Source organism: Octodon degus, unplaced genomic scaffold (genome assembly GCF_000260255.1).
Source record: "Octodon degus isolate 3935 unplaced genomic scaffold, OctDeg1.0 scaffold00058, whole genome shotgun sequence".
Lineage (NCBI taxonomy): Eukaryota > Metazoa > Chordata > Mammalia > Rodentia > Octodontidae > Octodon > Octodon degus.
The window spans coordinates 4,935,873-4,992,715 of record NW_004524634.1 but is presented as its reverse complement, the minus strand read 5'-3'; the positions used below and the strand labels follow the sequence as shown (position 1 = coordinate 4,992,715).

The following is a 56,843-nucleotide window of genomic DNA, read 5'->3' as shown; positions in this document are numbered from 1 at the left end:
GGCTTTGGGGACACATCTGAACAGAAGTCGTAATAGTACATAGAAGAAAATAAAAATAAAAATAAAAATAAAGGAGATACCTGACTTTTTATATCAACCTTTAAGAAAATGTATTCTCTGTCCTTTTCTCAGAGTGTTCTCCTTAGCTAACATGACACTGTTTCTTTGGGGTTTTTGGTACTTTTTAGGGGAGGGACTACAAGGTGTTCAAGGTCTTACTACTAGATTGGATTCATAGTGATCTACCTGTTTACAGCCTCCCAAAAGCTGGGATTGCAGGAATGCACCACCAAGCTGTCTCAATTGCTGACTCAGCACGCCCTGGGGGCAGGGCCAGCATAGCAGGCCTGGGGATCAAACCCCTGGCCCCTTCGCCTGCTTGCAGGTGCTTTAACGCAGTGAGCTATTTGGCCAGCCCTAGCATGCCATTGTAAATTCTTCCCCTTCATCCTTTGCCATGTTCACAAATGGGCTCTACACCCAGAAATGTCTAAGGACTTGGCAGCCTCTTGGAAATGAAACCATGCCTCCTTTCTCTGGGAAGGGAGGTGCCTAACCTGGGCTCTGAGGGGCAGCTTTGGCCCCTTACAGATGGGACACCTTTCCTCCCTTTGCCTGAAGGCCCTTGGTAAGCACAGAAGGACAGGTGCTTTGAGTGACTTTAGGTGCTGCAGGTGACTCCTCTACTCCAGGACTGCTCATTGCTCGTCAGGAGAGTGTGGCATGGCTGTGTGCCCTGGCTGTGTTCAAGGGCGATGTTCCTTCCTGTGGTTGTGACTTCAAATACACTGTGATGAACATCACTCTTGGGTTTATGCTTCTTCAGTGACAAAAGTAGTTTCTTTCTCATAACATCTGCAGAGAAGCTTTTGCGATTGGGGTGGGAGTAGGATTTGTCTCTGATTCTATTTCCAGAAGACTTCTTTGGGGCTTTTGAAACAGAAAACATGTTAGAATAGTCTGTCATTCTGCTGCTTTCTGGCATCTAGAGCAACACTAGCAGATCTTAGAGACTTCCTGGGACCCCATACCATATGGAAGGAGCAATTTTGAGCAGTTGCATTTCTGATTTTCATGTGACCATGTCAGTTCCTTTCTTGAGTGCCACATGCACCCACCTCCACTGCACCTGACTTCTGGAAGCCTGGCCAGGATTGCCTGGCTGCTTCTCAGGATATGACCCTGTGCTGTTGGTGCCCTAGAAAGTAGACCTGGGAACTGGGCCTCAGAAGGTGATATGATTTGGAAATGATGTGTGGGATGTACTAAGGGCCTGGGTTTCTTCAAGGAAGGCAAGATTTGCTTAACATGAATGTATATACGTAGGATAAAATGGGGTTAATTGTCCAGAACACTATTACCTCCAATCTGTGACAGTGGTCTTCCTAGTCGTCTGTATGCTCTCCCATGGAATCTCGTTTTATACACATGCACATTTTTTACAGAATGAACATGCACATGCATATACACACATGTACACACACAGGCTCTTCAATCATGGAGGACAATCTACAGCATGATTCACAGCAAGAGCCAAAGACACTGTTTCAGTACTGCCGTGGCCTCAGTGCACACTGCTCAGGATGTCTCTGATTTCATGGTATAATTTCTTCCCTTTCAGTAGAGGGTCACTTTATAAAGTGCCCCTTGACCTTTGGACCACTTCTGAGATCCACATCATGCACTTCTTCAAATCTCAGACAGTTGTGAGCTCCTTCTCTGACTTTCAGGAAGACTTGGAAGCTTCATCATCAGACTGTGCCTCAGGTCCAAGAGGAGGAGGGGAAGAACCACTCAGAGTGGCAGGGCCCTCCCTCCCCAGCTGTGGTTGATGAACAGACCTGGGAGCCTGGACCAAGTCAGGACACCCCTTCCAACCTCCTTCTAGTAACATCCCTCGGAATTGCCTGCAATAGGAATCTGTCCAGGATGAACACTTTGTTACCAATATTATTCTTGGGGCCACAATAAGTCTAGTTTTCAATCTTTTTTTTAGTTTTCAATCTTGCTTGTATGAAGCTTTCTGGCAATGTGATAGGAAGTGTACAGACACACTGAGCAGGTCAAAGGCCCAAATCACGGGGGCCTACCCCTTAGCTCAGTTCTTTAAGTGGATGCTTCAACAAAGCAGTCAGGCTCAGGTTGCTGTGGTTCGATCCCCACAACTCAAGCCAGCCAAACCTGCACTGAAGACATCCGGAGCAAAAAAGGCCCAAATCCCAATGATGATCAGACTGAAAGCACAATCAAGTACATAACCTTCTTCCATGATATCTTTCCAAATGGTTCTCCCTTCCAGGCGAAACTTGCAGTTGCTGAACACACCAAAAATGTGGGAAGGGGTAGACTGGCTAAATATTCTAGGCCAAGAGAACAGCATGCTATGAGCCTGCAGAATGAGGGCTGTAGAGCAGCTGAGGTGGGAGTCCGGAAGCTGAAAAAGGCTGTCAAGCAGAAGCTAGGATCCCAGGAATAGAGGATGCATCCATGGACAGAGCATCCAACAGTTAGGAACTGGAGCCTTGGCTAGCCTTCCCAGTTCCCAGGCTATTCTATCACTATATCACTGTAACAGCATTTCCATTCTCATCCTTTATGGATGCCCAGAGCATCTGGTCTCTGACCCCAGAAGCCCCAGAAGGATCTCATCACCTCAGTGTGGATTGAGCAAAACAATTTCTTTTGAACGAATTTGATTGAATGAATGCTGCAAAGCACATGAACCATCCCGTCCTTCTCTCTCATATCCCAAACCAAACACATGCTCATGTAGAACTGTTCCTGGAGACAAGAGCTTTACTAAAAGAGGAGGTCTGGGAGACTCCACAGATTCTTCCCATCACAGAGGGGCTCTCAAGCCCTAATAAGAACAAACTGGTAAAGGTGATCAGAGGCAACTGACACATCACATGAACAATGGTGGGAGGGAATCTGTGTTTGGGGGACCCAGTGACAAATGCCAAGTCTTCATGGGCATGCTGGTGTTGGAAAGAAGTATTTAGAAATGAACAGTCCTGCAAATATCAGAACAGACTCAGGCCCCAACTCAGCCTTGTATTGAGGGTTTCAAGGATGATATAGTTAAGCCTGAGGCACTTACTCACTTGGGGATTCATGAACATTAGGTGACAGAGGAATCAGTGTATCCCAGAGCTGGTAGGTATGTTATGCTCACTGATTCTATATTGGCTTACTGAACAGCCAGGAACACTCCTTGCCATATCTCCCCTGAGACATGCTGGCCCTCTACAGGCCTGTACTGTAACTTACACAATTTGAATCACAGAGCCACATTCTGTCTTTTTGCTCTGAAACGGTTCAGCTTCTTCATATAGCTGGCTTCATTCTCCCCATGGGGCTGGGAGAATGATGTAACAACTGCAGGCACCTGGAAAAGCCTTTACTCCCTTCTAATTGTACTTGGCTCTATTACAGTGCCCGGGACCCTGACTGAGCTGCCCTGCACAAGCAGAGGAAGCCCACTGCTCATGCTAGTCCAGCAAACCCAGGACATTTGCACAGCTCCTGAGATGCAGAGAAGCTCATCTCAGCTCAGTCCAGCAGACACTCTCCACTACACAGGATCATCAATAAACTATCTTTTCACAGATTTTTTTTTCACAGATGTTTTTAATGCAACATTAGTGTGCTGTTACATAAAGAAAAGATAAACCAGAGACACAATGGAACATAGCTATCCACTGGACTTTGACAAAGATGAGAATCAGATGTGCCAAGCAATGAGGTTATATTGTTTATCTGCTTAAATGTAGGATTGACTTGTTGGTACAGTTAAACACTTCAGATCCTGACTGACCTTCCAGGCTGCGCTTGAACTCCCAGCAATTCCACCCCGACTGATTCAGAGATCACAAATGTGTACCACCATGCCCAGCTGTTGGGAGCTGGTATGTTAAATGGAATATAGGATTAGCCACAAGCCTCATGCTAATGTTAAAGTAGGACTGGCGGGTCTCCTGGAAGCCCATGCGTAGGTAGAGGGCCAGGGCACTTTGCTGCACCATGCTGGTGCCAAGCACAACTTCACCATAGCCCTGGTCGCGGGCAAACTGGAGGACAGTCCTGACCAGGGCTTTCGCTATCCCCTCTCCTCGGTGCTCCATGGCCACTGAAAGGTGAAACAGCTGCAACTGCTTCTTCCCTGGTGGTGGATTCTCCACAGGCAAAGCACACACAGTGCCCACCACCTGCCCCCCAGACTCAGCAACCCAGAAACAGGAGTCAGATGCACTCAGGTAGGTTTTGGTGATGTCGGCCATGTCAGTGCGCAAACATGTGAGCACATACTGCTTCCAGGGGTATCCAACAAGGAGCCTTAGGAAAACCAGGAGGGTGAAGCTGGACAGGAAAGCCAGCAGCCAGGACCCAGAGACCAGGAGAATGCAGAGTGGCACCCCAGCTAAGAACACGAGGGTTCGGGGCAGCATCAAGGTGTGGCGGAATGTGGTAGGGATGTGCTCCACCATGCCCTTGTAGAACAAGTCCACGACTGGTATTCGGTCACTCTCCTGGTATTTGCGGATGTGATAAGGAGCCATAGGGACACTTATGGGTCTAAAATATCAATGTCCACAAGTGACAGCTAGACCTGATAGCACACCTTCTGAACAGCCCTGGAATAGAGAGGAAAAAGCCATGTGAGTCGCCCTGCCATGGACTATGTCTCCCCAGAACAAGGGCGACCATGTCCAAGGCTGTTTTGCTCTCCTTAGTGGTGAGGAAGCAAAAATCCCCTGCTCTGAGGTGAGCATCAAAACACCTGAGTAGATAACCATTTTCTTTGCTTTTGAGCTGTATGACCTTCAGCACATAGCTTAACATCTCTGAGCCTGTGTATCTTTATCTGAAATACAAAACAGTATATTACTATCTTAAGAATTTAACCCAATAAGATATATGAAACACTGGCATCTGTAGTATCTTCTCTCTCCACCCTCATTACTCTATCACCATTTCTCTGAGTTTGTTGTGTGTACTTGGATGGCACCTGTAGCAACCAGACCTCATATCTTCAGACCTTTGTTTCCACCCCAGGTTCCATTGACTGTAGAAATCTTGTATCCCCCAAACAAAATAACAGATCTTGCTCCTGACTGTAAAGGAGTGGGCTGCTAAAAAGGCAAAAAGACCAAATTCCAATATGGCCTGGCCTTAGATCCTCCAAAATGTTGTCACTTCCGGCCCATACTGAGAGCCCTGACCTTGCAGCCCTGTCCACTTACCTGCTCTACAACCAAGCTGACAGTGTAGACAGTGGCCCAAGCCCTCCACCTCCAACTAGCATTCAGAAGACACTGTTTAAGACCTGCTCTTGGAAGGATACCTGGGTGCACCTCATTGGTGGGGCTCTGGTATACGTAAGATAATCATGAACCAAAGGTCAATGAGTTGGGTTGTGCCTAAGAAGGGTGTCCAAGTCCACATACCTTTGTGATCTTTGCAGAAGTAACTTGGAGAGGAAAGTAGGGTCACAGGTCCTCACTCTCCTGGGGCCACAGGTCCTCACTCTCCTGGGAGGATGTGACCTTCCTCCTGTTTTCTTTAGGACACAGTCCCTCTCCTCAGCACACTGGGCCCCATCTGAGGTCCACTCTGGTCCCCTACCCACTTCTGATAGGAGCCTTGTGACTGTGCCTATCACGTTGGGCTTGTTCAGCAAAAGGCAGAGTCCGGGTTCCTTCCTCAAATACAATGTCTGTCAAGTCTGTGCCTCTCCCTGCCACAGCTTTACCTGTTCCAAAGACAATGGATAATGCTGGAGGGTGCATCACTCACCTATCCCTTCCTTCCATTCACTTCCTCAGCAGCTGTGTGGATCACCAATGGTCTTGTAGGTGTCCTTTGCAGGCACCAGCATATTGGGCAGGTGTTTGGGGCCATGTTTGTGGCTCAGAACCAGGGTCATGTTTTTACACAGTTCAGCTGAGCATGTGCCTAAAACTGACAAAGGTAAACACAAGGGTAAATCACTCTCTGTGGAATCCTCCATGGAAGGGATGTCTGCCTTCCACAAATGATTTTACATCTGCCCACATAAGCTGATCACTAGGGTTCACCTGAGGAACAAATTTAGTATTAGTGTGTATCCTCTGTGTGTGTGTGTGTGTGTGTGTGTGTGTGCGCAAGTGATACTTAAAGGACTTACATGATAGGCTCACAATGGCTGCCTGCAAAAGAGCCACCTGTGTGCTGAAGAGTGGAGGAGACAGTTAAAGGGTGTAGGCCTGGAGTTCTCTGCAGATTCCCCTTTGAGTCTGCATCAGGATGCTGACAGTCTGCATTGCAAGGCTGAAGTCTGTCTGGAAGCAGGGTGACGGACGTCCAAAGGTAATGAAGACTGGGGCTCTTCCAAAGAAGCTAAAGGTGACACTTGCTTCTATTTTCCCTTTTCATACCCTCCAGGATACAAGCCTATTAGTTAGTGCCATGGGCAATCCCACACATAGGGCGTTACCCTTTGGTTGTGTCATCACTTGGTCTGTATGTGGAGAATGTATCAGAGAGGCAGGAATGTCTGCAGATTCCGCCGAGGTGAGTACAGCATCTGAGCTGGACAGGGACCTGCAGATGGCATCATGCTGCTTGTGTATAAGAGCAGCTGGACAAGAAAGTCTAATATGAACTAAATTGAGCCTACAAAAATTTTCAAATCTCAGCCCACCCTTGGGGGGGGACACTTATTTCTAATTTTCTCCTTGGCATTGTTTCTCTAGTTACCTGCACTGACGGTGTGCAAGGCATGAAGGAGGAATGTAGGTCGGTGTTCCCAACAGAGCAACTGGTCAGCAGAGGCTAAGAGTCAAGGCAATGCACTGAATGAAAGGAAGGTAATTGAGGGTGAGACCCGAATCTCAAGGTGTACTTGGAGGCAGAAAAGGCAGGAGGCAGAATGACTGAGGGTGGAGGAGCAGGACAATGGGATCCAAGACCATGACAAGAGCTTCTTGGAGGACACGGGGAGGAGGCCAGAAATGGAAAGGTGAGGGCTACCTGTATACTGCATCCAGCAATCTTAGCCAGAAGCAGATGCTGGAATCTGGCAGCTGGCACTCAGAGCCTGTGGTGGAGGCTGCTGAGCTTTTAGGCTCTTTGGCATGTGATCACAGCTCAAGGGTGATGTTCGTATCCACTCTGGGCGGTGAGTATACCGGTAACATTGCTCTTGGGTCATATTATTACTGTCTATAGAGCCTTGAATATTCATCTAGAAGTTGAACTGGAAATATAAAGGAGAGAGGAGAAAGCTGAGTGTGGTGGTGCATGCTGGTAATTCCATCACTTAAGCTGACAGGAATATCACTGCAAGTTCAAGTACAGCCTGGCCTACAAAGTGAGCTCAGGAACTGTCTGACTGCATAGCAAGACAAGACCTATCTCAAAAAGAAAAAAGCCGAGAGCTCCATGGTACAGAATTCTGCTAATGATTCTGTGCGATATCACCAGTTGGAATCCCAAGTCATGCTGAAGGGCAAGAGTTTTATGTATTGCCTTTGTGCTCTGTCTCTGTTTACCCATTTGGTCCAGTGGCCCCTATAACTCTAGCTCCAGTCAGAATTCTTTCTCCTTGCACTTCACCACTGCATCTCTACCTCTAAGGGCCTTTCTACAAGAGCATGAGATTTTGAGTCAGAATATCTTTACTCAGCATATAGGGCTGAGTCTCTGTCAGGCTCTTGTTTCATACAAAAGACATCAGATATCAGAGCCATTGTCATAGCCCTCAGAGAACTACCCTGGTAGTCCCAGAATACTGACAGCCCAAAGAGGAGATCTCCTCTTTGATCCCAAATAAATGGGTATCTGAATACTGAAAGAGCACCACTGGGAGACTTAGGATGTTGCTACTTTGGTGGAGGCAACAACAGTACATCTTGGAGCTAAGGGGTAACTCCTGGGACTATAGCCCAGAACACGGTTGTTCTGGTGAGTTGTTGGGACACTGATGCTGGTAAGCAACAAGAGGTGTCAATCCAATTGTTTTTGTGGCCAGCTCAGCCCACCCCTGGGGTGGGGCTGGTGCAGCATTTGGTGCCAGGGGACTGAAGTGCAGTCCCTGCACTTGCCTAAGCAGGTGTTTAGACTGCTGAGCTATCTTGATGGCCCAACCCAACTCCATATTAACTGATTTGCAAAGATAATAATACCTGGAGTGCTAATATTCTGATCCCCCAACTCTATGCCTCTCTGCTTGAGCTTATTATTGGACAGACAATAGGCAGAGACAGATTTTAGAAGAGGCAACTGGATTCTGACTGAAAAAGTAATAGATCAAAGGCCTACTTCCTAAGCAGAAGAGAAGTGGTGTGTAAAGTGAATAGCCACTAGATTTGAGATCCTAGAAGTGAAGAAATGGCCCATCTTCCAGAAGACCATGTCTACATAAAGGGCCACATCACTTTTTGGCACCATGCTGGTGTCAAGCACTTCACTGTAGCCCTGATCCCTGGCAAACTGGAGGACAACTCTGACCAGTGAGGTTTTGCTAGCCTCACTCACCCTTGATTCATGGCCAACCAGAGGTAAAACTTCAACAATTGCTTCTTCTGCAGGGGAAGATTCTTCACTGGCCCAGCATACACAGTGCTCACCACCTCTCATCTAATTTCAGCCATCACTAAGTTACAGCCACATGCACAGAAGTGATCTGGCAATATCAGCCAGGTCAATGTACAAATGTGTGACCACATACTGCTTCCAGGGTTATATGATAATAAGCCACAGAACAACAAAGAAGGTGACACTGAACACAAGAACCTGAAGTCAGGATCAAGACAAGGGGACCTCAAGTACAAGGAGGATGTTATAGGAAGCATCACTGTGTAGTGGAAAGGGGCAAAGATACACTCTACCATGCCCCAGGAGAACAAGTCCAGGATGGTCTGGAGGCCACCCTTTTGGTATTTATTGAAATGATAAGGAGCTATGGGGACATTTAAACATCTGATGTCTCAATGCCTTGGAGACAAGAGTCCATCTAAGCACCCACATAGCTCCCAGCCTTCCAAGAGCCTGACCCTGTTTGACACGTGAATTTTTCTGTGTCATCCAAAACAAAGCAGGCAAGCATTACTGGGATTGTCAGGGACAAAAGCACCTTACTGAAACTCTTCTTTCTGTGGAAATCATTGTAGAGACTCCTGAAACTCTGGTTTCTCTCCTTTTGGGGTGGGTTAACTTGGGCAAGTGTTTTAACCTCTCTGAACCTGTGCCTTCATCTGGAGAGCAAGGAAAATAACACTCATCTTCTATGGTTGTGTGAGGATGAAGAGAATAAGATATAGGAAACTCTGGTGTACAGTACCTGCCCTTTAACACTCACTGCCCAATTACATGCTTTCAGAATGTTTTGGTATGTTGAAAAGGAACCTGTGACAGCCAGATCCCAGCTCCTTGGTTGTTCCCAACGTTTTTGTATTGTAGAAACTGTGTTCCCACATCCCAACTGCAAATATTTAGACTGCTGAGGAGACAAAAGAGCCAAATCCAAAAAGGTCCCAAAAGGTTGGGAACTCCAGCCTCCCCTTAAACTCTGGAACCTGTACTAATGCCTTTCACCTGGCACCACAGAGCCGTAGGGTTCAGGGCAATTTCAGCTCTCAGCCTCCAAGTCTCATCCAACATAAACTGACTAGGCCCTGCCACAGCTTGAATGCAAAGATCTGGGTGTCCCCTCATTGACTGGTGCCTGGAAGATTAATAAAAGTAAAGGTTCATGGAGCTACACTGTGAGACTAGGGAATCCTGGGGAATTAACCTGCAGGATCTCCAAAGTGTGTAGGCTTCCTACCTTCTGAAGAAGCCTGCCACTGCTTGTCCTGTTCTCTTAGTCCACAGCATCTCTCCTCAGACATTCAGCTTTCACTGGAGTCTTCCCAAGTCCCCTGCATCCATGTCCTAGGAGCTTGGAGACTCCACCATTCACCCTGGGATCTCTTACCACAGGCCAAACTTCACGTCCTATGACTCAGAAGCTTGGTTCTTCCTAGCAATGATTATCCCTGCTGAAAACTTGGCAAAGACCTGGGCCAAGACACATGGATCCTGGATGGCTCCCCACATTCAAGCCAAACCCTACCCCCAACTCCTATTCCTTTTCCTCTCCTTCATTCATTCCTTTAGCTACAGTGTGGACAGTGACCTGCCAGCACTTGCAAGTCACTTAACCTCTCTGAACCTGTGCTCTGATAGGGGCTGAGCTCCTTTCACAGGGTAATTCAGATGTTGCCATTCTGGTGACCTATCCTTGAGCCCTAACTTTACATCACTTGTCCCACATTTTGTGATCTGGGCCATCCTTACCTTTTCTGATACTGCTGCAATGGCCCTTTCTCGGGATCAAATCACCAAGCTCTTGAACAAGTCATTCCTCATCTTCCTTCAACTCTTATCCCAACTCCTTTCTTCCTCTCTCCCTCACTTCCTTCCTTCCCTCCGTCCTACTTTTCTTCCTCCATCTCTCTCTCCCTCCCTCAGGGTCTATGTGTTGTAGCACCAGGAGCCTGGGGCCCAAGTCTCTATTATACGAGCTCCTTCTGAGTACTGAGCACAGCTTCTATCTTTCACCCATCCCTGATGGTTTTAAAAGGCAGGTCTCGCTGTTCTTCCCACGCTGGCCTCGAACCCCTGGGCCCAAGAGATTCACCTGCTCAGCCCCCCGCAGTGGGGAACTCAGAGGAGAGCCACGGCCCTGGCTGGGCAGCTTATGCGCTCTCGGCCTCCTCACTGAGCTTTCCTTCCAGCGGGGAGAGGCTCACCTTATCACAGTTTCATGCTGGGCTCCCAGGGGCTGGCCTGGGTAGCTAAGAGAGGACTGTGCGGAGGAACCACGTGACATGAAACTACCCAAGCTGCCCGGGGTTGGAATTCCCCTCCCAGCGCGCTGGAACCTCCGGGACAGAACCCACCCTTTGGTCCCGGTCCTTTGCAGAAACACGGAAACAAATCCCTCAGTTTTGGCGTGTGGCGCCCAATCTCCGCCCTCTCCTAACCAGTTTCCTTGCTCTGCACAAGACCTTCCGGGGTCTTGGAAGTCTTGGCCCAATTGGTCCGTCCTGCAGACTCTTCCCCCTGCGGCCAAGTCCTGTCAGCAGGGGTCCTAAGGGTCTCAGATAAGACCCCGGGCGGAAGCAGACCTGCCAGATTGTGAGTTCCGCCTTTGCACTTAAACCGCCTTAGGCCTCCTGGGAACTGCCTCCTTTCTTCCTGTACTTAGTGACAACATGAGGTCTCAGTAGCTGTCCCCACTGCTTGAGATTCAGTTCATCCCAGGGCAGTGGAACTCAGTTTGCTTAATGCTCTGAGAGTAATTCTGGAGAGAAATCATTTAGAAAGCCGCTTAGTGATTTAAGAAATTTAAGACCCATGGTAACAGTACATGGATGAGGTGAGCCTTTTTATCTTGAATAGGACCCAAAGTTTGATGTGTAATCTTTGTACAACCTCCAAAGGGGGGTACAAAGGCTATAGATTAATTTCCATTTTAATTATGGGAGATTCATCTTGATCGGTACAGGACTTTTCTTTGCAGAGAAAGACAAATTAGGTTTTTGAGGAGGATATGTGCTATGGAGGAAAATAGAGAAAAGAGAAGGAATGCCAGGCTGCAAGTAGAACTACCCATTGGAATACCCATACATAGGATGGGTCAGAAACATATTTATGAAAAGGGCCATTTGAAACAATGACTGTGAAAGGTTGGAAAGCAAACTGGTTATATGGGGGAGAGGGGGAGGGCACAGACCTCCAGGAAAAAAAGAGTTCTGAGACAGATAACTGTGTGATTTTAATAGAGATATACTGTGTGTATTTCCACCACGCCTGCCTCTTTTCCATGCTTGTCTTCTTTTTGAGTATACCAGATAGAATCTTGGACCTTATGCATGCTAGGTAAGTGCTATGTCACTGATCTATTTCTCCAGCCTACATTTCCCTTTTAAATTTATTCTGAGAAGAGACTAGTTTCCAAATTACAGGAAAATTATAATTTTGAGTGTGTGGGGGCTGTGATCTTGATATGGGGAAAAATGACCTCCCAATCTGAAAGGTACCTGGGGCGAGTTCATGTTCTCTAAACCAGAAGAATGAATTTTAGGAACAAACGGAGATTATGAGCAGAATCTATGTATTTGGGGAAAGAAAGCTCCTGTCCGAGAGAGGGACAGGAGGGGGGCCCTGAGCAGGTGGTCCCCAGGAACTGTTTCTTGCAGGGAACTTTATAGAGTAAAACCTTTGGGTGAAGCGGGTCTAAGGTGCTGAACGTGGGAATTCATTTAGGTGGACATGAGGTAGGACAAAACTATGGTCAACCAATGAGATTACAAGCACCATTGCTCAGGTTAAATTGATTAAATCCAGTACCAAACGTGGAAGTGAGTCAGTAGCAAGCAGGCATTAATATGGGACAGGGTCTCTTCCTGTGGGGGTTTGGTTAGTGACTCATTTGGGCTCTTTCAAGGTGATTGATACCTGTTAGAATATCAATCCCTGATGCCCATCCCTAGGAAAGTATGTAGCTGTATTTCCTCTTTTGTCTTTAGGTCTGGCCCATAGGGAGTGTCTGTCTCTTCCAAGATGCAAAGTCACCTTGTCTTCTATCTTTTCTCCTCGAGGTCCTGGTCCTGTCTGACTGCCTATAATATTTGTATCTAATTTAGCTGCCTGCAACAATCTGAACTATTGGGAAGATATGCAAAATGATCTGAAGCTTAGGGCAAACTCAAGCAATTTAGTGAAACCTTCTGAAAGAGAAAAAACATAAGCCCTGGAAATGTAGCTCTTGGTTAGGCCTTATATTTAGTCTCAGGGACTGCAATAAATGAACAAATACACAGAAGAAGCCCTTAAACACAATAAGAAGAACAGTCTAGAACCAGACTTGGTGGCACATACCTATAATCCCAGCAGCCAGGAGGCTGAGACAGGAAGACCTATAAGATTCCAGGTCAGCCTGAATTGCATTATGAGACCTTGCCTCAAAACAAAAAAAGTGAAAAACTCTAATTGAGAAGAGATGACATATCTAAAAAGATAGATAGAGATATGGCATGCTTAACCACTCACTTGTTTAATGACTTTTTGGATTTAGAATTAAGGCACAGTACAATGTGCCACATGAACTAAGACCAAACTCTTTTTTGTGTAGTTCTCTACATCTTATTTATAGACCTTCACTGTCTTTTTATTGCACAGCACAACTTGTTTGTACATTCTGTAATTTTTGCTGGTTGTGCTGTAGTAAGTGGGCCGGAGAGATGGCTCAGTGGAATAAGTGTATCCCAGGCAAGCACAAGGACCTGAGTTCAATCCCCAGTTCAGCCAAAAAAAGAAAAAAAAAAAGAAAGAAAGAAAGAAAGAAAGAAAAGAAACACTGAAATGGTACCCATGATTTGGAGGCAGATTTATTTACATCAACAGGCACTGACAGAGATCATTCCCAAAATATCAGGCCTTGATCTCTTGCAGTCTAGACCTTATATGGAATTAGCAAGCAGAAATTACTGAGGCACAGGGCTGGCTAAATAGCTCAGCAGATTAAAGTGACTGCAAGCAGGTGCAGGGACCTGGGGTTCGATGCCCAAACCTACTGTGCTGGCCCTGCCCCTGAGGCACTCTGAGATGGCAATTGAGACTGGGTGTGGTGGCATGCCCCTGTAATCCCAGAACTTGGGAGGCTGTGAACAGGAGAATCACTGTGAGTCTGATCTAGTAGTGAGACCTTGAAGACCCTGTAGACCCTTCCCTAAAATACAGGAGAAAAAAAAATGAAATTACAGAGGCAGACATTTATGCCCTTGAACTATCTCCCCATCCCTGACCAGCTGTTTCTAAGAAACAGAAGTAACAGGATCTATAACCAGAACTTTTACCTGGGTAACAATGAACTGAAGCATACGGGCCGAGGGGATGGTATTTTCTGCTACAGTTGTACTATCATACACTACTGTTAAGTTCTATTATACATTTGATTACTACATGTAAAAGTTATGCTAGAAAAGCAAAGTCATCAAGTTGGAGTTTCCCTTGACCATTTCTTCTGAATATTGTAATACACATCCTGTATGTAGTTCCTCATTTAGTGACCAATTCATTTCATGACTCAGTCCCAGGAATAGGGCATGGTCATTAAACAAGAAGCATTTGCTTTGCTTACTGTTCTGAGTGTAAAGTGGTATAGCCACTTTGGACAAGTTCTAGTTTCTTTGAAAATGTTAAGTGTATACTTAGCACACCCACCAGTTTCACTCCTCAGTGTTCACCCAGGAGAAATGAACACATGAAGCAAGTTCCCTTTGCATTCATAGGCAACTTGTCTGAATCCAGTAGGACAGACCACGCACATGTACAAGTAGAGATGGACAGGGAGGTACATCCAAGCCTGAGATTCACTGTGAGCTGGCCTCCTAAGGCTCAGGAAAGCTGCCCGGAGGCATGGAATCTCTTCTGCAGATGCACAGATACAGAGCACCTCAGGTGGCTGAGCAACTCCAAAGAGCAGCACAGGGCAGCCATGTGACATGCTGAGCTAGAGCATTAAAAGATATCTGTGACTAGGCAAGACTAGAGCAGGACCTATTCTGGCTGCTGTCAACTTGTCCCTCCTTACGTGAGGAAGTTGCATTTCCAGAAACACCAGTTATTCTTGGGAGCCACAAATGACAATGGTGAGAAAACTGGGCTAGTCCAAGTCCACCCAGAGTACTGTCCTGTCGCTTATACATGCATTTCCTTGTGAGCTTTACTTGCAATAGCCACCAACTAGAAGCAATCAATGATCAACAACCCATGAATGAATAAATAGTGGAAGTGTGTACAATTAAATATCACTAATAATGAATGAACTATAGCTAGTTATATATGAATCTAAAAATGTGTGCAAGAAAAATGGTAACAAATCAAAATTATCTCACTGTAGGACTCCATTTCTACAAAACTAGGAGTTATAAATTTATTCTAGAGTGACTAAAACCAAAGCAGTGTTAGCTCAGAAGAGCAGGATGGAAGACATTGTTCTGGGGGAACCTTTAATGTGAAGCCGGCATTCTGAATCTTGATGTGCTATTACAGGGATATATGAATTTGTGAAAATTCCTTTAGAAGAGTATATTTTATAAGCTATAAATTATGCCATGGTACAGTACATAAAATATACACCTTGCTTCATCATAACTTTTTTTTTTTCTGGCAGAACTGGGGATTGAACTCAGGCCCTTATGCTTGCCAGGGAAGTGCTTATTCTACTGAACCATCTCCCTGGCCCCTTCATCATAACTTTTTTGTAACAAAGAAAAGCTGGAAACTATGTTGAAAGTTCAAACTTGTGATCAACCCTAATATCCTTCAGCTTGTGCCTAGATATACAAGTCCTGGTTACATACAGAGGGAGATACTAATACAGCAAAGAAGAGGGATGAGCTGATAACTATGCAGCATCATGCACAAATATCGCAAACAGTATGCTAACTGGCCATGATTGGAAGGCCATATACTCTTTGTTTCCACTTTGATGATACTGTAGAAAAGACAAAACTACGGGGACAGCAAAGAGATCATCAGTTGTCTGAGCCAGGGCTTGGTGTAAGTGATCACCTGAGTTTCTCTGTTGAAGTAAGGAGCAAACTCATTGGTAGCTTCATCATAAGCAACCTCTTCATCATTAGGGTCTAATGTAGTTTCATCATAGACCCATTGGTTGTCAGTAGTCTTGGGTATCAGTATTGGTGGAGTTTTATCACCAAGAGCTTCTTCTCTTTTTTAAAGTTTTTTCTTAGCATTCGACTTTTCCTTCCACTACTGCTGTTTCCACCTCGTAAACATTAAGTGTTGCCGTTGCTTATTCTTAATTTATGAAATGCTGAAGCCCTGGGTGAAGGCAGTCACTTTTGGGAGCTGGACCCTGCCTTCTGTCACTCCATCCCCAGCAGCTACAGCCTCTGGAGGGTCTGCTACAGCGGATTTCCTTTTCAAGCCTTTCTTTCCGCAGCCGCCACTCTTTTTCCCGGCCTTCACCATGTTGTTTGCTCAGAAAGAGGGTTTAGATAGTATCCCAGAAGGCATCTCTGAATGGAATCAAAATTCATGACTGGTATATATTCCAATTATGAATCAAGAAATTCAATTAACTGGATTCCTGGGATACAGTATACATATACAACATCAAGTTTACTCCAATGAAGACAAAATCCAAAAGCTATTCATTTGGCAGTTGAATTATCATTCTCTGGTTCTTGTGTTAATACTTCTAACCCCTACAAAACTCCTCAAATTGCTAGGCAAAGAAGGGGTTTTTTTGTTGTTGTTGTTTTCAGTACTCCGGACCTTGCACTTGCCTGACAAGTGCCTATGCCTCTAAGCTATATCCCCTACTGGCAAAGAAGTTTTTAAAACAAAGCCTTAATCTTGAACTCAGAGCAGGAGAGCACCAAGAACCCCTATCAGATAGTGATGAGGAGGAGAATATTGCAGGTCAAGGGAGCAAAGTACTTGAACACATCCTGCAGAATTGAGGGTACTAGGCACCTGGCTGAGGTTGAGAGAGGCAGGGGCTGCAGAAGGAGTAGCCAGGGTTTAGGGCTGCATCTGTACTCTAGAAGCAGAGGCCCAGGCTCTAGTGGGAAGCCTGCACCACTTCAGGTGCCCTTCCTCAGTGTGCAGGAAGCCCCCTTTAACATTTAGGTGCCAGAGTATGCATCCTGGCCTTTCTTTGGCCCCTCAGCTTCTCTGGCTCCTGATCCCAGCTGCGCCCAACCATGTGTGTGAGAGGTTAGTAAAACCATTTTTTTCTGCTGCTGAAAGCTCCTTCCAAAGCAAAGGAACCAGTCTGACTTTCTTCACATTCCACCCCAGCCTTATTCCCTAGGAACTGCTCCTGAGGAAATGGCCTTGCTGGGCAACTGGTAGCAGCAACAAATAGAGGAAGTTCTATGGCCTTCTTTTCCCACCTCAACAGGCTGTCCTGAGGCCCCACCATTAAAGGAGAGAATAACAAGATAGCTTAGGAGACAACAGAGCCCTGATGTGCAGGGAGTTGTTAGAGGCGTGGGATAGATGCCTGAATAACTGAGTTCAGAGAAGAACAGGAAGGCAGCATTGAAGGAGAGGGAAGGCTTGGCACACAGATTGTGGGTGCCACGAAGGCAACGCCAGGGTCAAGTTGACCAGCGTGGAGCAGGGTGAGGTAGGGCCTTTGGTCCCAGATAAATAGGGTTCAGCAGCGCACCCATATCTCCCATGAAAGCATCCTCAATTGCAAGCTCACCTGCCTTCCTGCTCTGTGTATACACGCAACTAGAGAGGATGCAGCATAATACCTCCCATTTCTCACAGGACTGAATCCTACCCTCTTGCTCTGTGACTATAGCTCTTTCATAGATTTGCCTCCATTTCTCCCCTTCAGATGGGAAGTTTCAAATGTCAAAGCTGATGGGGTTTCAAAAAGCCTTTGTACCTCATTGCTTTTTTTTTTTTTTTTTTTAACTTCTCTTCAGGGACTTTAACTCCTGCCTCAGTTAGACTGCTGGAACCAGATGAAGCCCAGATGCCCAGCACTTCAGCCAACCTAGGACATCTGCAGAGGTATCCTGGAACCAGCTAGCTCCTAGCCAAAGCCCATCAGAAATTGTAGGCTCACAACTTCTGAAAAAATGTGTGGAAGGAAGGAATGGAAAAGGAAAAAAGAACAGAAGGAGAAAGTGGCAACAAAGCTTTTGTAAGTAAGGATAGAAAGAGAGGTTGAAGGGAGGGGAGGTAAATAGAGAAAAGGAATCAAGATACATCATGTACCTATACCCTATGATGAGTGTTATCATTGTGTATGTGTATCTAATATATACCAATAAAATTAATTTTAAAAACCCAAACCATAATGGAATACTTTAAAAGATAAGATTCCTGCAATCAAACACACTATTGCTTGGGCAAGTTATCTATGTAGCATTTTACAGATTATTCCCATCTTTTACTGGAGTGGATTTATTAAAATTTCAAATAGCAAAAAAAAAAAAAAGGTACTTCCTAATTTGAAAAGTTTGTAAGCTATGTTGTACTAACTTACGTCTTTTCCCAATTAGCAATGTTGACCTATTTTTAAATACCTCCCCCTTTTCTTTTGGTACTAGGGGTTGAACCAGGGTACTTTATCACTGAGAGATATTGAGATAACAGTGAAACCACTGTTATATTTTTATCAACTGTTTTTTGGTTTTGTTGGTTTGAGATAGAGTCTCACTAAGTCTCTTAGTGTGGGACTGAACTTATGATCTTCTTACTTCTGTGTTTCAAGTAGATAGCATTACAAATCAGGCCAGCCAGATTATAAATTCATATTGATCTAAAGCTGGTTGGAATATATTGACCTCTAAATGTTAAAAGAAATGACTTTCATTTATTAATTTATAAAGTTGCCTTTTCTGACTGTTTGCCCAGCTCTATCATTGTAATACTGAAAGTGTAGGCATGTTACTTTCAGAAGTTAGAAAATAAAATGTAAGTACTGTAAAAATTGCTATCACAAGTATTTATGTTTTAATCTACAGTGTAGTACACTATTTTGTCTTTAGACCTGCAGTATTTTTCTCTTCTACTTGTAGCAGTAGAGTACTTAGTGCTTTTCTTACAGGTATGGTTCTCTTTGTATGATACTGTGTAGAAATCTTGGCCTGAGACCACTGTTATCATCTTAGATATATTTTTTTCTATTTTCCAAAAATAAATCTATGCTCTCCACTTCTAGCATGATATCTGGTAGATGATAAAAGATTGCTAGTGAAAGGTTGTCAGAGTGTAGGTTGTCAGTGGGAGTGTAGGTTGGTACAATTTTTGATGGGTAATTAACAAGTATTTTTCAAACTCTCAGTCTGTGTGTCTTCTGTGTGTCTTACATTCCAGTAATTCTACTTGTTAGAATGAGCTATAGTTGTATATATGTACTAGCATGTTCACATTGCATCGTTATCTGTTACAAGAATAAAACCAAAATTGAAACAAAATTGGAAAGAGTACCGGTCCATAAATACATAATTATATAAATTATGGTATTTTTCATTTTGCTACTTACGGCTCTCCTGCCGTTAAAAAATAGGGAGATACAGGTATATATTTATTAGGAAAATCAATATTAATCAATATGTTGTACAGAATGGATCGTATACTGCTTTTGTGTAAAAGTCTAACTGTAAGTGTAAGTAGTTGGAAACATGTCGAAGAACACCCAAGGAACTGGGCGATGGGATTTTACTTTTTATTCCCTGCCCTGTACAGAATTTGAATTCTGAAGGGTACACGTACGAACTAATTAACCAGTGCTGCCGTCCTCCGGCCACTGAGGGCGCTGTGGCCACCAGGGTCTTGTCTGCGAACCTTGAGTCTGATACGGCGTGACGTAGTGTATGCGTGGCGACGCCAACGCGTCAGGCGGGGGCGCAGGCGCAGTAGCGAGGCGTCGGCGCTTTGAATAGCTGTTTTGGTACTGAGGGCCAGAGCCACGGCTCTGACTTGCTTGGGAGCCGGAGGGCGGCTTTTCGGCCACATGAGCCAATGGCATCACGTCCGCAGTGGCTGGGGCCGCGGACGCGAGTTTTCTGGACGTCCTTCAGCCAAGAAGAAAGGTGGAAACCGCATCCCGGAAAGGTAATGAAGCTTGGTGCGAGGCCTCGGCCCTCCGCCTCGTAGCGTCTGGGCGCGGCCCGGTCTCGAGCTCTCGGCCTCGCCCTGTGCCCCGGCGCCTGGTTGACGGGCCTGGCCTCTCCCTGCGCCGTCCCCGACCGGAACGGTGTGAAGTTCTGTGAGTTCGTCCAGTCCGTAATTAAAAAGCGAGCTGTGTCCAGTGCACGTCGGGTAAAATACAGAAAGACTGCCCTGCTGCAGGACTGTTTGTGTCGGGACGCTCCTAAATTGCCAAAACGCTGCACTGCTCCCATCTCCAAGGTACATTATTTTTGCCATGGAGGATACAAGTGAGTTTAAAAGGACCCCCGTCCCTGCATCCTTGCCACCGACCGGAAGTCTTACTTGGGAGAGTTCGTTAACAGTGTTTCCAGGAATCACAGAGCTCCCTCATATGTGTCCGTTGAGAAACGTGGTTTTATTCTTCAAATAGTTTTTTTTAAGAGTTTGCTTGACAGGTGTGGTGACACACGCCTGTAATCACAGCTCTTGGTAGGCTGAGGCAGGAGGATCGCTGTGAGTTGCCTGACAGCCCGAACTACAGGCAAGGCCTAGTCTCAAAAAACCAAACCAAAACAAACCCCAACCTTCTCTCCTGTATTTGGAAACTCCCTTCTACCCCCTGAGACTTTCTGCTGTCTCATACTTAAAGTCTGTTCCATTTTATCTCCCCAGTAACTTTTGAATCTGTCACCTCCTTTAGCCTTCTAATGTAGATCTTTTTTTTTTTTTGGCGGAACCAGGGATTGAACTCAGGCCCTTGCATTTGCTAGGCAAGTGCTGATTCTACTGAGCCATCTCCCCCGCCCTTAATGCAGATTTTTTTTTAATTAAGATTTTTATTTTCCAACATAAAATAGATTTCTCAATCCTATGACTTTGGAGCCAATCTTATAATGAAGTTTACTGTCAAAGAGTGTGAGAATAAGACATTCCATTTAGGTAGGCTTTGTTTTCTCAAATATAGGAAACACATAAATACGAGAAGATAATCAGTTGCTCTCCCTGACGGTGCATAAATCCATGTGTCAAAAAGAAACTAAATGAACAATTTCAAAAGGTAATTGTGGCTGTGATGCTGTAGCCAACACCATAAAATATACAACTTCAGGGTCTGGAAAGTGTTTAGTAATTTTATCCAGTAAAATATAAGATTCTTTTTTCTTTTTTTTAGAATTATTTATTTTTTTCCATAATTTTATTGAGAGACAAATAGCAATGAGACAGTTTCAAACCAAATTGGTAGGACAGTTTCAATAATGAACACATCGCATACATTCTTCCTAGTGGTTATTTGCTGTATAAGATGCAAACATTATATCCTATTTACAAACACTGTTACAACAGATCCCTCTATTCATTAAGAGAATGTAACTATATATCTATCCTAACCATTTTGAATACACAGATACAAAATGGACATTCATTTATATATCCCCTTTTTTGTTGAATTCATCATTTTAATATTATAGGTGTGCTAATTCAGCAAAATATTCTAAAAGAGTCCAGTAATCCATAATAGTATTGGGTCTTCCACTTGACTGGCAATGTCAGAAATTATTGACCTGAGTCCCCTACAGCTCAACCTAACAGCATGGCTTTACTTCTTATACTTCGTTTTTATACTTTTCTGCTGGATGTTGAAGACCAAGATAAAGCACCTAATGCAGATCTTGAATGACGTGTTGTAGTTAAAAATCAGTCGTGCCTATGTATCTACTTTGCACTTCCTTATAGTTCGTGAATCACACAAGAACTCCTTTAAATAAGTAATTATTAAAAGTTGAATTTTAATTGGAAGATAGCTTGTAGATATTATTTAAAGCATTGTAAGCCTGGCGAGCTGGCATACCGTATAATGCCAGCATTCAGGAGGCTAAGACAGGAGGATTGCTTTGAATTTGAGGCCAGCCTGGTCTGCATAGTGAGTTCAAGGCCAGCCTGACCCTGTCTCAAAACAAAACAAAAACAAACAAACAAAAAAAAAAACCCAACAAAAAAACCTCCCAAACCTTATCTTAACCACAAAACAACAACAAAAACCCTCCTTTTTACGGCCTGTAGAATAAAAATCTACATGGTTAGGATCCTCTGTACTGCTCCAGCCCCTTCTCTTGCCACTTCTGTTCCCTTTTTTATTTTAAAATATACTAAACTAAGTGTAGTTAATTCTCACTCATTCTACAGAAGTTGGCTCAAATACTGCTTTTCACTGTTAACTCTTTGCACTACTAAATGAAGTTCATAGTCCCTTTGAATCAGATGTTCTCTTCAAAGATGAATTGGAAGTTTTCTTTTGATTGAATTCGTTTCAGTTGCATGAAGACAAAACCTTATGCAGTGATAGAATTGAGTTTAAATCATTTCAGTGATGTGTATGTATTAATGACATCTTATTATTTGGTACCAAGTTAAGATTTTATCAGTGACACAGGAGTTTTCCAGCTTTTCATATTCTTTAAATGTGCAGATTTTTGTTTTATTTTGTTACAAAATAGCACTTTCCCAGATGGGGACATGAGAAGGAAAGTATCAGTTTTTACTAGGCAGGAGTGAATAAATTGAGTGGCAAAACAGGAACACCCTGGGTGTCCTGCAACTGTTGATTTCAAGGGGCCTTCATTCTATGCAAGGAGACAAAGTTAAAATACAGTGTGGCTGATAAAAATCCTATCTACTAGGTGGAAAGATTATCTCCCAGTTGGACAGCGGATGCCAGGAACTCGTTTTGTTGCTTTTAAAGTACCCTTGCAAAAGGTAAGCAGAAGTTCAGTGTTCTTTCAGAAACTTAAATTTAACCGGTAAAACATTGTTTCTTAACCCTGTCACATTCCAGTTTCTGTTTTTATAGCAAATATGTTCTCATGTCTCCATACTGAACTGAAATTCACTTCATACATGAGTGTAATCTACCACCATATGTAATTTTAAAGAAAGGAAATTAGTGTAACAGTACCTAGAATAGAATAAACTAGAATTTATAATAAAATAATATTAAGTAAAGTAATAAGTTTTCAGTATGTAAATGTTTTTTCATGACTACACTAGAAGATATAAAGAAATGGTTGATTGCATTGTCATTGCAAGAACTACAAATGCACACTGTGAGCTAGGTGAGTTATATTTAGTGGTAGAGGTTTTCATGATAGCAAACCACTTAGCAGATTTCTAAGCAAAAGAAAGATCAGCCTTCACTTAGTTGGTAAAATAATTACTATCCTGGGACATTTAATATACATTAAAGTTGTGCAAAAAATATTTATTTGTGAACTGAAGTTCTAAAGCTTAGAGAGATAGGAACAGTTATTGCTTATTTAACCTATATTAACGTTGATTAGGATGTTGCAGTCATTTAGGAGATGGAACAGACACAAATATATATTTACTTGTGTGTATATCAAGTGCTTTTTCCTCCCCCTTCAGTCACTAGTAGAGAGATTTTTAATATAGCTTTCAGAAGAATGAAAACTTACCTTTGAGTCTCATTGTATGTGTCATATGCTCTGAATAGTATAAGTATTTAAAGCATACATTTGCTTTCTTATATTTCATTTTCTCTGACAGAATTTTGAAGGGAATCTTGCTTCAGAAGAACGCTTTTCTCTTTTGGATCTTTTCAACAAAATCCAAGAGCAAAATGAAGAGCTTGGACTGATTATTGATTTAACATATACTCAGCGCTATTATAAACCAGAGGTAAATATTTAATTGAAAAGAACTTTTTATTCTGATACTAAAATAATTCATAGTAATTAAGTACTTATTGAATAATTTTCAACTTGCGCTAATATGAAGCCTGACCATTCCTTGGTAATAGTAAGTTTTAGAAGAGAACAGCCAAATGGGTTCCTCAACTCCATGTTTAAGTTGCTGTCTCAAAATGGGATTGTGGACATGATTTAAAATTTAGCCAGCCAAAAGCTCAGTGGATTAAAGCTCCTGCGAGCAGGCGCAGGGGCTGGGGGTTCAGTCCCTGGGTCTGCCCTGCTGGGCCTGCCACCAGGGTGTGCTGAGATGGTAGTTGAGACTTGGCGTGGTGGCGTGTGCCTATAATCCCAGCTCTTGGGAGGCTGTAAACAGGCAGATCAGTATGAGTCCTGTCTAGTAGTGAGACCCTGAACACCCTGTAGACCCTTACCTAAAAATACAAAAAAAAATAAAATTTAATATTTGGTCATCATTACCACTGTGAATATTATTTCTATCATCCTGAACAACAACTTTGTAACAATTAAACAGTAATTCTACTGGATTGGGAAGATAGCTCTGCGGTCTAAGCACCTGCCTGTCAAATGCAAAGAACCAGGTTCGATCACTGGGGCTGGGTGTAGTAGCACACTCCTATAATTCCATTGCTGGGGAGGCTGAGATAGGATCACTACGAGTCTGAGCTCGTGTAGTGAGACCCTGTACCAAATAAATAAATGATTTTTTTTTTTTTAAAAAAAGTAATTCCCGGGGCTGGTGAGATGGCTCAGTGGTCTAAAGCACCTACTTAGAACAAGGTTAGCAAAGCACAGGGACCGCAGTTCAATCCCCCAGCACCACATGCCAGCCAGCCCCGCCCCCTGGTGGGCTGAGCTGGCCACACACACACACACACATAAATAAATAAAATTAAAAAAAAAAAAAAAGTAATTCCCTTCTTCCTTTATCACCTTAGTTAGGTCCTGGTAACCTCTACTTTCTATCTCTATATAAATTTACCTATTTTACCTTATACGAGTGTGTTATACATTATTTTTCCTTCTGCTTCTGGCTTTACTTACGTTTTTAAGGTACTTTAATGTTGTAGCATGTATCAGAATCTTTTTTTTTTTATGGCTGAAAATTTCATGGTATGTGTATGCCATGTTTTGTTTATTCACTTACCGGTAGACAATTGGATAGTTCCTTTGGCTATTATGAATAATGGTACTATGAACATTGGTGTGCAAGTATTTGCTCAGATCCTTGCTTTCAGTTCTTTTAAAGGTATAGGTAGGAGTGGAATTGCTAGATCATGTAGTAGTTTAACCTTATGAGAAATTGCCAGAGCTTTACAATGATACATTCTTACTTTTAAGCTATTATCAGACATTCCAAACATATACAGAAAGATACATGTACTTATTAGTGTTCACTGTGTACCATTAATTCATTCAGCTCTTTTTTTTTGAGACAGGCTCCCCCACTAGTTCAACCTGGATTTGATCTGATCCTAGTAGTCATTAATCACTTTTCTTTGTATTTGTATTAAAAAAGTTGCAACACATCTTATGTACATCCAGCCTCAATACAAATCATGTACTAACAAACTGTTTTGATTTCTTTTAATGAAAGTATTTCAGACTACAATTTGAATGCTAAGAGGTACTCATTGCTACTGGGCTGAGAGTAGCAAAGCCTCCATCCTAGGCTTTTTTGGGGGGTAGAGCTGGTAGCTCAGTTTATAAGATAATCTACATCATGGGTTTTTGCTGATACTTAGAGTTACAGGATTTTCAGTTAACTCGTCTGTCTCTTACCTGTCCTAATTTCTCCCACCTCAAGAATATTTATGTTTGACAGCTGCTTTGTGAAGGGATTGGACCTTGAAATGTGAAATATTAGATAGAACTGCTCGTAGAATCTTTAGTTATGTTGTATCTGTTTTCATTCATATAAAATTCACTGTGTCTTGTATACCTGTTGATTATCTGTCCAGTAGTTTTATCAATTAATGTATCTATCTTGATTGAAGCAGCTTTGGAAAAATTAGCTATTTCATCAGAGTTGCTGACTTTTGGAGTTTATTATAATCTCTTGGTTTATCATCTGGTTGTTCTGATTCATTTTATACAAGTAAGATAATATATATTTTTCTTGTTTTGCTTTATAGGATTTACCAGAAACTATTAGTTATTTAAAAATTTTTACAGTTGGGCATCAAGTGCCTAATGATGGCACTATTTTTAAATTCAAGTGTGCTGTTAATGAATTTTTGAAAGAAAATAAAGATAATGGTAAGTTTTGGGATTTTTTTTTTTAAAAAACTAAATTTTGGTAATTTTGAATGACATTGGGGATAGTTCGTAGTTTTTATGTTTTGACATTAAGTCTGTAGTTATGGTGTTAAGGTGAAACTGGAAAGTAGATAATACAGTGTTTTTTGTTTTGTTGGTAAAAGAAATACTTTACTTTGAAAAGTGATTTTAATGAGAAAGATGAGCTAAACCATCTCACTTAAAAAAAAATCTTGTTTTGTCTTCTGTATTGGTTAAGAAGTGACAGATTAAAAAAATAGAAAATCTCAGATTCTGAGAGTTACAGAAAAGAAACAGCAAAAGGCAAATGTTAGGAGTGTGGCAGTCCCAAATAGAATGAAATAAGACAGTGTGAACTGGTGGAATTGTCTATTCATTTTGCATATTTAAGGCGTTTCCATTATTTTTGTCACTCTGGTTAAAGTTTTGTTCACAGTATCAAAAGGTCTGGTCTATAGCTTGGTGTTTAAAGTGTTTGCCTCCAGTACTGCAAAGAAAGAAAGAAGGGGTGGGGGTTGGGGAGAGGAATGAATAAACGAACAAACAAAATAGAAAGTTAAGCCATTTTATTTGTTTCATTCTAAAATAATTTTCTTTCTTTTAGATACCTATTGTTTTGCTTGCTTTTTCTATAATGAAATTAGTTCTAATGGATACATTATAATAAGACAAATCACTTGGTCTCAGTGCAGTTTTGCTGTTAATACCTGAATAGGCCTTCTGTAGTTTACATCATTGGGGGGCTATGCAAATTTTATTGTAGAAAGTGAATATTGGTTTTCTTATAACTTATTCTGTCTAATAACGTTCCTGAAAAATACATTCTTTTCAGGGTGTTGGTAATGTTACAATAACTTGTACATGTCTTTTTTTTTTTTTTTTTTTTTCTCAGTTACTTTACTCTGTATTTCTTGTTTTATAGACAAACTTATTGGTGTTCACTGTACCCATGGTTTAAACAGGACTGGCTACCTCATCTGCAGGTGAGTTGCCAATCCTAAAGGTAAATCATATTTAAGTTGTTTTTGTCTGAATATAATGATGATGTAAGCTTATTGCAAAAACTGTAATCAGTATAGAAATGTGGGAAGTAGAAGGCACTTTTGTCTGCCACCAATAGATTTACCATCATTAATACTTTAATATATATCCTTTTAGTCCTCAGAAATGTAGATAAAAGCATATAGTGTGGTTTCTGGTATAATAGACGTGCTACTTAATGCAGTGTGGTGTGAACATGTTTCTATGAAAGTCCTTGGAAGTTTTGTTCTTAAAAAGTGCATTGTTCACTCACATACTGATGAACATGAAGTCAGAAGTTTTTAATACTCAAAGTAGCGAGCATTCCCTTGTGAACATCTTGGAATACATATGGAGTTGTCTCACAGGTAATTTCATTCAGAGTGGAATTTATGAATGAGAGTACACATTCTTGTACTTTTTTATGGATATTTCTGTACTGTGCGTATTTATGTTTCTCCCTTCAGAAACTGTAAAACTGCCTTTTGTGAAGGAATAGATATCAATCACACAAATGCACTTAAATTATAACTGACAAGTGCTGTGCAAAGGGACGTGCTATTATGAGAGGTTACAATAGAAAGGATTTCATCTCATCAAGCGGAGGGACTAAAGATTTCCATAAAGAAGTTTGAGGCAAATATCTGAAAGTTGAATTGATACCAGTCAGATAGGAACACTTTGGAGAGAATTGTGGCTATCAGGAACAGCAAAAAAAAAAAAACAGGTCAACATACACTGTGTTGGAGAGTTCCATTGGGCAAATTATACTCAGATGAAGGTGGCAGTTTAGGTAGGAGCTAGATCACACAAAACTGTTTAAAGTTTTGTTTTAAGAACAATAGAAAACCACTGAGTGTTTTGGGGGCAATGAGTGTATGGAACATAATAAAATTTTGTTTTCAACCTATCATTTTACTACTGAATGGAGAATACACCACAGAGGAAAGAAGCAGAAATAAGGAGTCAAGTTAGGAAACCTATAGGAAATCAGGCGTAGTGTATCCTGGAGCAAAATGTGGTGGCTATTTGGTGGAAAACATGGTCATATTCCAGGGATTATTTAAGTGATATCTTGTCACAGCTTGATGGTGGAGTGAAGGGGAAAATGAGAAGAAATGGCTGATAATAACGATGACTCCTGTTTCTGGCCCACATAGTTGGTTATACAAAATTTTTTAGATACGATCTTACTATTTTTCCCAATTTGTCTTTTGCTTGTTGATTCCTGATAAATATTCTGTCACATTAAGGACGTCGTCTGTTTTTAGTGTACGTAGCATTTTGTTCAAAAAATGCCTCTTAAAATTTTTAAGCACCTGCCATTTTGGGCCTGTATTTTCTTTCCTTTCTTCTTTTAGTTAAATTATCACATTAGTATATGTGTTTTTATTAATAGATTTTCTAAAGTTGGGTCATCTTTGCATTTTTGGAATAGTCTTTTTGTTGTTGTGGCATATCATTCTTTAGTAATTGTTAGATGTGCTGATATTTCCTTAGGATTTTTATGTCTCCATTTGTAAGTGAAATTGGACCTTTTTTGAAAAAACTTTTTTTTCTTTTCGTATATATAAATGACCCAAATTATGTTGTTTTGTTAGATATTTGATTGATGTAGAAGGCATGAGGCCAGATGATGCAATTGAATGTAAGTATAAGGGTTGTCACTATTTTTCCCTTTTTATAAAAGTTAAAGGTAAAAATGTAGATCAATTTCTCAAATTTTGAAAAAAAATTATAATTCATTTGCTCCAATATAAGATATAACAAAAGAAAAGAGAAAAGCAACTCTTGGGGCTGGGGTGTAGCTCAGTGATAGAGTGCATGCCCAGCACCAAAAAAAGAAAGAAAAAGACCCAGAAACCCCCCAAACTATGTATAAGGTAATATAAAAATAAAAAAAAATTTAAAGGGCTATATCTGCTAGTGATGAACTATCATAGCCTAAGTAATTAGTGATTTTATTTTTTAATCTCTTTGGGAAAGATTTATTTTTTGTATAGTAATTTCTAATAATTCACTCACTCCTCAGTATTCAATAGATGCCGAGGACATTGCATAGAAAGGCAAAACTATGTTGAAGATCTTCAGAATGGTCCTATCAGAAAGTAAGTCTTCAATTTCACATATGAGGTTTGTGGTTAAGGAGATCTTTTTTTTTTTTTTTTTTTTTAATATAATTCAAGTTGGATATGTTCATTATTCTCATTCTTTATTGGGAAAAACTAAACAGGAAGAGATTGTTATTTACATAGGTCAAAAATACTGTAAATTGGCTTCTAAAGTTGGAAACCAGTAATAACTGTGGAAATATTTTCTTTGAGGAACTGGAATTTTGGTGTACCCAGATCAAGTGGTTTTGAAGACTCTGTGGAACCGGTCCACAGCAATAACAAGTTTGTTAACCGTGGGTCAAGGTATAGCCTACACAATCCACCCCCTTCCCGGCGTTTTCATACCCAGACCCAGAACTGGCAACAATCAGTCAGGTACATCTGCTTTCCCTTTGTCTAGAGCTGAAATAGAAATTAATACTATTAACTTGTGAAAGCATGTTACAATGATGAGGGATTGATGTTTTCTTGCTGGTCAGTATGAACTAGGAGGTAACCTGCTATGTATTTTGGAAAATCAAATGCAGGGTAGGGAATGTATAACTTCATAGATTTTTGGGAAAGGAACTTAGAAAATTTCACTGATTTTTTTTTTTTTTTTTCTTTTTTTTGGTGGTTGGCTCAGCCTGCCCTGGGGGCAGGGTTGGTGTGGCATGTGGTGCCAGGAATCGAACTGAAGTCCCTGCACTTGCCTACACAGGCGCTTTAGAACACTGAGCTATTGTACTTTTGGTATAGCTCTTAGGACGAAAAAGGTTGCTATTTAAAGAGTAAACACAAATTAAGAAGAATAATAAAATCCCAATAGAGGGGCCAGGGAGATAGCTCAGTAGAATAAGTACCTGCCTGGCAAGCTCAGGGTACTGAGTTCAATACCTGGTACCACCAAAAAAAAAAAAAAAAAAAACCAAACCAATAGAGACATTTGCAAAGCATTTAGACAGATTAATCACACTTGTGAAATGGGAGCAATCTGAGTTCAGTGAAAGTAGTATATTGGAGTTATCCAGAAAAGCCAGATATAGTGACACACATCTATAATCTCAGCACTTTTGGAGGCAGAAGGAGTACAAGTTGGAGCTCAGCCTGGACAGCATAGCAGTTTAGTAAGATTCTGTCTCAAAATAAGAAAGTTGGAATGCAGATCAGTGTAAAGGTCCTGAATTCCATAAATTATCTCTATCTGGAGGAGAGGAAGGGGAAAAGAGATATAAGAAAGGCTTTAATAGGGGAATTGGCTCAAGCAGTTCCGAAGGCGGAGAAGCCTCACAACAGGCTACATGTAAGCTAGACACCCAAGGATAGTGTGACCCAACTGTAGTATAACTCAGTTGCAGTGAGAAAGGGTCCACACCAAGGAACCTTGTAACTTGCAGCTCAAGTCCTAAAACCTGAGAACCCTTGGGGTCAGGGTCAATGTTATATGGTAGAGGGGAAGGTGCACTGCTAACAAATTCTGGAGTCCAGGGGCTGACTTTTAGTGTCTGAGGGCAAGAGAAAGAAGGGTGTCCCAGCTCCAGCAGAGAGGGCAAATTTCTACTGGAATTCAAGCCATTTGATTGTTGCCCACCTACATGGAGAGCCAATCTTAGCCCCTTAGTTCACTAGCTTACACACCAGTCTTTTCCAGAACACTTTTCACAGGTATACCCAGAAATAATCTCTTATCAGATATTTGGGTATTCCTTAATTCAGTTTAGTTGATACCTAAAATTGAGCATCATAAAAGCAAGGCCTTATTCTTTGCTCAGCAACTTTAAAAAAAAAATGTTATTTAGTGCAGGGTCTTCCTACACAGATCAGACTTGAAGTGATCCTGTATTTCAGCCTCCCAAGTGCTGAGATTATAGTTGCACACCACCACATCCAGTCTCATTCGCTGTGTCATTGCACTCTGGGGGCGGTGCTGGCACAGCAGGCCAGGGGTTGAACCCTTGGCCCCTGTGTCTGCCTAAGCAGGTGCTTTAATCCACTGAGCTATTTGGCTGGCCCTTTTTGTTTAACAACAGTTTTTGATGAGCAGTACAGTGGAGTGTTTGTCAGGCCAGACCTGGATTTGTCTCCTGGTTCTGCCATTTACCCAGTGGGTGGTTTTTGGTGAGATACTTTTCTAAATTTCCATTTTTTTAATTGGTCCGGTAGAGATTTTTGTAATACATAACCCATAAGAGATTGTTGACCACATCATCTGTTAAAATAGTTGAGCACATTGTAAACACTTTCATGAAAATGTTGGCATTTTTAAGAGATACAAACATTTGAAAAAGATGGTGATAGTAACATAGAAAATAGGTATAGCCCTTTAGAAACACAGTGTTAATAGCCATAAATATATCTGGTAATTTCATCTTGAGACTAAGGAAATACTTCAAAATGTAGAAAAGGCTATTCATTGAATCATCGTACAGTACATTTGTAAAACTCCCCTCTAAGGTCAGATACTGGTCTAGGTGCTTAGATATAGTAGTATATATTCATGGATGTTAATTTCAGAAGTGTTTATGGTAGTATAAGAACTAGTAGTAGCCTATATTTCAAACAATGGAAAATATAGCAAAGTAATTATAATATATCCATACTACAACATTTTATGAAGTGTTAGTGATAAGCAAAAACAGTACTATGATTTAATAGTCAAAAAAAGATGCAGTGAGAAAAAGTAAAAGAAAATTGTTAATGTGTTGAATTAGTTTAAGTGGGATTGAGAGGTTTATGGTTTCTTCTAATCAGTTTCATATTTTTATTTGATTATATATATTTGCTAATCATAGTCTTGAAAGAAACCCTGGTTGTACCAGTTTGGTGCATGTATCATGGTTGCAGTTTTTTTTTTTTTTTTTTTTAAATACTTTCCTATCTATAAAATAAAAGCAGTTCTCTTTTCAATATGAATACCTTATTCTGTGTAATATCAACTGTGCCTAACTTTGGAGGGAATGTAGTCAGTTTGACTAGTGTGGGCTGATGATGGAAAAGCTCCTGTGAACCTGTGTATGCCAGAGCTTTGTAGGAAACTTAAAACATATTGTTTTAATTTACCTTTATAACAGCCTGTAAAGAAGGAGGGCACTTATAGCTCCATTTTATAAAGAATGAAGAGCTAGGTCAATATATCTGGTAAGGTCAGGCAGGTAGGAAGCAGAACCACAATATCTATTGCTTCAAAAGACATTATATTTTATTCTAATAATGGTTTGTTCTCTTCTGTTTAAGAAAATTTTCACAAACTCAGAATGTTTACCAGAGAGGTCATATCCCTCCTCCTGGCCCTGCTGGAGAGGACTATTCACAAAGGAGATACTTTTGGAGTGTGAAACCAAATGGCAGCCAAGCAGCTCAGAATAAGAGGTGGTATGCTGGTGGTTACCAGAGACTTTCTTCTCCAGCCTGTTGGGGATGGAACAAGTGATACAGCCCTGTCCTGGAAATCTACTTGGTGATGAGAGCTGGGCTGAAGATTGCTGGAGTGACTTTCAGTAAAAATCAGGTCAAATTATTTTTCAGGTCAATGAGGTTTTTTTAAAAAAAATTATTGCTCCCTTTTATGTGTTCAAGCTTAAAGAGAAGTTATGAGATAATATTACCTCTTTGCTTATAAATTCACATTAATTATAGTAATGTAAAAATCGGTCATTCCACTTAAATTTTTCTACAGGACGATGTTTTAGATCTGATAAACTTCCCTTGCAAATTATTTTTAAAATTGTATCCTTTTTTTCTATGTATTTCCTTCAGATTAGATTTGTGGTATGAATTTCTTAGTGTTTTTGTTATGCTTGTTGATCCAGTCACTAACAATATCTTTTTTTCCCTAACTGTTCAAATTTCTACTAAAATCTACCTAGAAAGACAGTTTCCTCAAGCTAATCACTATTGGTATTAGTTCTGATATTTTTGTGACTAGATGTTTCTTTCTTTGGCAGTCAGTATTGGGATTTGACCAACCTCCTTATACTGAATTGCCAGATGTGCCATCAAACACAAAAATGGATAAAAATGTTAGGGATTGTTAATTGGGCAAGAATGATAAACTAGTGTTGGTTAATCAGATGATAATTATCCTGATAATTTGATCACAAGATAAATGTCATCAAAGGGGTTGAACCATCCAGAAAGCTTGAAAACTTTTATAGAATTACAGAAGTTGCTCAATGAATGGAATAATGTGACTACCAATTGTCTGGAATATCTGGGAAGACTGTTATTCCTCTTCTTTTGAACATAACTCTCTGGGATCTTTTTCCAGTTGTATCTTACACTGGAGTGGTGCTTTACCTCAGGAATACACAGGTAGATCACTTGAGAGGATGCTGATTTTTTTTGGTTTCAGAGGAAGCTAGAAATCTTTGCTTGCTTGAGAAAGTATCTGAATATCATGACACATACTGAGCCCCAATGACTATTTGAGGAATGTTTGGGCAACTCAGATTCATTTTCAAGGCCTCTTGATTTTGAGGGTTTGTATAATAGAATGTCTGATGCTATATAAGATAGCTGTTTTATATGTAAACATTGTGTGGAACCTGACCTTAAGGAAGTACTGTAACTCAAGTGTTCGCCTTGCCTGTATCTAAATTCAGTCATGTTGCTTTGCTTTACTGAAATAATAGCTCATAAATTTTTTTCTTCTTGCTGCATTTAAGAGAGATACAGAAGTCCTTTGGTTATAAGCCTGCTCTTGTAAATTGCTACCCTAGAGATATCATGAAGCCTTACATTGGAAGACATTCCACTATGAGACAAAAAAAAAAACCAAAAAACAAACAAACAAACAAACATGGGTGCAAACAGGAATCTACCTAGTCCCATAGTTGTAAAGAATGGCTTGGCAAAGCAGGGATGGTGGTGCATACCTGTAATCCCAGCACTTGGAAGGCTCAGGCAGGAGATCACAAGTTTTATTCCTATTGGGAGAGCTCAGTAAGATCTTGTCTCAAAAAAAGGCAGGGGATGTAGCTCAGTGGAAGAGCTCTGGCTTCAGTCCCCATGCAGGAATGACATGCAGGCCACTTCAGAGGAGGACACTTATATTAGTACCATCGTATGGGCTCTGTCACTTTCAAAAGTGTGGCTTAAGGACCTGCCATTTTATATCTCATGTCTCCTTTATTCTTCACCACTCTAGTGCTGACTTCTGATTATTGAAAAAACTAAGGCCTCTGACTAAAGATCAAGTAGTTCCCTTTCTGAAAGTTTTTTAGTGGTCTATTTAAGCTTTTAAAATTATTTTTATTTAAAAAGTGCATGCAAATAGTTTAAAGTTCAAGATACAACAATTATTTCTCAACTTTTGTTTGAATCAGTATTCTAAGTTTGTATTATTAGCTAAGTATCATTCCTCATGAGCCATACTATACCACACGTCTTTTTCCCGTTTGCTGCTTTTCCATAATGATATGGACCTTATTAATTCATTCTCTGAATATGTAATAACAAAATATTTCAATATGAGTAATTATATGATTGTTTATCTTTTAAAATATTTTTTCTGTTGAGGTACAGGGAGGTAAACTCAGGATTTGCCTGTGAGGCAAGTGCTGTATCACTGATCTACATTTCTAACTCCTATGTGTGTGTGTATGTCTTTTTTTTTGAGAGATGAGGTCTCATGTGTTGCCCAGGTTGGTCTTAAATTCCCAGATTCAAGCAATCCTCCTCAGCATTCTGTATCGTAAGTAGGACCACAGAAATATGCTACAACACCTAGCTCTGTATTAACTTCTAAGATAGCTCTTACTTTCTGAATGGCATATTTTTTAAAAAAGAAATTTTTTTTTTTTTAATGTATTTGGTACAGAGTCTTCACTACACAGCTCAGACTTGTAGTGATCCTCCCGTTTTCAGCCTCCCCAGCTCTGGGATTACAGGGGTGTGCTACCATGCCCAGATTCGACTCAGTCACTGGCTCAGTGCGCCCCAGGGCAGGGCCCACGTGCATGCAGTACCGGGGATCAGATCCTGGTCCCTGTGCTTGCCTAAGCAGGTGCTTAGTCCACTGAGCAATCTTGCTGGCCCAAAAAAAGAATAAACTTTTAAATGATGCATTATTTTATACCTCCTTAATGTTATCAGACTTTAAAATTTCTTTGATTTTCTGCATCAGCCTTCCCCCTCCATATCTGTCTCATATTAGAGATATTCTTGAAACACTTGGTGATCATATTTATTTTTCATCTACCTGTACTTAAGATTGAGGCACTAAAAGCCAAGATCAGTTCTGTTCTTGTGGTGGACTAACAGTGAAGTGGTTAATCAGTGTATTATGTTTCCCCTGCTGAACACAGGCTTTATATATTTTTTTTTAACCATTTTCTTATATTTTTTTTTTTCTTGGCCTTTTGAGACATGTAGTTCAGGCTGTGTATCCCAGGCTGGCCTCAGACTGGCAGTGATTCTCCTGCCTTAACCTGTGGAGTGCTGAGATTACAGGTGTGTGTCACCGCACCCAGCTGTTTTTCACCATTCTGACATACCATCTATAAAATTTTTATTGTCTCATCTGCCATATTTTATCTTTCCCACCCTGGGGAGTTTTTATCTTTAAAAATTCCTTTACTGTCATTTGGTAAGGTTTGGGTAGGGCTTGAAAGTTTTGGCATGAGAACCAGTGTAATGAGCTTTCATTACTAAATAAATTACTTTTGGGGTTTATCCTAAGGTAATTATTTTGGTGCCTCACATTCCAGGAGTATAAGCCATTGAGTGTCCCAGGTCATTATTTGGACCTATAATGCCAGCCACAGATGCTCCTCCTATGGAGGCAGGCTCATTTGCGATCTTGTTTAAACTGAAGACCTTCTAACAAGAATCCTAATTGTGTCCTGAAAACAGACTTACTCCTGTTACTCTTCTCTAGGAAATCTTGAATTTCAAGATCCCCTCCATATTCTGTTCTCAGCTAACTCTTCATCAGGGCTTCTGTATCTGACTGCAAGCTGACTTTTTGTGTACTTCGTATTCCCTTCCATGTCTGCATGCCAGCTATTTCATGAGTACTCTGTGCCATGCACACTTTAGATACCACACCCTTTGTCTTCCAGGGCTCTATCAACCAGTTATTCTCATCACTTGAGCCGTATCTCCATAAAGTCTTACCAACCTTACACTCAACTGAATAATCCCTTTTCCTAAAGGCTCCTTGTGTTATTATTGATTTCATTTATATCCATGTAATATGAACACAGGATCTAAAGGACTATCTAAAATACTCTCAGCACCCTATTTGTGACAGCATTGTTTAGCTCTGGGTCCACAATGCCCCTGTTAGCCTTTGCCAGCCACCTTATTGAGATCCCCAAGCTGATCTGAACTCAAGTTAACTCCAGGCCTGCGTAATCCTTTTGACCTCTACAACGAGCCATTCTGCTCTTAGATCTGCCCCTGCCATCAAATTAGAGGAAATGCTCCCACCTTTCAGACCTTGGGATCTGGCTTGCTGAGCTGCCCCTGAAGGGTGGAGAGTGAGCCAGTGTGGAAGAGTTATCTCCTTCTGGAGGTACTTGATTAATGAGATGGAGAAGACAGGAAGGAGACTGGCAGGCAAATGCTCCTTTCTGTGTCCTTGCTGTAGTCTGCTGAGCCATGGGTTTGCCTTGTGAATCTTCCAGAGAAGGTTCAGCCTCCTGAGTAAACACAAAGCTAAACAAGGCATGTCTTCCTGGCTAATTGCAAAGCCTGCAAGTGCAGTAACTCATTACAGGACATTGTTGTGCATCCTATCTTGCTTCCCTTAACATTTTCCTCATGTGCTCTGTTCTTACATATCTCAAATAAAATACCACTGATTGAATCCTTGCTTCTGACTGTGATTTCTAGGGAATCTGAGATTTGTTTAAAAATTGGACAGTCATAAAATTTTGATTGTTCAACCACATGGATGGCAAGTAGCTGATATTTTCCACTAATTTGATATGGAATTCTACAAAAACTTGTATCCTTTAAGAATAAGTAAACGTCAGTTACATCCAAGTAACAATATCAAGAATTACGGGTTTCCACCTCTCCAAGAGGAATATAATCATGAAGTTTAATTTCTGGCTTCCTTTGAAAAATTGGTCCCTGACAGTACATCCATAAGTTCAGTCTGAATAGTAGCCCCTCTCTAGATGAAAGCATATCCTTTGATTCACTTCACTTAGGTCTGTTCTACTTTCATTAACTGCAGGGCTCCTTTAGGCGTTTTGAGTCTATAGTCCACTTGAAAACTTAAAATATGTCATTTTGAGATTTCTGGCCAATTTTAACAATACACCAAAACTAGGCAGTTCTCATGCAAAGAATTCAATAGTTTTGAGATCTGAGTGATGTTAAATTACTGATAGGTCTCAATTTTCAAATGACTTAGAATAAATGAACTCATCATCTAGCTAAATAATTGTAATGTGAGAGTCAGACATCACTAAAATGAAATGGTGCCCTAATTACGGACTCTTAGGAATTCATGAGTTAAGAGTAAACCCTAGCTATAATACTATAATATAAAGAAAAAAAATATTACCTATGTGTAAAAATAAGTGTTTATGATATAAGGAGGTTATTTTACAGCTTTGGTTTAGAAATCTTAGCCCATAAGGTGAGAGGAGATTATGTTTTTACTCTATCACTGGCTCATAAAACATTACATAAAGTTTTATGTTTTTAGACAGTAAGGATTTTCCCTTCATATTTTGTGGGCCAGGAGACTCCTTAGTTGTGAAGTCCAGATTTCTGACTAAGCAGTTTGTTCTTTGTGGGCTTTTAAATCGGGTTTAACCTCTAAGATTTGAGAGTTAAGCCTGCCAAGGTTTAAATGAAGAGGAAAAACATTTTTATCTCTATTCACATTGAAGTGTAAGACTGTAGTTACAAAGCGTAAGTACTAAAAATAATTTAAAACTAAAAATACAGTTAGGATCCAGTATGCTGTAACTTTCTTTGTACTGACCATGCAGGGAAAAACATTGTGGACTCATAAATGTATATGTATATAAAATGTATATTAGCGTAAGTTCATGTTAAAAATTTTTGAAAATTTTTATATAAAATTTTAACAAGTATCTGTTTAAAAAAATATCTTCCTCATGATGTAAATAATATTCTTTCACTAGCCCCAGTATACTGAGAATTTGATTAATGAAAATGTAAACTTTGAAGTGTAAATTGTAAAGAATTTTCTTGTATTTTAAAAAACCTATTGAAATTTTACTTGTAAACCATTAACTTTTCTATTTTAAGGTTGTTACATAATTAAATTTACTATTGACAACAACAAAAAAATGGTGTAATGCATCCCATCTTAGCATATAATTCAGTGAGTTTTGACAAATAGATCAGGTTTGTAACCACTGCAACAATCAAAATATAGGACACATCCCCCCACAAACCAAGATCCTACCAGCACTTTGAAGCTGATCAATCACTACCAACAATCCCAGACCCTGACAACTGATAATCTGTTCCTGATCACTAGTTTCACCTTTTCTTGCAGTGTCATCTAAGTAGACAAATTGAGTATATATCCTTCCAAATGTTTTTTTGGTTTAGCATGCTGTTTTTGAGATTCATCCACATCACTGAGTGGATCGACCATTCATTCCCTTGTGTTGCTAAGTTAGTATTGTTTTTGAATTTTGAGCAAAGCTGCGATAAACATTTTTTGCATTTGGGTTTTTACCTGAACATCTTTTTATTTTTGATTGGAGTGCAGTTGCTGCAAGGCTGTTGTGGGGCAAGGGAAAACTAGGAAACTTCCAGTATACACTACTTTACCTCTCTCTCAGCAAGGTACGAGAGTCCCCATTGCTCACATCCTCACTAGCACCTGGTATTATGAGCGTTGTTGCTTTTTTTCCTGTCTGGTGATTGAATCCGGGGTCTTCATTATAGTCTATATCCTCGGCCCTGGTTATTTTTTATTTTGAGATAGGGTCTCACTGAGTTGCCCAGGCTAAGTTTTAACTTGCCATCCTCCTACCTCAGCTTTGCAGAGTGCTGGGATTTATTGTAGCTATAGTCATAGAGATGTAATTAGAGACATAATTGACAATACACTGTACTTATTTATAAAGTAACCAATTAGATGTGTTGTCTCTATGCGCCCAGTAAGTCATTACCACAAGCAAAGTAGAACATATCTGCTACGTTGTTTCCTCCTCCTCTCTTTGCACAACAGGCCCCCTATCTCAGCAACCTCTGATCTGCTGTCACTATAGATTAATTTTATATAAGTAGAATCATATTGTATGTACTCTTAATCTTGAGTTTTTATTCATCATTTTAAAATTCATGTGTTACTGTATGTAGAAGATTCATTTTATTAATAAATTGATTTCATTGTAGATACCTTTATATATGACAACTTACCTAATTCACTTGAATGTAACTTTAGCCTATAAAAATGTACTTTTGTAAAGTGTTTTGACATGTTCCTATGACCCTGTAACAGCACAGCAAGGTAGAAACACTGGCTTCACCCTCAAGTTTCATCCCACATAAGTGCTGATTTGCTTTTAGTCACTCTAAATTTGTTGCTCCTAGTAGAATTTTGTAGAAATGGAATCCTACAGTAATTTTCTCTCTGGTTTTAATTAGTATATTTTGTAGATTCATTGATGTTTGGACAATCTATACTTCATTTTCTGTGTATTACTGAGTAGTATTTCATTGTCTCAGTTTTCCCCATTTTATCCATTGATATGGTGTTGAGTTTTTATAATTTCCACCTGTTAGAAGTAAAGTTGATAGGAACTTTCACATATAAGCAGCAGGTCAGTTCTCTGGGTGCCCTTGGACTCGGCCAGTTCTTTCTTTCCTCTTTTTCACTTGTAATTGTCAAGAGTAAGTACAATGGACTGGGAATGCAGCATTTTACAGTAAAGAGGGACTTGGCTAGGCTGTGTCCCATTTGCCTCTAGTAACAGGTTGTACTTTGTTTTTAGCCCAGTATGGCATGTTGCCTCCAGGGTATATACCATAGGGTGGATTTATTTTTCAAATCCCTAGCAATGGTGAAGAGAAGTATTTGCAGATGAGCTTCCATCTACCATGGACAGCTTTCCTGAATCTTGGGAGGCCAGCTTGCAATGAATCCCAGGCTTCTGGGGTACCTCTGTCTATCTCTAGTTGTGTATGGTGTGTTCTCTTCCACTACATTCAGACCAGTTGGTAATCAATGCAATGAACTTGATTTTCTTTTCTTTTTTTTTTTTAAATGAACTTGATTTTCACAAGCCTTTGCATGGATGTATTTGCCCCTCTCCAGAGCAAATAGTGAGGAGTGGAACTACTGAATGTGGTGAAAATATGTTTAACATTTTTTTTTTTTTTTCCGGACGGGGGATTGAACTCAGGCCCTTGTCCTTGCCTGGGAAGCGCTTATTCCACTGAGCCATCTCCCCGGCCCCATGTTTAACATTTTTAAAGAAACAAGAACTTCTTGAAAGTGGTGATAGCATTTTCTATTCAGAACAGCAACATAAAGAGGTTTTTAGTTCTGCATCTCTGATGGCACTTGGTATTGTACTTTACATCTTAGTCATTGGCTATGGGGCATATCTTGCATTTTAAATTTGTATTTCCCACATGATTAATAACATTAAGCATCTCCCTTTTGTTAAGTGCTATTTATGTCATCTTGATTATTATTATTTTTCATCTTATTTTTGAGCTTTAAAAATACAATCTGAATGCATCTTTTGTCATAATGCACTTAGAAAATACAGCCTGGAGATAGTTTAGTGGCAGAACGCTTGCAGGGGGAAGCCCCTAGGTTGGCACACAGCACTGAAAAAAGTATCGTCTATACAACCTCTGAGAATACTGTATATAAAGTTCCTGAAATGCTGCTCTTCTAGATGTACTGATTGTTTTCGGACATTCATCCATCTCTGTTTCAAATGGCCCTGTTTTGGTCGATGTTTCTAAACCATGCTTTTTAGGAGTTAGAGCCGCGGCCTCGCATTTTCCCTTTTTTTCTCTTCATAGTACATATGCACCAGACAGCTACACTGCAAACGTATTGAGAAGCCGCAACCATAATTAAAATGGAAATTACTTTAGAGCCTGTTTACCCTCCTTGGAAGGCCTATACAAAGATTTCGCAACAAATTTTAGAGCTTTCTCTAGATAAAAGAGGCTGGCTTCGTGCCAGTACCGTCGGCGTTTGTCCCGGAAGCAAATCACTGAGCGGAGTTGGCTCCACAATCTTAAGTGACTGGCTGCTGGAAAAGCACGAAGTAAACGTGAGTCCCGCTTGTCCTGACAACGAACTGGAATCTCGAGCAGGGGAAACCTATGTGAGTTCATCTTCTCAACAATTTAAGTAGGAAGAAATCCAGGATGCCTCGCTGCTGCCGGAGCAAAAGATAAACCCCGGCTCCCGGCTCGGGCTGCGGCCGCGTCCCGCCTCCGCCGGAAGTGACGGGGCGGCACCTGCTGTTTGCGTCCGCTGACAGGCCTCAGAACAGACCAACGGACGGCAAGCTAGAAAGGCAGGGCGCCCCGAGCCGGCTAATCCGGGAACGCGCTCCGGGAGGGTGGGGCCTGGGCTCGCCTCCGGAAGCTAAGGGATTTATTTCCGCGGGACGAGCGACCCTGTGGACGGAAGCCAGAGCGTGAGTGCTGGTGGGAGCCGCAGCCAGCGGCTGGGACGGTTCTGGGGGCGGGGCCGGTATTTCCTGAGCCGATATTTATCACGTGCCTACCGAGGCTGACCCTGGGAATGGCGGCGTGGAAATGACAGCCCTTCCATTCCAAGAAATACAGTTTAGCGACGGGGCAAACTAATAGCGTCGTAGGCGCCGTGGCACCTTGACTATGAATGTAGGAGTTCGACGCCAGCCTGGATAACAGTGAGACACTGTCTCAAACAGAACGACACGAACAGGCACAAGATTAACGTGCCCGGGCTTAAGAAGGAGCTGGTATGACAGAGATGCAAACCCCAGGCTCTGGTTGCTCTGGTAAATGACCCCGAAGGCAGGAGGAAGGAATGAGAGTGAGCGAAAGACATGAAAAAAGAAATTACCTTTTCAGTGGGTTTATGACTAGTAGCTGATGGTGGTAGAAGAGGTAGCAGCTCCCAGGTTTTAGAGACGGGACGGCTTGACACAAAGTTGGGGCTTTATTTTCAGAACACCAGAACTGCACGGTCTGATTTATGTTTTGAAAGGGTCACTATGACGGCGGGTGGAAGTTGGAAGAAGGAAGGCAGGGACACCACTCTTAGGAGGCCACTACTATAGAGAAGGGAAGTGGTAGACGGTGTGGCAAGAAATGGACGGATCAAAATCTATTTAGGTGGCAAAAATTGAGGGATTAGATATGAAATTTAAAAGATAGGCGTATTAGTCCATTTTCTGTTGCTAATAAAGATGGAGTGAGAAAGAAAAGTGGTTAATATTGGCTAACAGTTCTGGTCCAGGGGCAGCATTTAGTAGTATCGTTGCTGAATATAGCGCTGAGAGAGGATGTCACATTGCTAGAGACAAAGCAGTACACTAGGTGGCCTAGTCAAATTGACTTTTAGAATTGACTTATTCTGGAGTTAAACCATTGATGCACTTATGAAGATGCAGTCCTAATCACCTTTTGAAGGCCCTACCTGTTCCCATCTCAAACTATCTTAAAATGGAAATTACATTTCAACATGCGGATAACAGGAAAAAATCATGTAACACATCCAACAATGATTCTAAATTTTCTGGCCTAAGTGAATTAACTAAAGAACCACAAACCATTTTGAGGTTTTAAAGGTTTTTGCCTGTATTAAAAGAACAGACTTTTTTTTTCCTCCCTGATGTCAAGTGTTCTTGTTTTGTGTGCTCCCTGTTGAAAATTGAGAATATACACAACAAAATATATTTTGAGTGTTTCTTTGTTTTGAGACAGAGTCTCACTGTGTAGCCCAGCCTGACCTTGAATTCTTGGTGATCTTCCTGCCTCAGCCTCCTGAGTGCTGGGGATTACAGGTGTGTGCCATCACTCCTGCTAGAATTTTTTATTTATCCAGACAATAAAAGTCACTTAATAAGCCAGCCATGTAGTACATCCTTGTAGTCTCAGCCCTCTGGGGTTGAGACTGGGGGATTGATAATTCAAGGCTGAGCTAGGGGGATTGAAAAATTCAAGCCCAGCCTGGGCAATTTACCAATTCAGCAAGACCCTGCCAAAAAAAAAAAAAAAAAAAAAAAAAAAAAACCCCAAAAAAAAAAAAAAAAAAAAAAAAAAAAAAAAAAAAAAAAAAAAAAAAAACCCAAAAAAAAACCAAAGCAAAAAGGTTGGAGGATGTAACTCCATGTGAAGGCCCTGGGTTCAATTCTTAGTACTGCCACTTTGGGGAAAAAAATCATCTACACTATTTAGGTATTTCAAGTCTTTTATTTTTTTTTTTTCTCCCTGCGTGTCTTTTTGTATAATTGGTATCCACTTTTTTATTAGACATGAATATGACTAAAAAACTATGTACCAGGATATCACTTACAAATACTATTTTTTTCTTTTTCATAACAGAAATAATCAGGTGTAATTCCAGCAAATCAGAGATAACCAGATTTTTTGCTGTCTTCAGTTTTTTTCTTTATATGCTGCTTTTCCAAAATCCTGAAGTTCAAAAAATGTTTTGTTTTCCATCAAAGTGGTTAATGTTACTGCTGTTTTCATAAATCAAGAGTACAGTTTTTGTTCTATGTTCAGTACTGGGCATTGAACTCCTGGCTTTTATACTGAGCTATATCCTGTCCTTGTTATTTTATTTTGAAACCTGGTCTTGCTATGTCACTAAATTGTTTAGACTGGATATGATCTTTTGATCCTCCTGCCTCACTGTTTCAGAGTGCTAGGATTATAGACCTGTGCCAACAAGCCTTGCTAACTGTACAGTTTTTAAATGGTTGTTTAGACAGTACTAATCCTCTTATTGTCAAGATAAATTGTTCTTAACTTTTCACTGTTAAAATAATAAACATATCTTATTATAATACCCACATTTTCAGTTAATTCCTTGAGAAAGAGTCCTAGAAATGGAGCCTACAGAGTAAAAAGATGAAATTAATTTAGAAAATGGCCCTTCCAAAATATTAAGTGTCTAAAAAATATTAACTGTTTAAAAAACATTAACTGTTTGAGGTCAAGGATGTACAGTAGTTAGGTGGTAGAGCACACCCTTTGCATGTTGAGGGCCTAGGTTAAATGCCCAGGACCTCCTAAAAAGGTTAAAAGTTGTTTTCAAAAATCAGGTTTTAGAGTACTTAGTTTTCCATTCAAGGATGTAGTTATGTCTTTCTGTTTATTCAAATGATCTTTTATATTGCTCACCCCACCCCAATCCCAGTGCTGGGCATGGAACCCAGAGCCTTCCGCATGCTAGGCAAGCAGTTCTGTCACTGAGTGTATACCTACCCTATACTTTTTTTTAAGGTTTAGTTTTTGTGTGTGTGTGCAGGGTCTCACTAAGCGGCTCGGACTTGTAGTGATTATCCTGATTTCTGGCTCCCCAGTGCTGGGATTACAGGCGTGTGCCACCATGTCTGGACTCCATCACTGGCTCAGCATGCCCTGGGGGCAGGGCCGGTGCAGCATGTGATGCCAGGGATTGACCCTGGTCCCTGCGCTTACCTAAGCAAGCACTTAGTCTGCTGGGCTATACCTACCCTGTACTTCTTTTTTGTCTATATATTTTTGTCTCCTTGGTCTACTCTGCTAAACTTATGTCTTTTTTTTTATCTTTTTTTTTAAAATTAATTATTTATTTATTACATTTATTTATTGTGTGTGTGTGTGTGTGTGGCCAGCTCAGCCCACCAGGGGGCGGGGCTGGCTGGCATGTGGTGCTGGGGGATCGAACTGCGGTCCTTGTGCTTTGCCAAGCTTGTTCCAAGTAGGTGCTTTAGACCACTGAGCCATCTCTCCAGCCCCCTAAACTTATGTCTTAAGAGAGGACCAATATTATTTTTTTTTTAACAATTGTATTTTCTCTGCTAATTCCCATGAATGGGATGAATGTCTTTGCATCAAGTTTGATACTTTATACTTTGCATTTTTTTTTTTTTTTTTTGAGACAGAGTTTTTTGATACAGGATCTTGCTGTGTAGTTCACGATTACCTTGAACTCACAGTGTAGCCCAGGTTGGCCTTGAACTTGTAGCAATCCCCCTGCCTCAGCCTTCCAAGTACTGGGATTACAGGTATGTGATACCACACTCAGCTTTACAATTATTTTCTTAATATTTGTATCCAGATCCTAATAAAATAGTGATATCAGAAAGTGAAAAAGCTAAGGTGGTGTAAAGTTTCATTAATACTGAAGTAGCCTATGTTCCACAACTTCCTAATACTTTGCTCCTGGTTGTCTCCTGGGCAGGCATGTGTATAATCCTCTCCACTGACCAGACGGGATGGGATAGCTCCTGTGACCCTTTCCCAGCAATGGAAAGAGAGCTGGAAACACCTCAGCAGGGTTAAGAAAGCATGAGAAAGACACATGTGTTTGCGAATAGGTTTTTCTAATTGCTGTCTAACACTAACAGTTACTTTCACTTGTTAGCCAGGCTATTAAAAGAAAAAAAAAAGTTGTAATGTTAAGTATTATGTTTTATTTTATTTGAGACAGGGTCTTGCTGTGTTGTCTAGGCTAGCCCTGAACTCATTGTATAGCCCAGGTTGTCCTTGAACCTCTAGCCTTAGCCTCCCGAGTACTAGGACCACAGACTTGTGCCACAATGCCCAGCTCGTGTTAACTTAACAGAAATCTGTTATTTTTTTTAAGTTCGTCGCAGCAGGATCCCGCTTGTCTATGAAATGCAGTTGACATGTCAGCTGGACCTATTTCCAGAATGCAGGGTGACCCTTCTGTTATTTAAAGATGTAAAAAATGCTGGAGATTTGAGAAAGAAGGCCATGGAGGGCAGCATTGATGGTTCGTTAATAAATCCTACAGTGGTAAGTACAAAGTATGGAACTGAGTGAAACTTAAGAGGATTTCCAGAATGTTAATTTTCATCACATAGTTGAGGCTAAAATTCTATGATATTTAAGTGAAAAAGTTCTTGTCCAAGTCAGACTTGGCCAACCTTACCTTTAAGAACAAATGGAAGCAGAGGCGCCAGGCTCTGCCCTAAGGAAGAGAAAAGGTCATGATGTAACTCTGAGCACAGTTTAGTCTGGCACAGGGTCAGCTATCCAGTTTTTCATCTGTGAAGTGATTCTGACGACAGCGTCTCAGGAGATCCGGCACAGTGGTTAAGAGCACACACTGGGATTGTAGTACACTTAGAGTAGCTTTGCCACTGATGATGACTTTGAGCAAGTTATAGCAAACACTTACACAGCGCTTACTCTATCCCTAGCTTGTATTTAGTGCTTTCGGTAACCTAACTCACTTCATCTTCAGCAGCCTCACCAACTAAGTACTATTATTTTTAGGCCTAACAGATAAAACACTAGGATCTTGCTCAGGTTCTTAGGGTAGTAAGTGGCAGAGCTGGAACTTAGCCCAGATGTGCTTTATCTCAGTGACTTCATGTGAATAATACTGATTTCACTGAATAATTTGAGTACTAAAGACAATAATACAGTAAAATGTTAGAATATAGCATTTCCCATATTACCCTACAATAATGTTATCTTAAAATTTTTCTACTATTTAAGTTTCTTGAAACTTTAAGAGTCTGGTTTTTTTTAACTACCTGGACCTTCAGATAATGATTTTGAAAATATATTCCATATAGGACAGATGAAGTAAAACAGTTGTGTACCAAAGTTAACAGATGATAGGGGTAGCTATCTTTAGATTCTCTCACATTCTCCCCATGTAATGTTTTTTCTTCCCTGTAATTGTTTATTTTCTCTTTGGTAGATTGTTGACCCATTTCAGATACTTGTGGCAGCAAACAAAGCAGTTCACCTCTACAAACTAGGAAGGATGAAGACACGAACTCTATCTACTGAAGTTATTTTCAACCTGTCCCCAAATAACAATGTAATATGAAACTTACTGACCTTATTTCTGTGCACTTTGGCATAATAACATATGTATTCTCTAGTGTTGGGGTGGAGGCTAAATTATGGGAAACTAGTTTTTAGTAATAAACCAAAATATTCGCAAAGAGAGCTCTGCACTGAGATTTGAGGTTTATCACTGTGTAGACAAATAAGCTTTGGAGTCAGTTTGTATCTAAATAAATAAAATACCTGAGAGAATTTTCTGACCCAACATGATAAGACAGGTAAAATTAGCTTTAACCAAATTAATAAAGCTAATTTTATCTGTGCTTCTTACCATGTTGGGTCAGGAAATTCTCTCAAGTATTTTTGATTAAGAGATTGACAGAAGTCCAAACAACAAAACTTAGGCATAGGCATTTTGTACATTTATGCATGTCTTTCACTGTCCGGTAAACTCCTTGAGGAAATGGTGCATGTCTTTTTCATATACAGTTCCAGGAGCTTGCTGGTTCCTAGAGCAGTCCTGAATCCGTGCTCACTCACATACCAAGTGCACAGGAAAATTTCTTGGTTTTATGTACTCCTAAGAATATTTTTCTTAATAAAAATTCTTGAGCTAGCAACATTTTACATGCATGTAGCACATGGAACAAAATGACTTACTTATTGTTTTTTGTTTTTTGGTTTTTTTTAATATAACTTTATTTGTTTATTTATTTAGTGTGTGTGTGGCCAGTTCAGCCCACCAGGGGGCGGGGCTGGCTAGCATGTGGTGCTGGGGATTGAACTGTGGTCTCTGTGCTTTTGCTTAGCTTAGCTTGTTCTAAGTAGGTGCTTTAGACCACTGAGCCATCTCACCAGCCCCTTACTTATTGTTAATGAAGTTTTAGTATTACTACTACTGTTACTAACACAATTGGATACTGATATCATCTAGAGAAAATTAGGAAGCTTGTGGTTTGGTTAAGATAAAGGTGACTGCAAAATTCATAAAATGCAGTTATCTCAGCATAGTGATAGAATTCTCCAGTACCTGGAATCAAATTTACCAAATCATGATTGTTTCTTTTCCGTTCTAGTTCTAGGAGCAAAGGAAGCAAGTATATGCCTGAAGAGAGGCAGATAAGAGAGACAAATGTTAAGTCCAATGACATAATGGAGGTGTGAATGCACATGGGGGAGGAGAGTGTGGTGGTGGCAGTGTGGAGAAGTGTGGCCTTTGCAGGGGCGAGGTGCAGCTTTAAGCAGGCAAAACTAGAGGCCAAAACAGTAGATGCTGGGAATGGATTAAGAAAGGGAAAAGTAGGATATGAAAAGCAAGAAGCACTTACCTAAGGAAGAAGGCACACTAGATGTTTCAGATCTAGTTTATTCTTTTATTTTTTCTTCTTCCTTAGATTTCAGAAGCTTTGAAAAAATTTGGTATCTCAGCAAATGACACATCAGTTCTAATTGTTTACATTGAAGAGGGGGAAAAGCAAATAAATCAAGAATACCTCATATCTCAAGTAGAAGGTCTTCAGGTTTCTCTGGAAAATCTTCCTGAAATAACAAATATTTCAGAAGTCAAAAAGGTTTGTAAATTTATATTTGTTGAGTGTGATAGGTGAATAATGCTGATTTATTGATCAACAGCGCACCTAACCAGGCAGGGTGGCACATGCTTGTAATCCCAACATTATAACGCTGTGGCAGGAGGATCTCTGTGAGTTCAAGACTAGCCTGGGCTATATAATGAATTTAAGACCAGCCTGCATTACAAACAGGACCCTGACCCAAAAAATAAACAAACCAAAAATGGACTTATTTGGCCTTTTAAGAATTATTAATTTTGGGGCCAGGTGATAACTCGGCAGTCTAAGCACCAGCCTGGCAAATGCAAGGACCTGGTTTAATCCCGGTTGTGCCAGCTATCGAAATTGGGCATGGTGGCACATGCCTGTAATCCCAGTCTGGGGAGGCTGAGACACAGACAGGAGGATCACTGAGTCTGAGCTGTATAGCAAGGCCCTGTACAAATAAATAACTGAATAAATAAATGTTAATTTTTATAATTATTTAAGAATAATTATAGATAACTGAGAGGTGCATGTAAAGTACAATTAGAAATGTGTTGATAAAAATATTCTCCACTCAGGGCCAGTGAAATAGGTCAGTGGACTAAAGTACCTGCTTAGGCAAGCTTAAGCAAGTGCAGGGACGGCAGTTTGATCCCTGGCACCATGTGCTGTGCCAGCCCATGGGCTGAGCTGGCCAGAGTCCAGGCGTGGTACCACATGCCTGTAATTTCAGTGCTGGGGAGGCTCAAAATAGGAGGATCACTGAGTCCGAGCTGCATAGTGAGATCTTGAAACAACTAAATACATTAAAAAAAAAAATTCTCCACTGTAAGAAAGTGATTATATTTAGTTCTCAAGATTATATAGTACATGGGGCTGGTGGGATGGCTCAGTGGTCTAAAGCACCTACTTAGAACAAGCTAAGCTAAGCAAAGCACAGGGACCGCGGTTCAATCCCCCAGCACCACATGCCAGCCAGGCCCGCCCCCTGGTGGGCTGAGCTGGCCATACACACACACACACACACTAAATAAATAAATAAAATTTTAAAAAAAAGATTATATAGTACATTTAGAATGTTGGCTATACTGTGAAGTGAGTATCTAGTTGAGTGGTTTTTAAAATTGATACGAATGTTTTAATGTACAGAGAACATTTTTATGTTCCTAACTGCATTTTAAAGAAAATATTTGAGGCTAGGCATGGTGGCACACACATGTAATCCCAGCACTCAAGAGGTTGAGGCAGGAGGATCACTGTGAGTTTGAGCTCAGCCTGGGCTACAATGTGAGTTCAAAAATCAGCCTGAGCTGCATAGTGAAATCCTGTCTCAAAAAGCAAAAAAGAAAGAAAGAAAAATATTTGAGATAACAATGAATTTTCATCTGCTTTGAATATTTTAATTAAATTGTGATTCATGATTTTGTACCCTTAACCCAATAATTGAATGAAAATTTCACTTATAAATGTTGGTAGAATGACACGTGCATGAATATGTTGGAAAGGTGTCATTTATCTCTCATTACAGATATATAAACTGTCTTCACAAGAAGAAAGCATTGGGACATTATTGGATGGCATCATTTGTAGAATGTCAACAAAAGATGTTTTGTGAAATGTTAGAAATATTAACAGAAATTATCCGCATTAAACACTTATTTTTTAATCATGTCTATACTTCTATATCTGTTCAAGTATATTTTTGTATAATTAGAAAAATTGCAACCATTTATTGAATTCCTTACAGTGCGCTAGGTTCTTACCTTAGCAGTTTTATTACATCAGTTCACATCCCACCCCTACTTCTGCCTATTCCAGCACTCCCTTCCCAAGCTTCTGGATCCTGTTCTCATTGTTTTATGTGTAAGAATTTATTGTAGGTGCTGGGGAGAAGGCTCAGTAGAATAAGTGCTTTCCTGGGAAGTGCAAGGGCCTGAGTTCAATCCCTGGTTCCGCAAAAAAAAAAAAAAAAAGAATTTATTCTAACAGCAGGCCTAGAAAGTAGTAGATGGGGCCTAGAAAGTAGATGGTGCTTTACCTCTATTTTTTTATTTTTATTTTTTTTTGCCTCCATTTTTTACAGGGGGCAACTAGAAACGTATAGCAATGTTAAGTTACTTAAGGTCACACAACTAGTATAAAGTCATGTTTGATAAATGGATTTTCTTGTCACCTATGTTTCTGATTATGTCAGTCAGGGTAGATTTGGTCAAGTCTCAGTAAACTCTGGGCATGGTGCCCACCTGTGATCCCAAGTGCTCAAGAGGCTGAGGCGGCAGGATTACTATGAGTTTGAGATAGTCTGGGGTACATAGTAAGACCCTGTCTCAAAAAGAAAAAAAAAAGAAAAACAAACCTCAGCCACCTAGAGCTCTTTATGAAGGACAAGTCATAAAAATTTTCCTCTTTGCAGACCTTAATCCACTGTAACTACTCAAATATAAATTATGGTGCTCAGCCACAGACAACATTATAAAGACATGTTGGGGTCCTAATAACCTTGATTTACAAAAATAGGGTATAGGCAGGATTTGACTGGAGATTTGTAGTTTGTAGATTTGTGAGTTAGTTCAGCTGCAGTGACCAACAGTTCCTGAAGCTGATTGGTTGAACATAGCAGAAAATTATGTCTTTCTTGTTCTGTGGAGCTGTCTGTGGGACAGACAGCCCAGGTATTTATAAGGAAACATATCAGCAGGAAAACTGACCATAGTGACTTAGTAACCCAGGTGCTGAGGCCCTTAGCTCAGCCTGTGTCCTTGGGTCACTGCATGGCTGCAAGGAGCACAGTAGGCTTATTAGTGGCTACAAAGCTTCCATATAGAAGTGACAGATATTGCTTATCTTTATTTTTTTAAGAAAATACGTAGTTCAGGCTGGCCTCAAAATCATGGCAACCCTCCTACCTCAGCCCCTGGAGTGCTGAGATTATAGGCGCGCACCGCGACACCTGGTGGATACTGCTCATCTTGTTTCACTGGCCAGAAGCAGCTACATGGCAACACCACTTCACAAATGGTGGCGAGCTGTGGCCCTACTGCATGCCTCAAAGTGGAGAGGTGGAAATCCTTAGAAACAGCTGCTGCCAGCAGTTCTTGCTGTTCAGTGTGTTCCAGGCTACTTCCTGTGCCCTGTCTCATTTAGTCTTTGTGACAGCCCAGATATTTATGAGGAAACATTTACTCTCCCTTCCATTTCATGCCTGTAATGTAGTAAAATAGTCCAATGACTATCACTGCATTTTGCACATGAATGTACCATGTGTTGATGTTTGCTACATTTACTTGTTACTGCATTCTCCCCATCTGCCTGTTTATCCAGGTTCACATGCATACACATACATACTGTTTGCTAAACTATTTCATAGTAAATTGCTAGGAGGGCACTTCACCTTATATTGTGTTTAGTTGTCACGTCTCTTAGACTTTTAAGTGAAGTTCTGTTTTTAAATAAATTGACATTTTTTACAAGGCTGTACTAGATACCTTTCAGTATAAAGATATCTTCATTTAATACATTTGTTCATGATTAGAGTAATTTTAAGTAGTTTAGGAATTCTTAACAATTTATATGAAGAGTGTCCTCCCTGCATCTCAGATGGGGAATGTTTGTTCCCAGCAGTATGGGTGTCACAGTTTGGGGTTCTTGCAAAGGGAACGATACAGTACAGGATACATTTTATAATGAATCATCCAAAGACTCATATACAAGGAATGCAGGAAATCTGTCCACACACTGAACACCAAATAATCCAGCAAAGGGCCTGGGTCTTAATAGCCTGCATAAGCCCAGCTGAATACCTACAGCTCATAACAGTGCCTCCCACAAGTACAATTGGAGGCAGAGAGCCCATGACAGTGTCTCATGCAGGCCTGTTTCAGGATCTGTGCTGGAAAGACCCAAAGGTCAGTGGTGAAAGTGTGCCAAGGTCTTTAACAGCCCAAGAGAGCCAGCCGCTTCCAACAGCTCCCAACAGCTTCCCTAATAGCCTCTCAACAGCCATGTTCATGCCAGGCTGAACTACATACAAAGACCCTCTCTAAAAAAAGAAAAAAGTACTGCCATTCTATAAAAGAATTAACCTAAGGTCCCCAGTCTCTTAGTATTTTTGAATCAATTTAGAATGACGCTTTTGGAGTATCAAGGTGGGTCCAAAGTAGAAATGCTCCCACAGCAAAAGAATGCTGTTATTGGAGGGGATTTAGTGTTAGAAAAAGGGGCTGGGTTGGTAGGTCACACATATTTAGCTCCTTAGTCACAGGGTTATATATTAAAGCCCAAAGCCACCAGACTGGGGTGTACTCTAAGCTAAGCATCCCCAGGAGATGCTGTATTCAGGTGACACTGCTCCTATCACTTCAGCCTTGGGATCAGCCCAGCTGTGAGAGATTGCAGTGGCACTGTCTTTAGTCCCTACTCCTCCAAGTTCTAATTACATGAACTGCTCTAATTCACAAGCCACCTTTTTAGAAAAGAAAAACCCAGAGTTCTCTGGCTCTGTCTAAGTCTGTGCCACATCCACATATGGCATCGCCCTGATGCCATAATTCCGTGTCCCGTGCACTGGGCAGCTGTGCTTGCCCTGGAGCTGCTCCCCAGCTCCTGGCTTTTTTTTCTGACTGCAGTTCCACTTGATACACATGGTCAGAATAAGTATAGTCATGTACCCATCAGTTTCCTGTGCTTGGACGTTTTGTTTTTGTTGTTTGAGATGGTCTCACTTTGCAGTGTGAGCTGGCCTCGGATTCACTGTGTAGGCCAGGCTAGCCTCAAATTGTGGCACTTAGCATTCAACCGCTGAAGTTCTAGGGTTATAGCTCTGTGCCACCAAGCTGGGCTCTTAAAATTTTTTTTTATTGTTGCATGTTTGAGTATATAATTATTCATCGTGAAGATTTGGCACATGTCTATAGCACATGTTGATTTAGCTTCCATTTCTTCTGTCCCTCATCTATGCATCTCTCACTTCTCATTTGTAAAAGGTCTAAGCTCTTACTTCCTATCATCCACCCTTTGTTTTCTTAGTTTTTTCCTTCTCCCTTCCCTTTCCTGTTTCCTGTCCCTTCTTCCTTGTTCCATTTGCCTTCTCTCTTCCTTCCTGTCTATCCTTTATATGACCTCTCAGCATACAGAAATTCCTTAGTTGTTTAGTGGTCACCTATCACAAATGGCTCTGTAGATTTAAAATGACCAATTGGGACTCAGGCCTTTTAGCTTAATTCTTTCACAGTGTTTACAGTAAGCTGGGATCTCAGAAGAAACTGGGTACTTTGCATTATAATTTCACAGGAAGTGGAAATTTGATTTTTTTCCCTTGTGAGCTGGAAGATCATTTCCATAAAGAATTTTTGTCTAGGAAAATGTAACAGTGTTACCCAAGGTTGTGTCTCTAAGGGTGGTTCATTTTCTCTTCCCCTTTGTTACTCAAAGTAAAGTACTAGAAGTCCTAAGAAATGTTCTGTTCTCATACATTATACTGATTAAGTCAATATTAATCTGATTTCAAAGCTAAGAACAGTGGTAAAAACTCGTTTTCAGAAATGCATTTTGGAAGAGAAATATTGTGAAATGTGTAGTGGATGTTTCTTCAATTTCTTGTTCAGCTGATGAAGAAAGGGCATTGCCTTTTTACCATTAACCACTTCTCAATAAATGTGAGATCCTACTGAGCATAAAAAGGAAGGAAGGAAGGGAGGGAGGGAGGAAAAGAAAGAAAGAAAGAGAGAAAGAGAGAGAGAGAGAGAGAGAGAGAAAGAAAGAAAGAAAGAAAGAAAGAAAGAAAGAAAGAAAGAAAGAGAAAGAACGAAAGTAGGCTAGTGAGATGGCTCAGTGGTCTAAAGCACCTACTTAGAATAAGCTTAGCAAAGCAGAGGGACTGCAGTTCAATCCCCCAGCACCACATGCCAGCCAGCCCCACCCCCTGGTGGGCTGAGCTGGACACACACACACACACACACACACACACACACACAAAATAAAAATAAAAGAAATAAAAATTTAAAAAAAGAAAGAAAGAAATTAATTCAGGGACTTAGTAGGGAGTGGCTGCACCTCCCTTTAGTAGGGATGGGCTGCATTCCGTGCTACCTGAGGGAAAACATTCTTTGCCCACAGTCCTGTTTCATTGTCTACTCTTAACTTGAGTCAGTATGGCTGGTCACCCTACTCCCATTTCCAGTTCTTCCACTACATAGCTGCCTCTTTTTAAAAAATTAATTTTATTAATATATTTTAGATATATATAACATTTGTCATAAAGAATTTATTCCTGTACATGATACATCTTGCTTCCTTTTTCTTTCCCATTCCTCTCTCCTCTCCCTTTAACCCTTTCCCCCCTTATTTCCAAAAATCTGCTGGATCCCAATAAGAATTCAAAATTTAAAGAAGATTAGTGAAACAAAACAATAGCTAATCATTTCAAGGGGAAAAAGGATAGACAAGTGAGTCAGCCTTGGTAAGGTTGCAAAGGCAGAAACACCAAGATGACACCCAGGATTTGGAGACGGTTTTATTTACATTGATTGATTGGGATTATTCTGAGAATACCAGGTCCTGATCTTTGGTGGTCTAGGATTAGCAGGAAGTATAGGGGTAGAATGGCTTGTCAATTGGGGATTGGTTTAGTCAGTGTTCATCATAGTGACCAGATAAGCATCACAGTGACCAGTTTCTAGGAGACAGAAACAACCGGAATTGAAATAGGAACTAATACCTGGGCAACCCTGGCTGGGGGTGGGGTGGGGTGGGGTGCATTTTCTGTTGGAAGTTGTTCAGAAATCCTTGGGCAAAGTTTCCTACACTATACAGAAGTAATGTTCTCTCACCTAGCCTTTTAACACATTCTCTAAGGGAGAGGATATCAGGTGCCAACTTGGCATGTACTTTGTAATTGTAAGTTATCAAAGGTAGGATTATGAAGGTACAGTGAGGAGAAGAAAATGAGGTTGGGAGAGGAACCATGCCATGCTTGTTCATGTACGACTAATGCCAGCATTCCGGAAGCTGAGGCAGGAAGATCACAGTAGATTCAAAGTTTGCCTCAACTACATAATGAGTTTGAGAAATCCAGAATCCATATCACAATCCTGTCTCAAAAGCCCAAACCAAACCAAACCAAACCAATGTTGCCCATAGGTTGAGCAGGGAAGGAGACATCCTAGGAACTGGACTGAGGAACAGAGCAGCTGTCCTAAGAGAAGATCTAGAGATCAGGTAGAATAAATAACAGCCTTGCTCTCTTCCTCCCTCCTTCCTCCAATTTCTGCCAACTCTCATGTTGTCTTTAGGGGGCCAACCCCAGTAGCAGCTGGGGATAAAGTTTCCTTTTGCTGTACTGGTACATCTAGGTCAGCCTCTAGGACACAGTACTGTGAAGAAGGTTAGTGACTGAAAGGGAAAAGAGAAAAAGCCTGGCACACACAGTGATGAAAACAACCCATAACGCATCAACAGACGAGTGGATGAGAAAATGTGTTATTTATATACAGGATGGAGTACTACTCTGCCACAAAGAAGGATAAATGTATGTTTTTGCAGGAAATTTGAAAACACAGTAAACTAAGTTAAGACACTGAAGTTTATTACTTGATTTCTTTTGTATGAGAAACCCAAAATATTAACAATTTAAAAATCAATATAAAGGGCTGGGGAGATAGCTCAGTGGCATAAGCACCTGCCTGGCAAGGAGAAGATCCTGAGTTCGATCCCCATGTATTGGGTTTCTAATTGGTGGTCAATTTATTATACCCAGGTTAATTAAGCTAGTGTGGTGCTGGGAGTGGGAAGCCAACCTGAGGGTTGTTGTTAGCAGCATAAAGGCAGAATAGCAGAAGCTGCTGAAATGCTGTTAGGGATGCTGTTTGGAGAAGCTGTGGAGCTGTTGGAAGATGCTAGTTCTCTTGGGCTGTTCTGCTGGAGGGCACTGTCCTGCTGGCTTGTCCGATGAACTTTGGTCCTCACCTTGAGCATTGCTTCCTGGCTCCAGAGGGGAAAGTGGTGCGCTGCTCAGCCTCATGAAGAAACTTGTCCCACTGGCTTTCCTGGTGGGAACTTGGCTTTCCTCCCATCTGGAGGAGCTCGGGACCTCACTGTTGCTGAGGATCGCTGTGGTACTTTTAGGGGAGCTCCAGTGCTTACCATGAGCGTTGCTTCCTAGCTCCAGTGCAGATCCCTCAGCCTGCTAGCACAGATCCTTCATCCCGCTGGCACAGACTTCCTAGCTTTCATCACTGACCTTTGGGCCTGCTCAGCACAGATCCGTGAAGCGGACCTGCATGAGACTTTGTTGTGGGCTCTAGCCCTCCAGTTGCACTAGTGGGAGGCATTGTTAGGAGCTCTAGGTGTTCAGTTGGACTCATGCAGGTTATTAGGATCTAGGCCCTCAGCTGGAGTCTTTAGCGTTTATGTGAGTGGACAGATTTCCTGCACCTCTTGTATATGATTCTTGGGTGATTCGTTATAAAATACTATTATAAAATATATCCTGTATTATATTGTTCCCCTTGTAAGAACTCCAAACCATGACACCCCACTATATATATATA

The 56,843-nt window shown here is 40.9% G+C and overlaps 3 protein-coding genes across 9 annotated transcripts in view; 2 read left to right on the top strand and 1 right to left on the bottom strand.

Moving 5' to 3' along the window:
* LOC101566436 (probable N-acetyltransferase CML1) overlaps nucleotides 1–10,854 on the bottom strand; it is a 22,879-nt gene extending 12,025 nt beyond the window's left edge. Inside the window, exons 1-3 of one of the 5 annotated variants that reach the window (XM_004634166.2) lie at nucleotides 10,776–10,854; nucleotides 5,797–5,961; nucleotides 4,071–4,634 (exon numbers count right to left, since the gene is read on the bottom strand). In XM_004634166.2, the coding sequence (XP_004634223.2) occupies nucleotides 4,071–4,559 (489 nt within the window). In that variant the 5' untranslated portion in view covers nucleotides 4,560–4,634; nucleotides 5,797–5,961; nucleotides 10,776–10,854. Of the gene's footprint in view, nucleotides 1–2,013; nucleotides 4,635–5,243; nucleotides 5,313–5,447; nucleotides 5,468–5,796; nucleotides 5,962–10,775 lie in introns of those variants that run through there. The other 4 variants (XM_023718395.1, XM_023718396.1, XM_023718398.1 and 1 more) reach the window with 4 other exon arrangements.
* Nucleotides 10,855–19,443: 8,589 nt separating this feature from the next.
* Nucleotides 19,444–33,560, top strand: Dusp11 (dual specificity phosphatase 11). 3 transcript variants are annotated; one of them, XM_012515329.2, is made up of 9 exons: nucleotides 19,444–19,644; nucleotides 22,362–22,437; nucleotides 23,245–23,376; nucleotides 25,541–25,664; nucleotides 26,608–26,668; nucleotides 28,307–28,353; nucleotides 28,738–28,813; nucleotides 29,030–29,194; nucleotides 32,033–33,560. In XM_012515329.2, the coding sequence occupies exons 1-9, from the start codon at nucleotides 19,544–19,546 to the stop codon at nucleotides 32,226–32,228; spliced, it is 978 nt and encodes a 325-aa protein (XP_012370783.1). In that variant the 5' UTR covers nucleotides 19,444–19,543; the 3' UTR covers nucleotides 32,229–33,560. The 3 variants fall into 3 exon arrangements, with proteins under 3 accessions (XP_012370783.1, XP_023574161.1, XP_023574160.1); XM_023718393.1 differs by lacking the exon at nucleotides 19,444–19,644 and adding an exon at nucleotides 19,685–19,941; XM_023718392.1 differs by lacking the exon at nucleotides 19,444–19,644 and adding an exon at nucleotides 20,652–20,740.
* A 7,678-nt stretch (nucleotides 33,561–41,238) lies between these two features.
* On the top strand, nucleotides 41,239–49,980 carry Tprkb (TP53RK binding protein). Its single transcript, XM_004634093.3, has 5 exons — nucleotides 41,239–41,718; nucleotides 45,560–45,733; nucleotides 46,650–46,772; nucleotides 48,136–48,312; nucleotides 49,826–49,980. The coding sequence occupies exons 2-5, from the start codon at nucleotides 45,593–45,595 to the stop codon at nucleotides 49,910–49,912; spliced, it is 528 nt and encodes a 175-aa protein (XP_004634150.1). The 5' UTR covers nucleotides 41,239–41,718; nucleotides 45,560–45,592; the 3' UTR covers nucleotides 49,913–49,980.
* Nucleotides 49,981–56,843: the final 6,863 nt, after the last annotated feature.

What these genes read in the sequence shown, in the direction of transcription:
- Dusp11 (XM_012515329.2), top strand. Translation starts at nt 19,544, where the DNA reads ATGAGCCAATGGCATCACGTCCGCAGTGGCTGGGGCCGCGGACGCGAG. An exon ending in GGAAACCGCATCCCGGAAAG is followed by an intron (nt 19,645 to 22,361) that starts GTAATGAAGCTT and finishes CCTATCTACTAG; the next exon opens with GTGGAAAGATTATCTCCCAG. An exon ending in CAGAATGGTCCTATCAGAAA is followed by an intron (nt 28,814 to 29,029) that starts GTAAGTCTTCAA and finishes ATTTTCTTTGAG; the next exon opens with GAACTGGAATTTTGGTGTAC.
- Tprkb (XM_004634093.3), top strand. Translation starts at nt 45,593, where the DNA reads ATGCAGTTGACATGTCAGCTGGACCTATTTCCAGAATGCAGGGTGACC. An exon ending in CGTTAATAAATCCTACAGTG is followed by an intron (nt 45,734 to 46,649) that starts GTAAGTACAAAG and finishes TCTCTTTGGTAG; the next exon opens with ATTGTTGACCCATTTCAGAT. An exon ending in ACCTGTCCCCAAATAACAAT is followed by an intron (nt 46,773 to 48,135) that starts GTAATATGAAAC and finishes CTTCTTCCTTAG; the next exon opens with ATTTCAGAAGCTTTGAAAAA.